Genomic DNA, 70,660 nt, shown 5'->3' on the forward strand with positions numbered 1-70,660 from the left:
TCACATGTCACACAACCGCAGCGTTTATCATGAATATTTTAAACAGAACTATGTAAACAGACTACAAATAGAAAAACTGAAATTGATTTTGCTTTAAAATGTTTGAACTAAAAATGCTGGCATGGCTCAGTTATGCCACCTTCTGGAAGTAAAAACTATAGTCTATGAATTAGGAACTATGTATTTGTAAGGGCTGGTACAAATGGAATAAATTAGAGAATGTTACTTTATACACAATGGGGTCCAGGAATATGAGAGCACTAGTGAAAATGCTTCTATTTTGCATTCTTTTCTAATTTTATACAACTATTTTCATTACAAATGATATTATTGACAACACCCTGAGTGAAAAGTAGAATCTTCGAAATATTTATATGAATTTCAGAGTTTCTGAGTATTTGGTTCGTCCCCTTTTCTGCTTTATGACAGTGTGCACTCAAGCTGGCACAGACTTAACAGATTTGTGCAAAACCTGATGATCCATTTCAGATAAAATCCATCAGAGTGTCGTTTGAACACGTGCTTCAATAAAAGACATTAGGCATGAGGAAAATCTGACCTTTTGTACAAAGCAGTTAACATGCTCTATATCACACGTTTGCTTACATTTAAATAAGTGTAAGTGTGGCACGGTGAGTATCATTAGCTTCAGGGTTCCTGGCTTGATCCTGAGCTTGGGTTAGTGCTTGTGTGGAGTTTCATATGTTCTCCCCATATTTGCGTAGGTTTCCTCCAGGTTCTCTGGTTTCCTCCCGCCTCCCAAAAACATGCATGTAGGTGGTTTGGCTAAGATAAAGTACATCTAGTATGTGAATCTGAGTGCATGGTGCATTGAAATACACTGGAATGATATTTATGGTGTATTCCCACCTCACGCCAAGTGTTCCCGGGATAGGCTCCGGATCCACCATGACCCTCACCACGATAAAGCGCTTATTGAAGATGAATGAATGAATGAAGGAATGTAGAATCTCATATCCCATTGTGAGGTTATTTACATTCTTTCATTTCACAAAATCCAATCCGAGTATCACACGCTCTGAATTGTTAAGGATTGAGGAGTGTTTTGTTAAAGGGCTCAACAGTGGCTCTGACAGTTCTCAGATTTAATCTCACAACATCTTTGTGTTTAGCACAAAATCTTAATCTGTTAACACCTGTGTGACAGACTTGTACATTGTCTGTTCGTCAGCTCCATTTCAGTTTCATGCAGTATACTACACATTCTATGAGGAAAGGTACTGAAATTACACTGACGAAAAGAATTTCACTGTATATGCAAGGAACATGAAATGAATCTCAAACTTATTAATTATTCAATGATTTCTTCTGCTATGGAACTACAAAATGAAAAGTCACCATATAAGTTTACATGGAAAACTCCAGCCATAAAACGATTCCCTGTTGATAAGCTGTTAATGATATACACAGGCTTAAGCTCCATGAGTGGTCGTCTCTAATCGTTTGCCTTGTATATTCATCTCAGTCAGCACTTGGCAGCTGGCAGCTGGTCTTCGTCCCAGTGGAGATCAGACTCTACGCCTATGCTTATATTAAGAAGTCAAAGTATAACCTTATCACAATTTGCTGCCAATTGGGCATACTCGTTTGATGTGTGTACTTGTTAAGAATATCTTTAGTGTAACCAGAGATCAGTGTGTGTGTTCACAGCTTTGTGTTACCATGCTTAATGACACCACTTATGTCCACACATGCTTTTGCCTGAGTGTCTGGGATTAACCGAACATCCTGACATTACAAGCAAGATATCAAAGGCAAATATTTCTGTTTGACTTTACAAGACAGCTGCACGGTGTTGTAACTGGCGAACCACGACTAGATGATACAACCCCAATTCCAGAAAAGTTGGGACAGTATGGAAAATGCACAAAAACTTACAAAGAGTTATTTGAAAATTCACCCTGTCCTAGATTGAAAGCACATTATTGACACATTATTTGATGTTTTACTTTGTGAATTTAATTTATTTTTGAAAATATACACTCATTTCAAATCTGATGACTGCAACATACTCCAAAAATGTTGGGACAGTCAACTGTTTAGTACTGTGTAACATCACCTTTTCTTTTAATAACACTTATTAAGCGTTTGGGCGCTGAGTGAAGACACCAGTTGTTTAAGTTTACCAAGAGAAATTTTCCATTTTCCATATCCATTATACATTTCTTCAGCTGTGCAACTGTACGGGGTTTTCGTTGCCTTATTTTGCACTTCATAATATGTCACACATTCTCAATGGGAGACAGGTCAGGACTACAGGAAGGCCAATGTAGCACCCGCACTCTCTGCTTACGCAACCATGCGCTCTTGTCCTGCTCTGGATGGCAGCATATGTTACTCCAAAATGTGTACATATCTTTCTGCATTAATGCTGCCCTCACAGATGTGCAAGTTACTCATGCCATTGGCACTGACACACCCGCATACCATGACAGACGTTGGCTTTTGGACCTGACGCTGATAACAGCTTGGATCGTCCTTTTCCTCTTTGGCCCGGAGAACACGACGGCTGTTTTGTCCAAAAACTATTTGAAATGTTGACTCGTCGGACCGCAAAACACAATTCCACTGTGCTACTGTCTATCTCAGATGAGACCGAGCACAGAGAAGTCGGCGGTGCTTCTGGACAGTGTTGATGTATGGCTTCTGTTTTACATAGCAAAGCCTTAACTTGCATCTGTGGATGCAGCGGCAAATGGTGTTGACTGACAAAGGTTTACCAAAGTATTCCCGAGCCCATGTCAGGATCTCCATTACAGACTCTTGACAGTTTTTAAGACAGTGACGTCTGAGGGACCCGAGATCATTCAGAAGTGGTTTTCAGCCTTTTTAAGCAGATTTGCTAAGTTTTGTTATTGACTGTGATTTGTGTACTAGATCCCTTACATGCATGTTTCTTCAAACAGATAATACCCGAAGAACTCTTATAAAAATAATCAACTCTTCCCTTAGCACTGGCTATGTACCTAAATCTTTTAAACCAGCACTTCTCAAACCCCTGATTTTAAAACTTGACCTTGACCCCTGTCAGCTTTATCTCCAAGAAAAGGTTTTTGAACAGCAGTTATGCTCGTACCTACATAGGAATAACATTCATGAAATGTATCAGTCAAGATTTAGGCCTCATCATAGCACAGAGTCAGCGCTGGTTAAAGTAGTAAATGACGTACTACTATGTCAATTAATATAACGGAAAGGCAGCAAGAGTCACTATTGTGTTGAATTCCACTTCAGAAATTATTAAATGGATTAAATGCAATAATTTAGCTACAATTTAGTATTGTTATTTAATAATGCCCCATGTCTCGAATGGAAAAACATATTTAGTGGTGTTGTTTTTTTAATTACCCTAAAAGGTCAAGGCATGAGTTCCCTCAAGTCAAAGCAATCAACTGATTCCCTAGCCAGAACAGCTCTATTCAGCGGGTAATGGCTTTCTTAATAGCTATGACCAAATCAGGATATCCACAACTCATATATAACAGCTTCTCCAGAACAGCCCGTCACATCAGCAAGTGCTCCTCATTGTACCGTGCTCTGGTAAGTAAACATTCACCACCTGTATTTTAAAGCCGTTCGCTTACCCTTTCCCCAACTTGTTACCTACTATATACAAATGTGTCACAAATGATCTTCATTTTGTATCTCCTCTGATGCAGCTGTGTGAGTGGTATCTCGTCTGACCGGCTGGTGTGGGTGTAGAGGAACTGAGCCACGATGCCAGGTGCCTACAAAGGTGAGTGTGGGGACGATGTGGACCCCATGCCGTTCCTGGCTCCCTTGGAAAAAGAAAAGATGGAGGTCATGAACAAGTCCTATGACATTAAGAAGTCGTGCTGGTTGAGGGACGATAAGGAAGGCTTCATTGCGGGAGAGATTCAGGCCGAAGACGATGGCAAAGTCACCGTGAAGACGGCCAAAAACATAGTATGCCACTTGTGCATTCATTAAGGGTCTCTGGTGAACTCGATCAGCTCACCCTGGATTTTGGTACTAATATGAATTTTAAATGGAATGCTTGTCTTTATTTTATGTCTAGCTGAAGTCTTTATTTGTCTTTAGACACTCACTTTAAGGAAGGATGATATACAACAAATGAACCCACCAAAGTTTTATCAGGCTAGCGATATGGCTAATCTGACCTTCCTGAATGAAGCCAGTGTGTTAGACAACCTTCGTTCACGCTACACCCATATGAGAATCTACGTAAGTCCACATATCTCATTAAAAGTTGTCACATATGCAAAATCAAACTGTTGAACTGTTTAAAATACTACTACTACTACTAATAATAATAATAATAAAATAACTTGTTGCATTCTGCAGACCTACTCTGGCCTCTTCTGTGTAACTGTGAACCCGTACAAATGGCTTCCAATTTATGGGGCAAAAGTTGCTCAGATGTATAAGGGGAAGAAACGCAATGAAGTTCCTCCTCACCTTTTCTCCATATCTGACAATGCATACCATGACATGATGATGGGTAAGTGGGGAAAAAACTATTTTTTTTTCACCTTTTATTTGTGTTTTTATAGAAATATGCAGTAAATCAATTTTTTTTTTTGGTGTCTCTGATTTTAGAGCAAGAAAACCAGTCGTTGCTTATCACGTAAGTCTTTTTTAAAATTACAGAGACTTTTCACAGATATGCCTACTTTTATGAGGTGGTATTTTCATATGCACATAGAGAGTGAAAAGAAACCTTTACCCCTCCAATTCCTTAAAAAAAACAACTTACTGCTCATAGCGGAGAATCTGGAGCTGGCAAGACTGAGAACACCAAAAAGGTCATCCAGTACTTCGCCAGTGTGGGTGCCACTGGAGGGAAGCCGGCTCCAGAGTCCAAGGCAAGCGAATGTGATTGATGTTCTCTTGTGTAACGCAATACTCCTTGCTCACGCTCAGCACATGTGAATAATGACAGAGCTATATATATTGATGGTGAAAACGTCCTCTCACAGGGCTCCCTGGAGGATCAAATCATCCAGGCGAACCCGGTCTTGGAGGCTTTTGGCAATGCCAAAACCATTAGGAACAACAATTCCTCCCGTTTTGTGAGGAATTTTCTTTACGTTCCAGTTCCAAAATATACAGCATGAACTATAAACTTCAGGGAAATCGCATTTCATTCTGAATAGCTCTTATAATACTTCTTTCAGGGGAAATTTATCCGTATTCACTTTGGACCAACAGCTAAGCTGGCTGGTGCAGACATTGAGAGCTGTAAGTGTCTAAAATAAACTCAACACATCATACAATTTCAGCTAAAATCATTTCTAACAAGGCAATATGGTTTTGCTTGTAGATCTTCTGGAGAAATCCCGTGTCATCTCGCAGCAAGCAGCGGAACGCAGCTATCACATCTTTTACCAGCTTCTGTCAGGGAGGAAACCAGAACTGCTGGGTGTGTTATTTATTTATTTATTTATTTATTCGAAACATGCACATTAACTTAATCATATACTGTACAGTCATCTGTAAGTAATTACATAGTGCATCACTTTTGTTGATTTGTGCTCAAGCACACTGTATTGTGACATGCAAGAAATCGGTTTTAAAACTGTAAAACTATTTACACATACACTATATTGCCAAAAGTATGTGGACACCTGACCATCACACCCATGTGCCCACTCCAAAACCATGTGTTAGTCCCACCTTTCCTGATATAATAAGCTCCACTCTTCTGGGAAGGTTTTTCCACTAGATTTTGGAGCGTAGTTGTGGGGATTTGTGATCATTCAGCTACAAGAGCTTTAGTGAGATCAGGTCCTGATGATAGGTGAGGAGGTCTGGGGTGCAGTCGGTGTTCCAGTTCATCCCAAAGGTGTTCAGTGGGGTTGAGGTCAGGGATCTGTGCAAGATACTCGAGTTCTTCCAGTCCAACCTTCTCAAACCATGTCTTCATGGAGATCATTTTGTGCACAGGGGCATCGTCATGCTGGAACAGCTTTGGGCCTCTTAGTTCAGTGAAGGGAAATTGTAATTCTACAGCATACAAAGACAACTTTGTGGCAACAGTTTGGGGAGGAACCACATATGGGTATGATGGCCATGTGTTCACATACTTTTGGCCATATAGTGTATATGAGGTGGCACAGTGACACAGTAGTTATTATTACCACCTCACAGCTACAAGGTCCCAGATTCAATCCTGACCCCAAATTGACCTCCCAAAACCATGCCGGTATGTGGATTAACTACCCATCCAGGGTGCATTCCTGCTTCATGCCCATTGTTCCCAGGATAGGCTCCAGTCCCACTGTGACTCTTACCAGAATAAAATGGTTACTGAAGATTAACATTGAAATCAATGTCCTTTTTATAACACATGTTGAAGAACAATAGGTAACTGCCTGCTCGGTTGTTTCTGGGGCAGATGTGTGTTGTGGTATCATTAGTTTATTAAAGATAGCTAGTTTCATTTCTCGCCCATTGTTCTGAGGTATAGAAAACAGCAAAAATGTGTAACGGTCGAACTACTTTTTGACTTACAACAAAATTCCTTTGTTGCTTTTCAGGGGATCTCCTTTTGGCACCTGATCCAAAGCAATATGTTTGGATCTGCCAGGGAGTCACGGTTGTGGATAACATGGACGATGGTGAAGAACTGATACTGACTGATGTAAGCCCAAATGAACCACTAACAGCCTTTGACCATTTTCAGCATTCGATTAAATAGGCTAGGTTTTTGATTCCTGCTTTTTTTTTTATAGACAGCCTTTGATGTTCTTGGCTTTACTGCTGAGGAGAAAATGAGCATCTACAAACTAACCGCAGGCATAATGCACTTCGGTAACATGAAATTCAAGCAAAAACCAAGAGAGGAACAGGCTGATGTTGACACCACTGAGGGTAAGCATGCGTCATTGAGTTAAAGTAAAGCTGATAAAGTGCTAGCTGTAAAGTAATCATGATAATGATCTGTATTTAGTGGCTGACAAAGTTGCCCACCTCATGGGAATCAACTCTGGAGACCTGCAGAAAGGAATCACCAGGCCTCGTGTTAAAGTTGGGAATGAGTTTGTGACCAAAGGTCAGAACCAGGACCAGTGTGTCTACTCCATTGGAGCTCTGGCTAAAGCCATCTACGACAGAATGTTCAAGTGGATGGTGCACAGGGTTAATAAAACGCTGGACACTAAGATGCAGCGCCAGTTTTTCATCGGCGTTCTAGATATTGCTGGCTTTGAGATCTTTGAGGTAACTATTCTGTAACTATTTTATGAAACATACATTATATCTAAATAGAGGCCTCCACTGCTCATTTTTGGATTCCCCCCACACAGTTAAACAGCTTTGAGCAGCTGTGCATCAACTTCACAAACGAAAAGCTGCAGCAGTTTTTCAACCACCACATGTTCGTCCTGGAACAGGAGGAATACAAGAAAGAGGGGATAGACTGGGTCTTTATAGATTTTGGGCTTGACCTGCAGGCCTGTATTGATTTGCTGGAAAAGGTTACCAAGCATTTTATCCCTTATAATTTAGTTTACCAGGTTCCACCACTTTCTTGCTAATTTTCTTCTGTATTTCAGCCCATGGGTATTTTTTCCATCCTCGAGGAGCAATGCGTCTTCCCCAAGGCCACAGATGCCACTTTCAAGGCTTCCTTGTATGACAATCATCTGGGCAAGTCTTCTAACTTCCTGAAACCAAAAAGTGCAAAGAAAGGTCCAGAAGTGCACTTCGAGCTGATTCATTACGCTGGCACTGTGAGTCTACTTCTGGATTTATTTTCAATATTCCTCTTCACAGAGTTAGCTTTAGGTTCTATTCATCGTGCCTTGTATCCATTTTCTAGGTGGGATACAATATTTCAGGCTGGTTGGAAAAAAATAAGGACCCACTGAATGAGACGGTGGTTGGTCTGTACCAGAAGTCCTCCATGTCCCTACTAGCTCAACTCTTTAAAGAAGAGGAAGCTGCTGCAGGAGCCAAAAAGCAGAAAAAGGGTTCTTCCTTCCTGACTGTATCTGCTTTCTACAGGGTACCAGAAGTTATCCTGTTTAAAATGACAATTTGTTCTTTTGTAATTAAAAAAAGTATTTTATGTTCTGTCCTTTACCGTGCTTGGTTCCATCGCCCACAACAGGAGCAGCTGAGCAAACTGATGAGTACCCTGCGAAGCACGGCACCCCATTTTGTCCGCTGCATCGTACCCAATGAATTCAAACAATCTGGTAAATCTAAAACATTTCAGAATTATTAAGCGCTTTGGTTTGGTGTGATAACTTCTTTTCAAATGAGGACATGTAATATACACAATGTAATATTTAGAATTATTATGTGGTTTTAGCGTGCTTATGTAAGTCATTGTGTTTGACCAGGTGTTTGCGATGCGAAGTTAGTCCTGCACCAGCTGGCTTGTAACGGTGTACTGGAGGGAATCCGCATTTGCAGAAAAGGCTTTCCCAATAGACTGCAGTACCCTGAATTTAAGCAGAGGTATTCCTCTCTCATACACTCAAATTACTGAATAATTCAACATTTAAGTCATCAATATACTATACACCTACGCTATGTGGCTAAAAGTTTGTGGACACCTAAATATAACAATCACATGTGCTTGTTGAACATCCCATTCCAGATTTATTCCCCCATGTGCTGTTATAATAAGCTCCACTCTTCTGGGAAGGCTTTCCACTAGATTTTGGATTGTGATCATTCAGCTACGAGAGCATTAGTGAGGTCCGGCAGTGATGTTAGGTGAGGAGGTCTGGGGTACAGTCGGTGTTCCAGTTCATCCCAGACGGGTTGAGGTCAAGGCTTTGTGCAGGACCCTCGAGGAAGAACCACATATAAATGTGATGGTCAGGTGTACACAAACTTTTGGCTATATAGTGTATATTTTCAAGACAGTTCAATCCTGAGCTTGTGTGGCTTCTGTGTGTGGAGTTTCTCATGTTCTCCCCATGTCCATGTGGGTTTACTCAGGGTTCTCCAGTTTCTTCCTACATACCAGAAACATGTCATTAGGTGGATTGGTTACACTCGATTGTCCCTAAATGTGAATGAGTGGGTCAATGTGTGTGTGCATGGTGCGCTGTAATGGTCTGGTGTCCCGTTCGGGATGTGTTCCTGCCTCACTCTGGGACAGACTCTGGATCCATCTCAACAACTTTAAAATAACTATCATAGTTTTTTTTAAATCTATTTTTCTGTCCAGTCTGCCCTGAATTTCAGGTTCAGTTTTGGTCAAGAATTGACATTTCTGTGCATTATTAATTGTCAACCTTTTCCACAGGTATTACATCTTGAACCCCAACGTCATCCCAAAGGGATTTGTAGACAACAAAAAGGCCTCTGAGTTGATTTTAGGTTCGATTGGGTTGGATAATATGGAGTACAAGATAGGACACACTAAGGTATGATCTTAGGACCACAGTGTGCCAGATGTATAAATATCTCACTGCAGAATGTAATAAAGGTTTTATATTGCAGGTGTTCTTTCGTGCTGGAGTCCTGGCTAAGCTTGAGGACATGCGAGATGAGCGTCTGGCTAAGATCATGACCATGCTGCAGGCCCGTCTGTGGGGCATGCTAATGAGAATTGAGTTTAAGAAGATGCTTGAGAGAAGGTCCGTCGGAAGGATACCTTCCTCTTCCTCTCTTGTGCCTTTTATGAAACTTAAATACAGCACAACACACTTGTCTTTTGGTTTTTCAGAATTGGGCTCATTGCCATCCAGAGAAACGTGAGGAAATTCCTTCAGCTCAGATTCTGGGGCTGGTGGAAACTCTATACAAAGGTAGAGTGTGAACTATGAAGAGGAACAGTTTATTTATTTTGACGTCCCATTTACCAACAATTAGCTTTTGTTTTTAGGTTAAGCCTTTGCTCCACGTAGCTCGCCAGGAGGAGGAATTAAAAGCCAAGGAGGAAGAGTTGCGACTGGCTCTTGAAAAGACAGCAGAAATGGTCGAGAAGATCAAAGAGATGGATGAAAAACTAGTCACGCTTTCCAAAGAAAAGAGTGACTTGGCCTTAGCCCTAGCAGCTGTAAGTTCGGGGGTGGGGGTGGGGAATCAAAAACGTTAATGACAGAATAGATGTTTTTTTGAGATTTATTGGTATAGATATATTGTTGTTATTCATAGGAACAAGACACCATAGCAGATGCTGAGGAGCGCTGTAACCAGCTGATGAAACAGAAGATGAACATGGAGGAACAGATACAGGATTTCAAAGAAAGGTTGGAGGAGGAGGAGAGTGCCGCTACAGCATTGAGTACTCACAAGCGGAAGCTGGAGGCGGAGCTGATGGACCTGAAGAGGGATCTGGAAGACTTGGAATCGACTCTGGCAAAGTCCGAGAAAGAAAAACAGGTGAAACCCAAGGCCGCATTGCAAAACCAGCAATTCACAGTATTTGTCAAACAGATATAATACACTGACTCAGAAAGGTAAAGGCAAAACAAAGAAATACATTAATGAACATCAGTTCTGACATTCCAGGGCCTGGACATCAAAGTGCGCAGTCTGACAGCAGATCTAAATCAAAGAGATGACACAATTACTCGGTTTCAAAAAGAAAGAAAGGCCATGGAGGAACTGCAACAGGTTAGACTCAGCCACACTGCACATAGTTCAGCAGTTTTCTACAACAGTTGTCATATTTACATGTCCAGATGCACATTCCGTCCTCAGAAAACTCTGGATGACCTTCAGGCAGAGGAAGATAAAGTAAATCACCTCACCAAAACCAACAGCAAGCTCACCACTCAAGTGCACGAGGTGAGCTTCAGGGCTCTGAGCACTGAGACACTGAGGTGTAAATAACTGTCTCACGCTTTGTGTAACAATGGCGATCTTATTTCTTTAGCTGGAAGATAACTGGGAACAAGAGAAGAAAATACGCGGAGAGGTGGAAAAAGCCAGACGCAAAGCAGAGGCTGACTTAAAGATGACCATCGACAATCTCAACGAGATGGAAAGAGCTAAAATTGATCTGGAGGAAGTTGTTAAAAAGTGTGTGCAGCTTTAAAATACAAAGAGTGTCACTTACAAGGAGTGTATTATAAATAATGTATTATTATTATTATTATTATTATTTCAGGAGGGACTTGGAAATTAATCATGTTAATGCCAAACTAGAGGATGAGCAATCTCTCAGCTCCACTCTGCACAGGAAGCTCAAAGAGCACCAGGTTGCTTTTTTTTTTTTTTTTTTTTTTTTTTTTTAAATACCTTAATTTCTGTCATTTCCACTGTCTGTTATGCCATGAAAAAAATAATAAGTGACTGCTATTCCCTTGAAATTCCACTAATGTATTTTCCGGTCATCCAGGCCCGCATCGAGGAGCTTGAGGAGGAACTGGAGGCGGAGAGGGCAATCAGAGCTAAGGTATTTCACTTTACTCATCCCACTTCAGCGCATTTCCATGAAGTGTGTTTTCTAGGTTAACTGGGCCTTCTGTCCTAAGGTTGAGAAGCAGCGAGCAGATTTGGCCCGGGATCTTGAGGATCTTGGAGACCGATTAGAAGAAGCAGGGGGTGCTACTGTTGCACAGGTCTGCTTCATTCAAATTGTAGCTACACATTACAACTTCCTTCACATTTATATACGTACTGCAGTATACGTGTGGGGGTCTGGGAAAAGCCGTCGGGTGTTGCTTTGAATCATTAAATGCAATTTGGAAGATATTTCAATTCAGGAAAGACTGTAGTTTACAGAACTAATATATATATATGAAGATAGAGCACATATAGGAAAATTTTATATGCATTTAATTACACAAAGTAGAGCTGCCTTTGTTGCCAAATTCTATGTAAACAAGGTCATATTTGAATTTATAGTCTATACAGTACATCATTAGACATTATTAATGGCATCATTGACATACATGTGAATGTGGAATACCTTTGGCTATATATTTACTTAAAATGATGATCTGAATGATAAAAACACAACCAAAATAACAGCTCGCATTAGCTGATATTTGCTACACTGTAAAAATGGCTGTAAGTATTTACTTTACAACAAAATACTATTTTATTATTTTACAGCCCACAGTCCTGCTGAAAAACAACAATAGAAACCATCACAGAAATTCTAATGGTTTCCGCTACAAATACCATTACATGCCATCAGCTGTTAACCATTACCAAATGGTTTCCATTACGTAGTAAGACCTATTAAGGGTGTACGTCCTAGTCCTCCACTAGTATCCACTAGTCATAACATGCCACCATTAGAACTAATTACCATTGTAGGGACCATTACACAGGTACCATTACAGTTTCCATTAAAACCAATACAATTCCCATTAACCATTCAAATCATTACAAATTCTATGAGGGTGTCTGTTGTTTTTTTCAGCAGGGAGGACTGTACTGTGAACAATTAGTCAATTAGAGCAGTGCATTGGTTTTCAGTAAAATACCAGAAAACGCAGTGCATAGTGGGATAACTAACATTTCCGGCAGTTACAGAGTTCAGATCTGATCAGAAGGTCGAGTGTCCTCGGGCAAGACCCTTGCCCCTGGACAGTACTTTACTGTCGTTAAGTTTTACAGTTATTTACCGTAAATTTCAAATTGTCAATAAATTTTACAGTAAATGTTTTACAGTGTACATATTCATGCTAATTAAGTATTATTTGTTTCAAAAAGTGAATAATTTTACAGAGAATAATTTACATTTTAAGTCTTTTTACTGTGATCTTTTTATGTTTCTTTAATGCTACAACTGTAATGCAAAATATGGCATATTTGCCCTTCGGAACCGTAAATACTTTAATAAGAGCGTAAGAAGAACTTCTAGAATATTTTTAAACATTTAATAATTTTCTATAAAACAAGCAGTCACTGATTGCAAAAAGACACATTTTATTATTTGCAAGTGCAAATCTTATTTTTATAATAATAAATAGTCCAATCTAGCGATTTAGACGTTAATAGCGTTCCTCTTTTCAAGCATACTGCCAAAAACAAATACCTTTACTTTATTGTAAAAACCAAAAACAATAAAAAACCAAAACGAGTTCTTTTTATGATATATTTTTCATATATTCAGTTCTGGGCTACACTGGCTATTCTCAGCCTCGGGTGGATTTACATATTAAACATAAATGTTACAAAATAATGAATTAATATATGTGTGATAATACATATAAACGTACACAAATCCAGTGAACATGTATGTGCATGTACGTGGACAGATTGAGCAGAATAAGAAGCGTGAAGCTGAGCTCCTGAAGCTCCGGAGAGAGTTAGAGGAAGCGGCTCTCCAGGCCGAAGCCACTGCCTCAGCCCTGAGGAAGAAGCACTCGGACGCCATGGCCGAGCTAGCTGAGCAAATAGAGAATCTACAGCGAGTCCGTATCAAGCTTGAGAAGGACAAGCAGGTCATGAAGGCGGAGATTGATGACCTAAATAGCACTGTGGAGTCAGTCCAGAAAGCCAAGGTGAGAGAAAATTAACAATTGTTCAAACTGCCTCACATGGTTATTGCGATATTGTTGAATGCACTGTAATTTGATTCGAGAGCTTGAATAAGTCTTATGAACACGCAGCTGAATGCAGAGGTCCATGTCCGTAAGTTAGAGGACAGCCTGGCGGAGGCTAATTCCAGACTGGTGGAGATGGAGAAGTCCCATACGGAGCTGAACACCGCCAAAATCCGACTGTCAGGTAGAGACCGCCTGTTCTCGCTGGCATGGCACAGGGGCTGAGATTAACAGCATGATTCACGCTATGAATTAAACATATAAAAAAATATGACATCGACGATGTTCTTCCCACAGCTGAGAACAGCGACCTGAGCCGTGAGCTGGGAGAGGCACAAAGTAAGCTGAACCAGATCACACGGATCAAGGCTTCACTGACCACCCAAAATGACGAGCTGAAGAGACAGCTGGACGAAGAGTCAAAGGTGAAAACTGTCGCACTAAACTGATTAAACTGTCACTCCGGATCGATTAGTTCGATAACATCCAGGTCACGGAGTAGCGTGAGGAGAAAATTAACCTTGCCTCATCCTCCGTCAGGCCCGGAGTGCAGCTTTCATCGGACTGGCTAACGCACGCCATGACCTGGACCTCATGAAGGAGCAGGTGGAGGAGGAGCAAGAGGTTAAGTCGGAAATGCAGCGCCTCGTCTCCAAGCTCAACTCCGAGGTGACCACATGGAGGACCAAGTATGAGACGGACGCCATCCACAAAACTGAGGAGCTGGAGGAGACCAAGTGAGCAATCTAATGAATAATGTGTCAGATACAGGTGTGAGTTTGGAAAACAGTTTTAGAAAGGACGTCTTTGTCTACAGACGCAAACTGACTGCTCGGCTTCAGGAGGCCGAGGAAGCTGCAGAGGCAGCGCAGGCTCGTGCGGCTAGCCTGGAGAAGGTCAAGCAAAGGCTTCAGGGAGAAGTGGAGGATCTGACTATCGACCTAGAGAAGGTTTTCACTCACTCATTAGACATGGCATTAGACTGGTTCCATTAGACTGATTTTAGGAAATCTTTTTTTCCCATGACAATGTATACATTTGAATAACACTACCTTCATCGTGGCATATTGCGTTTGGGATGTTAACCCGATAGAAGGGGCGTTTTCTCTTCACTGTAGTCCAATGCTGCTGCAGCTGCACTTGATAAGAAGCAGCGCACCTTTGACAAGATGATTGCGGAGTGGAGCCAGAAGTGTGAAGAGCTGCAGCTCGAGCTGGAGAATTCCCAAAAGGAATGCCGCTCCTACATGACAGAGGTCTACAAGCTCAAGACGGCCTATGAGGAATCACTGGACCACCTGGAAACAGTCAAGAAAGACAACAAGACCCTCTCCGGTAAGGCCATATGCTAAAAAGATAAGATCATGTGTTAGCTAATTTGACCGTTCTTAAAGTATAACCTTCCTTCAAAGATTTTATGTTCTGCTCAAATTTGCAATGAATGGATGATAGTACTGTATGTAAATAAGTGGTCAGTTAACGTTATAAAAATAATACTTCTAATATTGCATGCATTTCTTTAGCATTGCTATACATGCCCTCAACATGATATTTTGATTCGCTTTGACCTCTAAGATGAGATCCGAGATCTCGTGGAGCAGCTGGGTGAAGGTGGGAAGAGTGTCCATGAGCTGCAGAAAGCTAAGAAGAAGTTGGAGGTTGAGAAGGATGAGCTGCATCTGGCCCTAGAGGAGGCAGAAGCCTCTCTGGAGGTATAACAAAGGATTTGTTCAACAGTTAAACCACAACTAAATGTATTATGTACCTATGATGTCTTATCCAAGATGACTCTTAGGAAAGTCTGTCATGTGTCAATGCAAGCATTATTTCCTGTCTTTTGATTTGATTGAGGTTGAGGAAGGTAAGGTGGTCCGAGTCCAGCTGGAGTTGGCTCAGGTCAAAGCAGACATCGATCGAAGAATTCACGAGAAAGAAGAAGAGTTTGAAATCACAAGGTTACACTCGACTTATTGTAACTGCTCTGAAAGAGAGAAGAATTTTTAAAAAATCTTGCTTAGATATGAACCGGCACTGTTGCCTTTAGGAAAAACCACCAGCGTGCTGTGGAGTCGCTGCAGGCTAGCCTGGAGGCAGAGGCTAAAGGTCGTGCCGAGGCTTTGAGAATGAAAAAGAAAATGGAGTCTGACCTGAATGAGATGGAGATCCAGTTGGACCATGCCAACAAGAACAACAGCGAACTAGTCAAAACGCTTAAAAGACTGCAACAGCAGATCAAAGTAAGGCACACACAACCTCAGGGTGAAGTCTGATTCAACTCTTGACGGCTGTACTACATAGAACTCCTATACAGACATTTCATGATTATATCAAACATACAATCAAGAATGAGTGATACTCAACCAACTGCATGTAATAGCATTCTGGGATTGATCGGATGTTCCCACTCGGTCTGTCCACATGTTAGGATATGCAGATGCAGATGGATGAGGATGCACGTGTGCACGAGGAGCTGAGGGAGCAGTACAACCTGCAAGAGCGCCGACTCTGCTTAATGCAGACGGAGATAGAGGAAGTGCGCAGTGGCCTGGAGGCTTCTGAGCGCTCCAGAAAACTCCTCGAGCAGGAGCTGGTGGATGTCACGGAGCGCCACAATGAGCTCAGTGTGCAGGTATAGAACACACCTCAAAGATGGTTCAACTGATGTAAACATTACTATGGCAAATGAATACAATTTTTTTAATCAAATCTGAAAGATTAAGGTTTGGGATAAAAGTATATTGCTTTTTATGCAATAACAACACACAGAGTAGTGCTACTGCTAATGTTTGTTCTGTCTGTGTTAGTATAAACTTATAGATTAAGTAATAAACAAATGCATTCAAACACTAAGCGATTAATAATTGTGCTGAGATTCAGATCTTTTTTTTCCCTCCTATTTTACAGAACCAGGCTTTAAATATCATGAAGCGTAAAATGGAAGCAGACCTGACTCGCCTCTCCAGCGAGAATGAAGAGCTGATCAGCGAGTTCCGTGCTGCTGATGAAAGAGCCAAGAAAGCAGTCACAGATGTTAGTCTGGCCCTTACTTTCCAAAAAATATACTGCATTAATTCAATTACCATTGATTAAAGACATTTTTCTTGGGTTTTTCCATCTCTCTCCCAGGCAACTCGCATGGCCGAGGAACTGCATCAGGAGCAGAACCATTGTATGCATCTGGAGAAGATAAAGAAGAACAATGAGCTGACGATCAAAGAGCTGCAGCTCAAAGTGGAAGAGGCAGAAGAGCTTGCACTGAAAGCTGGCAAACGTACCATCCAAAAGCTGGAAGCCAAGGTGAGTCTCAAATATCTCTCGAAATATATACTATATGGGCAGAAGTTTGTGGATCATTACACTCATACAGTTCTTCCCTAAACTGCCACAAAGTTGGAAGCACACAATTGTACAGAATGTCTTTGTGTGCTGTAGCGTTACGGCTCTGTGTGTGCGGAGTTTGCATGTTCTCCCCGTGCTGCGGGGGTTTCCTCCGGGTACTCCGGTTTCCTCCCCCAGTCCAAAGTGTCCGTAGTGTATGAATGGGTGTGTGAATGTGTATGTGAGTGTGCCCTGCGATGGACTGGCACCCTGTCCAGGGTGTACCCTGCCTTGTGCCCGATGCTCCGTGGGATAGGCTCCAGGCTCCCCCGCGACCCTGAAAAGGAGTAAGCAGTTGAAGATGGATGGCTGGATGGATGGATGGATCTCAAACTTGTTCCAGCATGACAATGTCCCTGTACACAAATTGAGCTCCATGAAGACATGGATTGAGAAGGTTTTAGTAGAAGAACTCGAGTGTCTTGCACAGAACCCTGACCTCAACCCCACTGAACACCTTTTGGGATGAACTGGAACACCGACTGCACCCCAGACCTCCTCACCTAAGATCACTGCCTGATCTCACTAACGTTCTTGTAGATGAATGAACACAAATCCCCACAGCCACACTCCAAAATCTAGTGGAAAGCCTTCCCAGAAGAGTGGAGGATCTTATAACAGCAAATGGGGGAATAAATCTGGAATGGGATGTTCAATAAGTACATATGGGTGTGATGGTCAAACTTCAAAAACTTTTGGCCATATAATGTATATTCATTTCATTTTAGGTGTCCTACACCTATATGGTTCATGCAATGGAGAAAAATCTCTATTCATTTCTATTTACCGCATGTAGGCCAAGGAGCTGGAGAGTGAGCTGGACGCAGAGCAGAAGCGGCATGTCGAGACGGTCAAAGCACTGCGTAAGAACGAGCGGCGCCTTAAAGAGCTGATCTTCCAGTCAGAAGAAGATCAGAAAACTAACCAGCGCATGCAGGAGCTTGTCGAGAAACTACAGAACAAACTGAAGTCTTACAAGAGGCAGATAGAGGAGGCTGTGAGTGCCTTAGTGCATTTCATCTCTCAGCTTTAATGCACATGTTTTGCATCCATTTATAATGAGAAACAACCTACATTTCTTCCTGCCCTTAAAAGATATTTATCTTGCGTGGCTACAGGAGGAGCAGGCGAATACAAGCCTGTCCAAGTACAGGAAGACAGTGCATGAGCTTGACGATGCTGAGGAAAGAGCTGGCATGGCAGAGATGGCGCTGAACAAGCTCCGCACCAGGAACCGCGCTGCAGTGAGCAAGGGCTTTGCGAATGTCGAGATCGTACAGGTCACTAAAACATCTAAGAGTTCCTCAGAGGAGTAAGAGTCTTAACCCATGCAGGAGGTTAGTGTCACCTTTGCATCCCTTTTTTATTGCATGTTGCATTGTGAAACTAATATAATACTTTGATTCTAATGGTAACATTTCACGAATTTAAAACGAACATGCTTTTTTCTTCCCTAGAGTAACGAATAAACCAGCACTCGTTCTCCACTTGAAGGATTTCTATGCAGCACATGGGACTGAAGAGAAAAACAGACATCTTAAAAAATGAACTGAAAAAGTCTTAAATGGTCTAAATGTAGTTGTAATTGTTTGTCTAATGTGTTTTGTGTGTTCGATAAAAAGTGTGCGTTTGAACGAGTTTAATCTAGTCTGCAAAAGCTCTTTAGAAATGCCCTTCGGTAATGGGGAACGATTGGGGGAAGCTGCACTCTCATATCAACGATGGAGAGTGCACCTGTGTCCGTCACTTTCCTGTCATGAGCTCACCTTAATAAAATCGAAGCAAATCTTACCGTGTCCGCTATGCAATTATTTAATAATGCAGGGTTTCCAAAAAGTCTCCATACATAGGGGACTGTGTTTACCAGCACCACGTCGGTTATGTCTTCGTCAGTGGATGTATGTTGACGTCCACTTCTTTTCGGTCGGTCCACAACACGTAAAGGCTGTCTGAAATAAATATATATAATATATACTAAGTATGAAAAAGGTTGTTAATTTCCCCTAACTATGGAGACTTTTGGGACACCCTGTAGATGTCTTGGTCCATACACAGCTTATGCACCTGTGACTGAATTCTCTTAATGTAATTATAAGACTGTAATGAGTTATTGTCAAAACTACTAAAACATTGTTCTACAAGCAACTGATGAACAATTTTCAGACTTATTACGTGATAAACAATGGGGAGATATCTTGAATATCCTGATTTTTGTGGGCCTGGAAAAATTCTGGCAGTGTTGCTAAGGAGTAAACGTAGATTTGGCAGAAACCGCAGTTTGTCATGTTTGCAAATTTGAATATGAACATTTAGGCCTAAGTAACAAATGTTCAGGATGCAAATTTCGGGTAAAAAAAAAAAAAAATTAAGGGAACATCTAACGAGCAAATGAGCTCTTTATCTATTCAAACTAAAGTCCTGCCAGTCACAACACACAAGATTTATAAGCATGTGCCTAAGTGTGCGATCACATGTCACTTCTGTGACAATATGATCGTAAATGCACCTGTGTCATTCCATTTTTCACCATTTGCAAATGTTTAATTACAAATAGTACAAGAGAAAAAGGTTCAACATTAATTGAAATTAAATTTCACAGTCCATAAAATCTTCACTATCCAAGGAGGCTACACATATTAATATTTGGGGAACATAGCCTGATCACTTTTTAAAAAAATTGATTTGTAATTATTTTCCTTTATTTATAGGTTTGTGAGAGAAAAATATTTCTACATAAAATTACTCAATCTCATCGTGTTTGTTTAAATGTCTAACTAGGGCATTTTCAGAAGAGGTTGCTTTAAAGACATGTTACAGACAGTTTCAGTTCACTAGCAGCTTCTAGCTGGTGTCATCTTTACGGTTACATTTGCTCACCTACGTTTTGTACACCGGATGTGGTTTAAATAGTAATTTGCTGTCTGAGATAAATTGACATTCTTCCCAGAAGAAATTTGTGATCTCAGTGACTTTGGGCATGGCATGGCTGTTGGTGCCAGATACACTGAAACTGAAGATCTTTTGTGATTTTCATGCACAAGAGTTTACACAGTATGGTGCATGTTCTGAGTTGTTAATGAGAGAGGTCAAAGGAGAATGGCCAGACTGGTTTGAGCTGACAGGAAGACTAGAATAACTCAAATAACCACTCTTTACAACTGTCGTGAGCAGAAAAGCATCTCAGAATGCAATATGTCGAACCTTGAGGTGGATGGGCTAAAACAGCAGAAGACCACACTGGGTTAAATCAAACTAGTCACACAAAATGTCGCCTGGTCCGATAATTCTCAATGAAACTGCGGCATGCAGGGTCAGAATTGGCATCAGCACGAATCCATGGATTCAACCTACCTTGTATCAACAGTTCAGGCTGGTTGTGGTGGTGGTGTAACAGTGTAAGGGAATGTTTTCTTGGCACATATTGTGCCTCTTAATACCATACAAGGATTGTTTGAATGCCACAGCCTATATGAGTATTGTTGCTGACCATGTCCACCCATCCATCTTCCCTTTATCCTATACAGGGTCACAGGGGATCCTGGAGCCTATCCCAGGGAACTCAGGGCACAAGGCGGGGGACACCCTGGACGGAGTGCCAACCCATCACAGGGCACAATCTCACACCCATTCACACACCATGGACAATTTGGAAATGCCAATCAGCCTACAATGCATGTCTTTGGACTGGGGGAAGAACCTGGAACCAGGAACACTGAGTACCCAGAGGAAACCCCGAAGCATGGGGAGAAAGTGTAAACTCCGTGCACACAGGGTGGAGGCAGGATTCAAATCCCCAACCCCAGAGGTGCAAGGCAACAGTGCTAACCACAAAGCCTGTTGCTGACATCCCATTATTCCGCTATATATACACTTCACTGAATCGCCCCATCACCAGATCTGAATCCAGTAGATCACCTTTGGGATGTGGTAGAACGGGAGATTTTCAGCATGAACATGCGGCTCACAAATCTACAGCAGTCCTGTGATGCAATCATGTCAACATGGACCAGAAACTCTAAGGAATGTCTCCAACATTCAATTCAATTTTATTTGTACAGCGCTTTGTCCCAAAGCAGTTTTAGAGAAATATATAAATGTATTCCTAATGAGCAACGAAGAAGCAATAGTGGCAAGAAAGAACTCCCTGAGACGATATGAGGAAGAAACCTTGAGAGGATCCAGACTCGATAGGGAACACGTCCTCATCTCGGTGACAACAAATAGTGCGATTATAAATAATTCCCTTCTATAACTGTGTACTACATGGTCAAAATGTTCACTTGTGTAGCCAGGAAATTCATTATAGTTTTCACATGAAGTCTATTTTGAGACTTGAGTGCAAAACTGCAAAATCTGGACGCATCTGCAGTCCAGAGCAATCTTCGTGGTTTTTAAGTGGTGCCATTCTCATTCATCTTTAAGCTATCCTTGGCTGTGGGACCATCCTCGACAACAGCGAGTGATTTCCAAGTGATGACAACTCAATCAGAATTGGGACGTCAGGATGGATCAGGCAGGTCTGGAGAGCAGAACATGAGGAACTGAGGCTGGTCTGAAAGCAAAGCAAAGACTCCTCACTGCCATACAACAGTGCTGGTTTGGTACAGCTCAACAGTCAAGTCCACTAAACAATGTGCGAGACAGGACAACAAAATATGTTCAGGTAATGCTGAATCAGTGCAAAAATAAAGTAGTGTTTACATATCAGCAGTAGGGTCAGGGTTAGAGATGAAGTGTAGCAGGTTCAACCCAGTATTTGTATAATGCTTCTAACTCTAAGGACTGCACATAGTGTGTGTGTAAAAGTGGTCTTTCCCAAATATTTCCACCTCCTTCCTCTATGTCTGTCCCTATATCTGCATGAGTGCGGATTTGGTAGACTCCTCGGGTAGATGATGCTCCTCTGAGTGAGTCCTGTGCGTACGCATGCGCAGTGAGGTACCGCTGCCATTTCCTGGATCCCTCCTGACAGCCTGAGATTAGGAAGGTAAAACTCCACTCAGCGAGCAGCAGTCGGAGTGAATTCGTGTCGACTGGCCAGAGTCCGCGAATTCAAGTCCGTCCAAAAAGAAGCCAAAAACAAACAGTCTTGCGGATATTTTACAACACAAACCTAACTCTTCAGGTGTAAGTGTGTTTTATTGTGGAGCAGTGAATCCCGAGGCCTTGTGCGCCGCGGTCTCTCGTTCCCTTTCACGCCTGTATCCGATAGCAGGGAGCGGGGTAGAGCCGGTCAGTGCTCCAGGCCTTCCTTTTTAGCTTCTGGAAATTATTTAATTTCTTTTATTATTCGAGTTTGTATGGGTTGTTGGTGATGGGCTAGTTAAAGATTTTGTGTTGTATTCAGAAGTTAGCTCGCTAGCTTGGTTAAAGTAAGCTCGGGAAGCAGCAGCATAGCTTGAGCTCGTTAGCTAGCAACCGGCTAAACTAGCTGTACTAGCAGTAGCTTAGCTAACCGGCTAAACTACATCAGGAGAAGCCGAGGCAGCTCCACGCCCTGAAACCGACAAGAGGCCCATTGACTGAAATTCTTCTTCTTCTGCTGGTTAAATCAGTAATGCTCTCTAAAACCTTGTTATTCCCTCCCTCTATAATGTAGCAGGAAGCCTGTGTTATTATCTTTATATTACTATCATGTTCTCTCAATTAACTAAATTGTTCAGGCGTCAATTAAATGTCGTCTTATGGTTGTTGTTTTTTTTTTTTACACAGAGCTACAAAAGAAGAAAATGTCACTCCACCAGTTTCTCTTGGAGCCCATCACATGCCATGCATGGAACAGGGACAGGACTCGTAAGCAACATTCATTCATCTTCACTCCCTGGTTTCACTCCAGATAGACAGTCACATTCGCTGTTGGTTTTTTTTCTTTCCCTTAGAAATTGCTATAAGTCCGAACAACCATGAGGTTCATATATACAAGAAGAGTGGGAATCAATGGGTAAAAGCCCATGAACTGAAAGAACACAATGGGCACATTACAGGTAATCTAATACACATCGGCACATAGACCTGTCACGGTCACTGCTTTTGTCGGACGATATATCGTCCCAGAAATAATTGCGATAATCGATATTAGTGTCATTTTAAGACTGTTTGTTTAATGTCAGTGATATACTGATAATATAACATCATAATAATGCCAGTACACCCTTTCAGAGAGCAATGAACTTTTAATTCTTAATAATATTCAGAAATTGTAATACAATATGGTGAATTCTTTACGCTTTAGTTATTTATTGTCGGTGGTTTAGGCTGTCGTTACGGAAAGAGCGTGTTCACGACGTGACTTATCGTTCTACCTAGTTCACGTGTGTATGTGCGGAAGCGAGTTGTAATATTGTTTATGTTGTGTGTAAATATCTGATTAATCTCATATGTGTATAGGATGTTTGTGTGAGTTAATTAACCCGCTAGTAAAGCGCTTCAGTTTACTGCTGTTCATTCACTGTTCAGATTCAGCTCACGCAGATTAAGCGACTCAAACCCCGACAGTACTGATTACGACTGGATTGTTTCACACGCTAGAGCTATTCTTTCTAGAATTTTCTAGAAACTAGATGGCTGAAATGTTGATAATATTCGTTCTTATATAAACAAACACGTATGTAAACACAGTGGGTGATATCGAGGTCAGAAAAAAATGATCAAGGTCATGTCTATATGTCGTACGATAAGTCGATAACCTGGCAGGCCTACCTTCTCAGAATGTGAAATATGGAAAATGGTATTGTGACATGATGTAATATTTATTCCGCATGTGTTAAGGCATTGATTGGGCTCCTAAAAGCGATCGGATTGTAACCTGCGGAGCGGATCGTAATGCTTACGTGTGGAGCCAGAAGGACGGCGTGTGGAAGCCCACTCTTGTCATCCTCAGGATCAACCGTGCTGCCACGTTTGTGAAGTGGTCTCCGCTGGAGAACAAGTTCGCGGTGGGCAGTGGAGCTCGCCTCATATCTGTTTGCTACTTCGAGTCTGAAAACGATTGGTGAGTTCAATGCGCTCGCTGGTCGAAACTACTTCTAGCAGTAGATCACCGAGAAGCCTCATGATTTGTTTGTCTCTCTATCTCTTCTCTTTAAGGTGGGTGAGCAAACATATCAAGAAGCCTATCCGCTCCACTGTCCTCAGTCTAGACTGGCATCCAAACAATGTGCTTCTGGCAGCCGGGTCATGTGACTTCAAATGCAGGTAAGGCGCTTGTATGTCTTTCACCAGGAAGCGGTTTCACGTCAAGTCGCAAATTTCTAACAGAGTTGTGAAAATAGCTCTAAATAACTATTGACTTTTGATTGTTGTTGTGTTTTGTTTTTTGTTTTTTTTTAACATGGCCACAAGATTAGAGAATTTTATATACGGATATCATATTAGACAATTTTAGATATCATGGTGTACTCCGTTGATTTTGTTCAAGATATGGCAATAATATTTTTTCATCCTGAAGTTGTAAATATACTTCACTTTCACCACGCATACGTGCACACAGAAAGCCGCTATGCAAGCACCGTTGTTCATGTACTCACTCACACACATCGTGTCCGTCTGCAAGATTAAAAGCAGCATCCACTAGATGGCACATCAGCACTAAAACTGGTTTCCAAGTCGAATTGTAACGTTTAGGGATTTCACGTGCAGCGACGTTAAAGAGACTAATGATAGCAGAAAATTCAAGAAACCGAACTCATCATGATCCGTATCTCAGTTCAAAAACACTCGCTGTACATTCAAAAATATTTACTAATCTAGAAAATCCTGGTAGACTGCTAGTCAAAACAGACCTTTCAGTAGGTTTAAGATGTTTTTAACAGGTTGTAACAAGAAAATGATCAGTGTTGGTACTCAATAATGGTCTCGAATCGTACAGGGGCTAAAAATGATAAATTCTTTATTCTAATATTTTGAGATACTGGATTTTTGATTTCCATGAGCTGTAAGCCATAATCATTAAGATTAAAATTAAAAAAGCTTGAAATGCTTTACTTTCTGTAATTAATCTAGAATATATGAAAGTTCCACTTTTTGAATTAAATAACGGAACACAATGAACGCAGGATACGTGCAGCAGCTGTCTCGCGTATGCATATTTATAACAAGCTAGTGTAAATCATCGCTTAGTATTGATGTAATATTCCAGGATGCAATTCAGCTTCAGGTGACATTTTGAAAGTTAGGTCACTTGTCCAGTTTATTGAGGTGTGTGTGATGGCCATCTCTTTTTCCAAGGGTGTTTTCTGCATACATCAAGGAGGTGGAGGAGAAGCCAGCTCCAACTCCGTGGGGATCCAAGATGCCGTTTGGCCAAGTGATGGCTGAGTATGGTGGAGCAGGCAGTGGAGGATGGGTCCACAGTGTGTGTTTCTCTGCCAGTGGAAATCGACTGGCCTGGGTCAGCCATGACAGCACTGTGACTGTGGTGGATCCCACAAAAGGCTCAACGTGAGCATCTGACCTAACTACTTGGCCTGTTTTCTGAAGATCAACAACATAAGTAATGTTTATTTACTGTGCATAAGGGGTTACTGATGGTTCTTATGGTTCTTTTTGTTTTCCAGGCCAAGCCAGTTGAAGACAGAGTTCCTTGCTCTTCTAAGTGTGACCTTTGTGTCTGAGAACAACATTGTTGCAGCGGTAAGAGCACCACACGCTGTCATGTCACATAGTCATCGTATCAGAGATACCACACTCAGGTTTAAAGCTTAGTTTAAATAATTTTTTTAAGGTTTATTTTTTTAAATCTTATTTCCTCTAAAGGGTCATGACTGCTGCCCAATGCTGTTCAGTTTCGATGATGGTGGAAACTTGACCTTCATATCCAAGTTGGACATTCCAAAGCAGAGCATCCAGCGCAACATCTCTGCCATGGAGCGTTTCCGCAACATGGACAAGAGAGCCACTACCGAGGACCGCAATAGCACTCTGGAGACCCTTCACCAGAACAGCATCACGTAAGTCTCGGAGCTCTCGTCTCAGAGCAGATCTCTCAGTCAGAGGAGTGAGCAATATAACCAACCTTTTATATAGCACCTTTTCAAAATATTGATCTGTAACCCTATACAGCATGGTGTACAATACCGGTCAAAAGTTTGTGGACACACAACTGAAATATTTCTCATGATGTTAAAAAGCTTTTGATCTGAAGGTATATGATTAAATGTTTGATATCGGTGTTGTAGACAAAAATATACTCGTACCAACATATAAATTTCTTTCATTAGAAAACTAACATTTTTTTTACAAAGGAAATCTTTTTTTAAATGGTAGACTCGGAGCAAAATATTCAGAAAAGCAGCCGATAAGTGTCGGGCGTAAGTGTGAACTACTTTAATACTGTTTAAAAAGCATCTCAGGGAAATTCCTCAAGAAATCAGGTGAGAAAACGCCAAGAATATATTTCTGGATATTCTAGGCAAAAAGGGCATCTACTTTGAAGATAATAAAATATTAAATTATTTAGATTTATTTTGGATTTTTAATCATAACATAAGTCCCATAGTTACATTTCTCTTACTCCAGAGTTTTGATGACTTTATTATTATTCTAAAATGTGGGGAAAAAATTTAAATAAATAATGAGTGTGTCTAAACTTTTGACCGGCAGTGTATATATTTTTAATAGAAAAGCAACTGCTAAACTACATGAAGGTTCTTTATTCCTTTTCTTCATAAAGCTGTGGTCGTACAGTTCTGAGGATAGGTCTTGTAAAGCAAAGATGCCTTCAAAAATAATGAAACAAAGAGCAATAAACAGCACTAAACTAAACAAAGTCGATATTTAGCGTGACAATACTTTGTCTTTAAAAACGCATCAGTAGTCTCGGGTGCATTTTGTGCAGTTTTATAAGGAAATTAGCTGGTAAAATTTATCTCACCGTCTTGAGGAATCCGCCACAGTTCTTTTGGAGACTTTGACTGTCGCACTTGCGTCTGTTTTTGCAAGTAATTCCTGATTGGTCTATTACGTAAAGTGTTACTTTCTCTTCCAACATGTAAACATTTTCCCATATTTGGAAAAGTAAAGTTTGGAAATGAAAAATGAGCAAATGCTGGCCCAATAACGCAGGAGTCGTAAAGCATCTAAGACAAAACGAGTTCAAACGTAATAATAAAATCAAAATGATTCAACCTCCCCATTGCAAATCAGGTTTATTGTCAAAATTTACAGACTTTCAGCTGTTTACAAATGAACAAGTCAAACAAAAGTAATTGAAATAGTTCAACACAACGAATATGTGAAGAAGTTTGGCTGAAAAAGTACTGTTTTAAGTTAAATCTATCAGTTGCTAGCGTAGTTTTGCGAAACCGTGGTAGAAATAGAGTTTAAAAAGTGCCTCTGATTGACACGTTTCTACCTGGGGGGGGGTCCTCTGGCCCATCACTAGGCTTCTGAAAGAAATGTCGTGTCCTTACTCACCGAATCTTGCCCTGAAGAGAGCTGCAAAAATGAAATGGGGGGGGGGGAAATAGGCGCAGTGTCAGAATGAGTCAAAACAGGACGAGAACGCAGACTTAAGGTTTAAAAGATAAGCGGGTAAACATTTCAGCACATCTACGCTATTATTGTAGATTTTTAAATACACAGCATGTGAGATTTGTGGGTTTTGTTTCTAATTTAACACCATCCTCGTTCTCATTTCGTAGCCAAGTGTCTATATATGAAGGAGACAAAAGAGATTGTCGCAAATTCTGCACTACAGGAATCGATGGAGCGATGACCATATGGGACTTTAAGGTTTGTATAGCTAATTTTTTTTTATTTTTTTTTTAAAGTGACTTTTACAGCAGCAGTACATCTGCAGCACTATACTTCCTGCAGGAATTTTCAGTTATGTGGGCATGTACAGCGACACAAGAAAGTTGAGAAAAGTTTCACTTTATGCAAATTTGGAGTGACTCAGTGCAGCGAGTACCAATGGGAGTGAAGACAGTAGAGTGTACGTGATCCGTGATGCTGCCTGCGAGTCCGAATTGTTTTGTGGATCCAGACAGTCCGTAGCCTGCGCTTTTGCCGCAGATAAATGGCTGTAATGGCAAAGAGCTCATGCTGCTTCTCCTTCATCTCCTAGGATATGGTGCATTTATACACTGGTGACTTTTATATACGAACGCTCTCCCTCCAGAATGTTTTGTTTAGCGGCATGAAAACTGGCTTGTTGTCAAAAGTGGAATGATAAGTTGCGCCACCCAGTGATAAATGTTACTATGGCAACCAGTAGTAGGAACACAGCAACCTGCAGCGATAAAATCTGTGTGTGAATGTACCTTCAGCCTTCACACTCCCTGCTTGGTAGCTGTCGTATGATGGGGAAGTGCTGGTTAGTGGGTGGGAATTTTCAGGTGACCCAAATGGGGAAATTGGGGGCTCAGTGGAATCTCAGAGGCATTTAAAATGAACCTAAAAAAACCTTTACAGACTGATGTGAAATGATGGATTATTTTCTGTAAGGTGTTCTCAGGTATTGTACACTGCTACGATGGGGTCGGGGGGAGTTGGTACTCTGTGAAATTCCAGTTTTTCTACTCCTTTACTGCAGTATACACACACGATGCAAATTGCTCTAATTTCTATATTTATTATTAAACGTATTTATTTTTGTCTTCTCCCCAGACTTTAGAGTCGTCTATCCAAGGCCTGCGGATCATGTAAAAGACCTCGCTCTGAACTAGCATGACGCAGCGCGAGCAATGACGGCTTGAAGACTAACACAAGGAGATCTCTGATAACACTTCTGAAAGTTTTTAACTGAGGGGGGGAGTTTAAAAAAAAAAAAAAAAAAAAAAAAAAAGCACTGACCAGTTTGTGAGCTGACATGACACTCTTAAAAACAGGGGGAGAAAAACAAATGGGGGGGTGGGAAAGAATGGTTTAGGGTCTCTCTCTCTCTTGTTTTTTTTTTGTTTTTTTTCTTCTTCTTCTTTTCTTTCTTTCTATTTTGGCTTTCTTTCTTTTTTTTTCTTTTTTCTTTTTTATTCTATGCCAAAGCTGGTGCTCCAGCAATGTGTCATTTGATCGTTGGCACTCCGGACCTTTAGGGGAACCGGAGAGGAGTTAAATTAAAAGGAGAATTTTATGTAAATGGTCTGTTAGAAATAAAAGAAATGTACTACACACTATGTTGAATGCAGCCTCGTGTCCCTTAATGTGTCGTTTCCAGCATTTGTGTTACTGTTACTGTCTCGAGCGATTAACTGAACCGGCGAACAGCAAATATTTACACAGAAGAAACGGCTCATGTGCACGTTGATGCTGTTTACAGGCTTTAGATCACGAGAGGAGCTTTTGCACTGAGCAGGATGTTGATGGGAGTTCAGAAGAAGGCCGTCCTCACGAGCAGACAGACGCCCACATGAGGAAGTGGTTATGTTTCTCAAACAGGAAGGGGAAAGAACACTTTTTTTCCACCCTGTGTATAAAAGAGTAAAGAAATAGCTGAGTTCATTGAGAGCCGAGCCAGCGTTTGTGTTGACTGCTCAGAGTCCACGAACCGAGGCTTTTGTTTTACATCTCGCTGTCCGCTACATCTCAGGGACACTTTGGTTAATCCATTTCCAAGGTAAGCATTAAAACAGATGTTCTCATTTATCTGAAAGAGTGTAGGCTGCAAGGCAGACTGTAGTGTCATTGCGAGTGTTTGTGAAACTACTTGCATGTAGAAACATGTTAAAAATGGTGTTTTTTATGAGAATGTCACAGCAGTGGCTCACTATAATGTTGTATAACACAAAAGTATCTAATTCTGCTAGGAGACTGGTAGTAAAGGTCGAGAGAGCTATGTATAAGTGGATGGTCTTGTTTTTTTTTTCCCTGACCTCACGTCAAATTCCTTTGTGGCCTGCTTTTAATTTAGTGCACAAGTGAGAGAAGGAGGAAGTTCACTAGTACAAACAGAGGTGGGGGAGGTGGGGGGGTTGTGTGCAAATCAAATGCAGTGCAGTTATTTGGAGGAGGAAGCGCAGAAACTTCTTTTTTGAAGTTTTGAGTCGTCTGAACATAAGTGGGGGAAAGAACGGTTGTGGTTGTGACACTTTTTTTTTTTTTTTTTTTTTTTTAGGACTTTAGTTTTTCAATAGAGTTGTGTTTTTTTTTTTTTTTTTTTCTTTCTGATCTCATTATGCACCTGACTTGCAGAGACTCCAGTCATGGCTTATCATAGCTTTCTGCTGGAGCCTATCAGCTGCCACGCCTGGAACAAGGATCGAACTCGTAAGTCTTTAAGCAGACCTGCTGTAGAGCATCTCATGACCTTGGACTTACTGTAAAAACACACAAATGTTAACGCCCACTGGAAGAGTTTAGCGTCTCAGCAAGTTGAGCAAGTGAACCTTTATGCTGATTTGTAATGTAAAAGAAGGTTTAAGCTTCCATTTCCTACATGGGAACAAGTATTTTTTTCTCTCTCTCTCCTTAGAAGATGAAATTATGTTTGTAAACATTTCCTAGTCCTTCAATACATTTGTTCCATTATTCATGCCATCTAAAAATGAAAAAACACCACCCAGTTTGTGCTCGCTCTAATTTCACTTCCACAAAACAATCACACGTCTGACATTTCACATCATTATTCGCATCTCGTGTGCTCACGAGAACCACCTTTCAAGCCCTCGGAGCCAGTCTGGCAGAGTCCATGTTCTTCCAAAACACCATTGGCTTTGATCTGTACTGCCAAGCACGAAACAGACTTAGTTCACTCATAGTTTCCCCTCAGTGTGTTTTTCTAGTCATCCAAGCAGTCGGAATTAAACAGCTTGTAAAAATAAGTGTTCCTACCATCACAAAAAAAAAAAAAACAGGCCAAGAACAGTTGCCTCTTTCTTTTAAAAGAGCAGAACATGAGTATAAAAAGAGAAAAGGGCGGCAGAGTATCTTTCATTGGTTTCTCTCACATTAATGAGAGAAGCGGTAATGATTAATCCCCTACACACACACACATTTCCTGTTTTACCATGAATGGTTCTCTGTTGCTGGTGTGTGACGTCTCAAACAGACCACAGAGCCTTTTGCAGCAAACACACTCGCTGCACAATGCAGAAACCACACAAAACATTTCAGCTTGACGAGACTATAAATGACGGAGCACATCTGCTGCGCTGGAATGTAGAAACTCGGACAGTGTGAAGAGTCAGATTCATAGGCTGTTACCTGTGTAGTGTTGTAAAAGCTGTTGACACAGATCTAGTTAGAAGAAATGTTGAATAAAGAAAGATGGAAGTCACATTGAAGCATTTTTAAAGATCTTTTCTAGTATTTATAATCACAGATGTTAGAAAACGACACTTAGTTTAACTCTGAGTTCATTTAGCAGCAAATATAGTACATGGATGCCCCATTTAGAGCATTTAAAATGTGTCTTTTTAGGCCAATAACTTTAATCCAGTCCGAGCTCTGACTATGGGAAGGGCTTCATGTTGCCCGTCATCTCCATTCCACCTTTAAAATAAACTCACTGGGATTTTACCAGCCAGGGTTTTGAACATGTGATTTAAAGAAGCAGTTTGGCATTTTAAAGGTGCACTATTAATTTCTTACTCGTACAAATTAACCTGGAAGAAGACGGTAACTTCTCTTACCGTCAGTAACGGTAAGAGAAAGACTAATCTTACCTAATGCTAAATGCTAATTTAAAGATTTCATCTTTCTGTGACTCGAATTGTCATGAAACACTGACAAGCTGTCACCTTCCCCCAATCAAAATCACACCATCAGTTAAAGGAAAAGGGCTGAGCTTAGCAGTGTTCTGGCTAGGGCCAGAATTTATTTCTAGCCCAGAAGAAATATAAACAGAAGCCTGAAATAAAGAAACTAGTCAGATCTAGTGTATCAGATCTAGATCAGATTTACTGTAAGTACCTTTAAGTATTTTTTCCTGGGTAATTCTTACAAGTCTAGAAGCACTTTGAGACGTTACATACTTCCCCTTTAAGTATAAATAAGTATTATTAGGTCATTCTTACCGATCTAGAAGCACATTCAGACATTACAAACTTCCCCTTGAAGTGGAAATAAGTATTACTGAGTAACTATTACAGGTCTAGAATCACTTTCAGACATTACCAATGTCCCCTTTAAGTATAAATAAGTATTATTAGGTAATTCATACAGGTCTAGAAGCACTTTCAGACATTACCAATGTCCCCTTTAAGTATAAATAAGTATTATTAGGTAATTCATACAGGTCCAGAAGCACTTTTAAACATTACAAATGGTACCTTTATGCATATTTTGCAAATGTTTATACTCTTTTATAATTAGCTTGTATTCCTTTCTTCTGTAGAAATTGCACTGTGCCCCAATAACCATGATGTCCACATCTATAAAAAGGAGGGGAATAGCTGGAACAAGATCCATGTGCTAAAGGAGCACAATGGCCAAGTCACTGGTGAGTGATGCGGTCACCATCTAAATGCACCTGAAAAGCTGAGTCTAGATGTCACTGCTGTAATATTGCCTTTCTGTTGTGTGGCAGGTATCGACTGGGCACCGGAGAGCAACCGCATCGTGACCTGTGGCACTGACCGCAACGCTTACGTGTGGACCCTGAAGGGTGATGTGTGGAAGCCCACTCTGGTCATCCTGAGGATAAACCGCGCTGCCCGCTGTGTTAAGTGGTCACCCAAGGAAAACAAGTTCGCTGTAGGGAGCGGCTCCCGCCTCATCTCTGTCTGCTACTTCGAGCAGGAGAATGACTGGTGAGCTGATCGGGTTACTGGGCAAATGAATTTGAAATGGCCTTGGGTCTCATCTGCTACCACAAGCTTAATGTTCACGAACCTGCTTAAGACGCCATTTTGGAAATCGGTTACTGTAATGTAATATTTCCAGAACGTGCTGAGGATTAATCATTGTGATTGAAGGGATTTCTCAATTTGACTGCTCAAAGAAGTCTCAACATTTGTAGACTCAAATGTTTGACTTTATTTCTACACTATGCGGCCAAAAGTATGTGGACACCTGACCATCACACCCGTATGTGGTTCTTCAACCAACCACAAAGTTGGAAGTACACAGTTCCTGTTCCAGCATGACGATGCCCCTATGCACAAAGCGAGCTCCATGAAGACATGGTTTGAGAAGGTTGGACTGGAAGAACTCGAGTGTCCTGTACAGAACCCTGACCTCAACCCCCACTGAACACCTTTGGGATGAACTGGAACACCGACTGCACCCCAGACCTCCTCACCTGTCATCACTAACGCTCTTGTAGCTGAATGAACGAAAATCCCCACAGCCATGCCCCAAAATCTAGTGGAAACCCTTCCCAGAAGAATGGAGCTTATTATAACAGCAATTAAATATAAAAGCATACATGGGTGTCCACAAACCATTGATCGTATAGTGTATAGTATGATGTTTCGAGGCATATATGACTAGTTTTTCTTGTGAAAATGATCCGATCCCTGGAAGTCCTTCTCTCCATGTGATACTGAAGTAGGGTTTTATGTCAGTTGGCTGCAGCAGAAACAGTTTTCTAGTGTATTTCTATAGAGTAAATGCTGTTCATTTGGTTCTCCAGGTGGGTTTGTAAGCACATTAAGAAGCCCATTCGCTCTACTATTCTGTGCCTGGACTGGCACCCCAACAACGTCCTGCTGGCTGCTGGATCCTGTGATTTTAAATGCAGGTTGGGATGAACCTTTACACCTCAATCTATTAAAGGAGCATCTGTCATTATTAAAGCAACATGTGGTTTTGGTAGTGTAACGGTAACTCCTCTAATAATCATTAGGAAATAACAGTTAGCATTATATAAACGACATCACTTTTAATCACTGCTCATGCACACATTCTTTGAACCTTGTTTGCAGGATTTTCTCCGCTTATATCAAAGAGGTGGAGGAGAAGCCTGCTCCAACTCCATGGGGCTCCAAGATGCCATTCGGAGAGGTGATGTTTGAGTCGTCTGGCACCGCGGGCTGGGTGCACGGGGTTTCTTTCTCCGAGAGCGGGAATCGTGTGGCCTGGGCTAGTCACGACAGCACGGTCGCTATGGCTGAAGGAGGCAAGACTGCTGTGTGAGTTGAGCTGGTCATATTCAGCACCACGAGTTTATAATAAGTATAAACTAATTTACTGCATAATATTTCCACTCTTCACTCTTACCCCAAACCGTGGTTCTATTCAGATTCAAATTCATTCATCTTCAGTAACCGACTTATCCTGGTCAGGGTTGTGGTGGATCTGCAGCCTATCCCAGGAATGCTGGACACAAAGGGATACCAGTCACCATGCACACTAACCAAAAACATGACAGAAGGTGGACTGACTACACTAAATTGCCCCCATTTATGAGTCCAGTGTTCCTGGGATAGGCTCCAGATCCACCTCGACCCTGACCAAGATGTATCGGTTACTGAAGATGAATGAATCGAGTCGTGTTTTTTCTTTCTTTCCGATTCCTCTATATAGCATGTACATTACAGTATATTGTCTTCAGTATATTGAAACATATACCTTGGATTAAAAACACCACATTAATTTTTTTTTTTTTCTAAAAGTAAATACCACTAAAAGTGTTTGTTTTTTTGTTCTTGGCTCAACCTTCCCAATGAATGTGAACAATGTTTTGAAAAATACTGATCTAAATATATTATAGAGCCAATCTCTAATCTGTAAATAGCACTCTCATACTGTACCTCCCTTCAGGAAGAGTTCCTGCATCATTGTTTAATCATGAACAGAGGATGAGGGTTGAACATTTGGTGAGCAATGGTATGTGGTTTTGGGTTGCCACCCCGTCCGGGGTGTCCCCCACCTTGTGTCCACGAGTTCCCTGAGAAAGGATCCAGGCTCCCCGCAACCCTGTCTAGGATAAGTGGCACGGAACCACACTTATCACCCTTTTATTAAAATTGTGTGTCGAATTTTTATTATTTTTTTTTACGTAAACGCTGATTTTCTTTGTACTCGCATGCATGCATATGTTCCAGCTTTTACACTTGCATGTATTAACGCTCACAAAACTCCATGAAAGTCCGAGTGCATACACGTAATGACTACTAAGAGCAAAAGAAAAAGTAGAAGTGGAAGTTATTTTGACCGACTTCTATGCCAGTGAAAACTCTCTAGCAGTGACGTCATCTGAAACGATCAAAAACCTACAGGCTCAGTACAGAGAAGTTGAATTCGGTGTAAATTAAGTGAGGTGAAATGTTTTTGATGGAGACTTCTAGAAGTTTCTCTGGATAAGGTCGTCTGCTAAATGCTGTGAATGTAATAAAAATCAGCAGTTTAAACTCGACAGTATATTCCAGATATAAAAGTGCAGTGATCCATGTTAATGATATGATTTGAAGCCAAGTGAGTCAAGTTTTTTTTGTGAATTTACAGGATTTTTACGAATACCAAACCTCTTGTGTAATCGTTCGTACGAAGTTTTGGGGTTTTTTTTAAACTAAAATCTCTCGTTGTTCTGTGGCAGAATTACCAGTCTGGCTTCGGAGACCCTTCCCCTGCTGTGTGTGACCTTCACCAGCGAGAACAGTTTAGTGGCAGCGGTAAGCACCGGCGAGCCACACACCATCATTAGTACAGAAGACCCTTAAAGCTGCGTGTGCTTGAGTTCATCGTGAAATTGTGTTTCAGGGTCACGACTGTTACCCTGTGCTGTTTGTCTACGATGCTGGAAAGGGTGCTCTGTCTTTCGGAGGGAAACTTGATATTCCCAAGCAGAGCACTCAGAAAGGAATGACTGCCAGGGAGCGCTTCCAGAACTTGGACAAGAAAGCCACGACGGACACCAAGGAGGCCGTGCTGGACTCGCTGCACAAAAACAGCATCAGGTTTGTTTTTACCTTCAGCAACGGTTACCTTCGTCAGCTAGACAGTGAGCCTTGTTCAGCATTTTGAGGGTCGGGGCCTTGTTTAAAGGAAAAGTCCACTCTGTAACACATTCAATGCGTGTAATTTGAAATATTTGTGATATTTATTACAGGGATGCATTTCTAGCACAGTTGCGATGCTGTTTAATAAGAGGAAATATTTCAAGGAGTTCTGATTATCAGGTTTCGCTGTTAGGTTACCCGCAAGAGCTTCTTTTCTCGCCCGCCGTTTTCGGAGACGTTTAACGTCATATCAGTGAGAAATCCAACAGAACGGCAGAGGATCGGCTCGGCAACGAGATGATGTGGTATTAGCATGAAAGTTGAAGCTTTGGAAACTGACCTTTTTGAGGTAGGGAATATAGATTAAGAGGTGAGACTGCTGGACTGACCAAAAGACTAAAGCGCTGCTGCAGCCCCTCTCGTTACATAGAGATGAATTCCCACTGGCATCACTATCCTCAGCAGGTAGACAACAAATGGCATTGTGGGTAATGTATGACACAGTTACCCAACATGTCGGTTTGAGAGAAACAATTTTATTACAAATGTAATAATCTCGTGTGTTAATTATAAATATTAAATATGCAAGATGTTCAGGGTGGAGCTTTTTCCTTCAAGGACCCAATCTGATAAGTTTAGAGATTTGAACTGGTAACTTTTCGTGTTCAAATATTTGGACATTTATCGCATACTACTCTCTCTTTATGCCCATGAGTTTGGTATACATAACCAAATGTCTGTCTCTCGCAGTCAAATCTCAGTGCTTGCTGGAGGGAAAGCGAAGTGCACTAAATTCTGCACTACTGGGATGGATGGAGGAATGGCCATTTGGGATATAAAGGTGAAACTCATCACATTCTTCCTATTTAAAAAAAAATAAAAATAAAAATCCTTAATTATTGCTAATGCACATATTAACATCAATACTGATTATTATGCAAAGCACCATGATTACTAAAACACTTTTCCCTCTACAACAGACCGCTTAATCTGCCATGATCTAAAAGTGGACTTCATGGTGTCCTGAAGAAAAACTGGATCATGATGAGTGCTGGATTTAAGTTTAAAAAAAAAAAATCAATCATATATGGATAATCATCAATAATGTAATAGTTAGCATTTCTTCTTATAAAAGCAGATGACGCAAGCAGCTATGATTTGATGCTGCAGTGCACTTCGAGTTATGATATTGTTTATGACTGCTCACTTATTGATTATTAATGGTCATAAAATTTGCATTGAATTAACACACTTGAATAAAATGTACTGGAATTGAGACAAAGACTCAACACTTCTAAAATAAACACCAGTTTTTTCATTTTTATTTATTTTTTTTTAACCAGAGATTTTATTTAATCTTTGTATGGAACAATTCACATTTATACAAAAAAATTTAAATTAAATTCTAGTGGGCTATTGGTTGTCACGATGAAAGTCAGATATCAACGTTGACGTTAGATCGTGCTCTAGAGAGCCTCATGCATAGAAATGAAAGATTAGTGTGAGGAACCTGTTCAGGAACTCAACCTTGTTTGAACTGTCAGTAATAACTGCAAATATACACGCTCAGTGTGTAATTTTTTAAAAATGTTTTGTTTGGTTTATTAGTTTATCCATTTTGTGCTTCCTAAACACACACACAGAAATACGCTACTGCTGTATATTTGTAGAGCGTTGTAGGTTCACGAGCTTTTACATACTTCTCACGAGAACTCTTAGGAAACACACGGACCTCATCAGTCCTCTGGGATGTCCGTGGGAACATACCACAGACTCGCACCATCCAGCCTGCAGGCTTTTCCCACATCTGTCCTATAATGGAAAAGTCCGCACTATACAGTTTCCCTGTGCATCAAGGAGGATTTTTTTTTCCATCTCTACCTGACGGATCAGATGGGATTATATTAATGATATTCAGACTAGATAGATATTCACACAATCCAGCGATTAAACTGAAAACCAGACGATGGCTGGCAGTTTATTACTTAATATCACGGGGCAGTGTTTGAACACCGATCCACATCATTAACACATCGTTTCCACTCCAGATGATATGGTCAATGCTTTATAAAGTCGTAGTGGCGCATAAAATTCTGTGATTACATTGTCAGGGTAAGACACTGGTCAGGGAGGGAAGGGGAACGAGAACAGGAAATTGTGACGCCGACTTGAAATCTCCATCCACCCAACTGGACACCCAAATGGTCCATAAAGTACTGGGGATATTGGTCTAGAAATAAACAGAGGTGCTCCTTTCTGGGGGGGAAAAACAACAACCAACCAAAACTAAAGATGATCCTGATGATCAGCGAAGCGCAGCCTGTGATGAATACTGTTTAGACTGTCAGTATCATCTTAATAATAGTTAAGCTGGCAAAGTAACAACGAAGGCATCATAAACGTTACTATATTCACATTTCGGCACAGAAAACAGCCACAGATAAGAGACGCCCCATGTTTGTCACTATGGGGGGTGGGGGGTTGGGGGTTGGGGGGGGGGACAAACAAAACATTGCACGGTATGACGTGGCAGGCATATCAAGTTAGCCGTCTTCTGCTTTAAGAAAAGAGACACACACGCACACTTTAAAACGTACGTCAAGGCTCAAGAGGAGAATGTCCACTGAACACATCAGAACCATGAACATAAGAGCAAAACGTTTGCTTGCACTTGGCACATGTACATGCAAAGCTACCAGACATGACGGCTGTAGCTCGGACGTCAAGCTTTAGTATTATAGGAAAAGGTAGTCTGGGCGTTTACCAGATTTAAAAAGCCACAGACGGGGGAACGGACATTGAAACATCTATACATTAACAGACAAGGCGGCTACAGCTAGGCTTGCTTACAAAATGCCCTCTCTTCTTAACCCCTTTCTCATAGCAGCGCCAGAGGAGGAAGAAAAGCGCCCCCTCTGAAATGATTTGTTTCCTGCCCTGTGGCGTGAGGGATGCTGGGGGAGTGGGGGAGGATGGGGTGTTGGAGCTCTCAGTCCGTCTCCAGGATTAGCGGAGGCTGCTCGTTTTCCTCGTCCAGGTGCAGAGCGTTCATGTCGTCCTCCACACCAGCTCCGCCCACTGCTCCCTGATCCTCAGGGTAACCTAGACGAATGCAGTCACGTATATGTTACACACGCGCACAAGCGTTAGCACAAGCAGATAAAGGCCGAGATGTAGAAATCTTACCTTTGGCAATGGCAGTGCTGTAGGTCTGTGCCACCAGCGGGCGCTCGTGGGCCGTCTGCTCTAGAATTTCATTTGCAGGTTCAGCGCTTCCATCCAACCTGTAAACAACAATTCAGACAGGGATCTGCTTCAACAAGAACACCACCACCACTACTGAGGGGAAAAAATATCAAGACTATCATTTACATTTTCACAAATATCATTTACCGCAAAGGAAACTACAGTGCTGTTGAATTCTCGATTCTGATTGGTCAGCAGGTGTTGACTACTTTTAAATAGTAGAACCAGCTTCAAGATATTAATGCACTCGAGCAAATATATGAATAATAGGTCCATACAGGATTTCGCAATTTTTACATTTCTTGTGCTTTTCTTTTTTTTTGGCAGAAAACTATTTGAATTGGCGAAATCGCAGTCACAGCGATCTTTGTTGATAAATAAGACCTTTTAGCTGTACTCATGTTGGACACGTGTAAATCGAAGAGGGCTTGGGCTGAATGCGCGCTGTGATCACATCACATGACACGCCTTGGTCCGAGTCTGTGGAAAATCCAAGATTGTTTTGAAAAATAGCGAATATTGCGGTGTTTGCATGATTTCTGCTGTCACAAAAAAACCACAAAATCCTGGAGGGACTGAGTTAACGTTTCTATAACTTCTTCCGTGGTTTGATGGATGCTCTACATAAACAGACAGAGAATAATTAATATCATTAACTGATATGATGATTTTTCTGTGAGATGTTTAGTAGCAATTTTTGGAAGGAGCCTCCAGTTTCAGCACGTTCTAACAGGACAGAGCGCTTTGCAGTTTTATCAGTTACGTGACAAGCTGCGTTTTTTTTCCCTCTCCGATTTTCTCCCGAACTTCGTTCAGTCGCATCTTTTCGAACTGCTCCTCATACGGTAACCACACACATTGGAAGAAAGCGCCTCTTCCACATACACCAGCTCACACGTGCCCCTGATTGCCTAGTGTCACTGTGATTGACAGGAGAGAGAGAGTATGCCGTCCCTCCCATCCAGAGAACATGGCAACGGATGGCTGTGGCATCGAACACGCTTTTCTGTCGCACCTTTCAGGAGCCCCTGCGTTTTATTCGTCTTATTAACATCACGAGAGACTTCATGAAGTTAGTGCAAGAAGGACCGTTTATAGCTGCTACAATCCAAAACTCTTGTTTCATGGACATTCCGCAGCTTTACACGTAACGTTTCATTATTTAATAAAAATATACATTTACTAGACATACATATGATATATATACAAATAAAAATATATATAAATAAAGCTTCATAAGAGTGAGTGGATTACTTGTGCTGCTTCATCAGTGTGCATTCTCCCCCCTCCTGTGGGTCCAGGTTGTACAAGTAAAGGTAGCCGTCTGACGCCGCAACCAGAAGACGTGGAATCTTCTGGATTCTGAAGAAAGAGAGTGAAATGATATCAGCATCAAGTTCTGCATCACGTCAGACACGTTTAAAAAAAGAAAGAAGTCGTGATTCTCACATGGCTAGAGCGCAGATGTTCTTGTGTCCTGAAAACGGCAGTCTGACTGTAGCAAAGGCTCGTCCTTGTGTGAACATCTCGGACACCTGCGCAGGCAGATACGTTGTGGAGGCCATCAGTACTTTCCCGAAGTAACCTGTCCAAGTAGTGGGTTCCTCCTGCGGCCTGGTGTGGAGAAATAAAGTTAGAGCAAAAGCAAAACTAGGGGGGAAATAAACAAACAAACAAACAAAAATTTACAATACAATAACAATAATTACGTTATCGACTTATCGTATGGTATACGGATCATTTTTTCCTGACCTCGATATCGCCCGTTGTGTTTACATGTGTGTTTGTTTATATAAGAACGAACGTCACCAACATTGTAGCCGTTCACGCCACTTCTGTCTTCTCGTCTGCTCCGGGGCTGTCAAATTAACATTCGAACTTCAAAAACTCATCGAATTTAAGATAAAAACGCACGTTCGAATGAAAAACTGCAAGATATTAATGTTTTTTTAAAGAAGGAAAATGTAGAAAGAATAGTTCTAGCGTGTGAAACAATCCAGTCGTAGTCAGTAATGTCGGGGTTTGAGCCGCTTAATCTGCGTGAGCTGAATCTGAACAGTGGTAAACTGAAGCGCTTTACTAGCGGGTTAATGAACTCACACAAACATCCTATACACATATGAGATTAATCAGATATTTACACACAACATAAACACAATATTACAACTCGCTTCTGCACAAAATGACACGAATACACACGTGAACTAGGAAGAACGATAAGCCACGTCGTGAACACGCTCTTTCCGTAACGACGGCCTAAAACACCAACAATAAATAACTAAAGCGTAAAGAATTCACCATATTGTATTACAATTTCTGTATATTATTAAGAATTAAAAGTTCATCGTTCTCTGAAAGGATGTACTGGCATTATTATGATGTTATATTATGAGTATATCACTGACATTAAACAAACAGTCTTAAAATGACACTAATATCGATTATCGCAATTATTTCTGGGACGATATATTGTCCGACAAAAGCAGTGACCGTGACAGGCCTAATAGAAAATAAAGTATTTTCTTGTGAAAACATCATTAAGATAAATGAAGATTGCACAACTTTCAAAGCTGATGAAAGCCCCACTCAGCCAGGGTTAACACAGTAACACGCACTTTTCTCTCTGCGTCTCCAGCTTAAAGATATGAACCGTCTCGGTGTTGCTAGAGGCAGACAGATAAAGTCCTTCCATACTGAAGGCCAGGGAGCAGATACTCACACATCTGTTAACAAAAAAAAAAAACAACAACATGTTAATGCTTTTACACCGTGCAAGCTAGAGTTCTCTGGATGAGGCTATCGGTTACCTCTTCACTCCCCTCCTGAACTCAAAGAGCTTCTGGCCTTCTGGAATGGAGAACACGCGAATGACAGTTCCCTAGAAAACATCGCAAGATGGCGAACATACCGTGAACATGAGGATTAAAAAGGGTTGACTTTGAAATCTGTGAAAGCAAGTTCAAACGCGAACCTTCTCAGAAGCCGTGGCGAGTTTCGACCCGCTTGAATCAAAAGCCAGTGCTGCTAACGGGCTGTCGTGGGCGGGGATCATATTAGCGGCCCTCTGGAAAACGGAAACATCAACGTTTTACGCTTGAACGATTCCCAAAGGCTTTAGTTCGAGCCACCAATTGTAATGAACGTGAAGAAGTGAAACCTACCAGATTAACAGTGTCAAAAACCTGCACTTCCCCTATTGTTGCACTTCCTGGATACGCCAGGTAGCAGTTGTCGTTACTTATAGAGAGGGCACATAATCCTAAAAAATACAAAATTAAAACATCAAGACAAGATCAAATAAACATCTTCGTTATTTATTCTTCAACCGCCACTACAACCGGCGTGAACCATCTGCAGCAACAACATCCGGAAGCGGATCATTTTCAGTTCCCAAAACATCGAAATGAAGTGTTGTGAAAGGAGAACCGAACGTCCTGTTGTGAAAGAAGGTCCTGCGGTGTAATCGTGCAGAAATACCGATGCGGTGTCAACATTCATAATGTTACAGAAATAGAAAAACCATCAGACGAGTGCACGCAAGAAATCTGCATACCTGATGGATTCGGAGGAGTCTCTCGAATGGTGTGCAGTACTTTCATATCCCTGATGTTGTGGATATACAGTGATTCTTCCAGACATACTATCAACCTCTGTTTGAAAGAAAGAAAGAAATTTCAGCCTTTTTAATTCACCATTCTTCATCATCACTAATCCCCTGGTTTTCTTAAAGCATACAAACCCATTAACTATATACAGACTAAATATAGATACAGGTGTTAAACTGTCTGTTAGTCGACTATGATACCACAGTCACAGAAACAGTCAGTACGTCTCCATGGACAACAATAATCTGATATTAACCCGATTAAGACGATACTCTGATTAAGAAACTATCATGTAAACAGCAGTTATTGATGACCTTAATCCGGCTAAAGTCATACTCGAAGTAAACACTAATGGAATTAAGACGTGTGGAGTATTCCTGTTTTAGTCGCGTTATTAAAGTGTATTACAGACACGTACACACACGGCAGTGCTCAACCGTTTGACGGCAAACAACAGAGTACGGCTGCGTCCGAAACCACATACTTACCTGCTATATAATAGGAGAAATACGTGTATTTCGGCTACTATATAGTAGGTAAGTACACGGTTTGGGACGCAGCCCACGGCTTCAAACAGTCGTCTATTTGCACGTATAGCATGACAAATAATTAACTGCACTTGAAGCTTTCGTAAAATTAAAAACGAAACACCCAGAACTGTATACGGAATCATAACGAAGACGAACTGCATATCGATACGTGAAATTCTGGAGGGAACGTCGAACAGCGTGGCGTGGGGACGTAATGACGTGTGCCATTAATCGATCCATGTTCTAAAGAGGAACATGAAAGGAGTATTCTAAAAGCGACTCATGTAAACACCTTAAACAGAATATTGTCTTATTCAGAATAAGGTCGATAATTAGATCAGGGGTTCCCAAACCTTTTCAGGGCAAGGCCATTTAACATTTGACCGAGGCCCCCCCCTTTTGCAAGATGTCTTTAAAACACATTAAATATACAGACTTCTGAATATATCCCCCTTTTTTATTAAAATTACATCTTAACATCACATTAGGAATTGATTGTGTGTGTGGTTGTCTGAGAGTGAGACTTTATTTTTCATACCAAATTGTTGAGGCCCCCTGGCGACCCCCACTTTGAAAACCACTGAATTAGATTACTGCTGCCTGTGTAAATGCAGTCCGTGATGCGATGCACTTAACCAACCGTGTTCCGACACAAACCTTTTACATGTACGTTTGTACATACCTGTCTGTTCAGTTTTACAGCCAGTATAGTGTTCGAGTAGCTGTAGTTACAGATCTCTGTTCCCTTCTTGAAATGACACACTTTGAGCTTCCTAGGTGCCTTAAGGCTCACAATAGCAACAAGGCTACTGGAGAACAGTCTTTCCACAATACACACATCTTCCGTGTCAGCTGTGGGAAAACGAGATACCAGACAAAACACTGTTAAAGATGTTTACACACGTCGCTTAAAGGCAAAGGTTACATCTAGACTGCTTTGAATCAGACACGATACTCAGCTCACTGTATAAGAGAGAAAGAGAGAGAGAGAGAGAGAGAGAGAGACAGAGAGACACAGAGAGAGAGAGAGAGAGAGACAGAGAAAAGAAATAACCAGTAAGTTAAAGCTGAAATGTGAGACAGGTATAACTGTGACACTTCAGGTGTGTGGACAGCTCTATATCCGCATCCAAATAAACGCAATCGTCTACCGTCATCATCATCGGGAAGCTGTACATCTTTCACTGCTAATAGTCCTTTCATGTTTTACTCATCCACGTTGAGAATGTGTTTATGTTCTTGAACAAAGTCTCTCTCTAAACTGACCTAGGCTCATTGACATCTTCTGGTCTTTAATATGATAGCACGAATCCTTTTTTTTTTTTTCCCCCTCCCAGTGTGGTCTTGACCATTCCCCACCCAACAGCCAGCTCTCCCAATCACATGACTGCTACCAACCAGAGAGAGACAGAGAGAGACAGAGAGAGACAGAGAGAGGGAACGCCAACACGTGCTTCCTCAGAGACTCATGATGCACCTTTTTGAACTGCTGCATCACAGGGAAGTGTAACACACATCCTGAGGAAAGAGCTATCTGCCCTCTTCCGCATACATGATCTCACAGACATGCACGCTCAGCTAGTGTCGCTGTGATTGACAAGGGAGAAAGACTATGCCATCCCTCCTACAGACGTTGCATCCGTTGACTCCACCCTGTTTTCTTACTGACACGCCCCCAACTCGGAAACCCGGAACTCAAAGGAGATCCCAAGTTTCCCTCGTCATTTTGTGGTGTTCACGTGCGTTCAACACGTAAATACGATCTTTCTGACATTACTTGAACACACCGATAGATAAATGACTAAACATGTGCTGGGATAAAATAGGAGAAATGAAAAAAAAAAGGTTGTTAAAATATTATATTAACGATATTTAGACCTCCTCAACAAAGTACATAGTATTTCTTACCATGGGTGCCAATGTGAACACAATAATTATATCTTGTATGGTAAAATATGTTTAGCAAACTTCTTTTTTTTTTAACTTGAGATGTGAAGCAGGTTAGTTGCTATAGCAACCCTGCTGAAAAAGACAGCATGCAAAACCAGCAACCAGCTTGTGCACCATTTTAGCCATCTGGTTTTTTTTTTTCCGGTTTCCTTATTGTGTGACTAAATGGATGAACAAATCTTGGAAATTCGCTCATCGTCATACTGTTGCGCAAGCTTCTTAAAACAGTTCATAAGCATTCTCATCTTCCAGGAATCCTCCGTTTGAATACTTTCGCTCGGCCTGCGCCGTGTTAGCTGGTCAGATCAAGCTAGCATCAAAACAGCTCGCATTTGGGTCCACAGGTACTAAAGCTGCTTTTATTCAGACTCAAAGTATATGTTTTGGAAAGAATGATGACATTATGAGGCTTTTCGGTTAAATATGCAATCTGCTTAAAATATATGATGATATAAAAATACTTACTACATTCATAAATCTGTTCCAATTTGTCAACCGAGGACAAAGAGAAAAACTTGTATCCAGATTTCGTACCAACCGCTAAGGACCTGCTCGGGAAAGAGTAGATATTTAAAAAGAAAAAGAAAAAAGTAAGTAAACACTTCACACGCTGACGGATTGTGACATTGGCCTTGCACCGTTACAGTCTTCACACTTTATGGGTTTTATGATCGAAGGCGCCGAGTCCAATACATTAATAACATGTTGACGTTAAAGGTGCATTAGGCAAGATTTGTCAAATTTGGGCAAGTGTTGATTCTGTGACTACGTTTACACGGACAGCAGTAATCTAATTATTCTGAATAAGACAATATCGTGATTACGGTGTTTACATGAGTCGCTTTTAGAATACTCCTTTCATGTTCCTGTGTTACATGTTATAGAACATAGATCGATTAACAGCATACGTCATTACGTCCCCACGCCACGCCATCCGACGTTCCCTCCAGAATTTCACGTATCGACATGCAGTTCGTCTTCGTTATGGTACCGTATACAGTTTTGGGTGTTTTTACTTTTAATTTTACAAACACTTCAAGTTAATTATTTGTCATGCTGTACATGCAAATAGACGACTGCTTGAAGCCGTGGGCTGCGTCCAAAACCGCGTACTTACCTACTATATAGTAGCCGAGATACACGTATTTCTCCTACTACATAGTAGGTAAGTACGCGGTTTCGGACGCAGCAGTAAAACGGTTGAGCTCCCACACGACGTTACTAGTGTGATTAAGGTGTGTACATGTCTATAATGCACTTTGATAATGCGACCAAAACAGGAAGACTCCACATTCCATTTGTGTTTACTTCGAGTATGACTTTAGTCGGATTAAGGTCATCAATAATCGCTGTTTACATGACAGCTTCTTAATCAGAGTATCGTCTTATTGTTGTCCATGTAAACATACTGTGTGTTTCTTGTTATTGTTTCGAAGCGTAGCGCGGTTATATTTTCACTCACAAGAGAATTACGTGGCTGTGCTGTGCTCTTGCTGATTTCAGTCTGAAATGGGGGCGTGTCTATAAAATGACTGACAGGAAGTCCATCCAAACACAATCAAGTACTACGGACCACAACACAGTTTTCCAAACGGGTTTTCTCTGCCATGCAATACACTTGTGCTGAAGCCAAGGCTTAAACCATCATTTTTAAATAACGTTGTACATATTTTCCAGATTATTTCTACCAACAATAAATAAAAACAAATCGACTATTGCACCTTTAACACTGAACCTGGCTGAGTATTAAAAAGTCATGCCGCTAGCAAAGAAAATCATCAGCTTTAGCGCATGGCAGACTGTGCAGTGAGTGCGATATCAAAGTGAATCGTTTTAAAACATATCCATTATATAACTAAACAAAACCCAAAGCCTGATAATTAAGCAGGAAGTTTACAGAAGGCTACCATCGCTAGGATGGACATTCACACGTCCAACACGTTTCATGCTGTCTCTAGCTGGTTAACTAGTGGACATTACAGCTAGATAGAGGCACTTTACACATTTAGCATTATTTTGTACAAGATATACATATCTTTTATTTCTTGTATGCTAAATAAACATGATAGCTTTTAAGGTCGCGTGCTGTTGGTATGTTAGGAGACCATGCATAACACCTTAGGCACTAAACTAGTTAAACTAGAAAGATGCAGTTAACTTTTTATTTATTTATTATTATTTTTACACTTAGCCAGGTAGCTACCTACATACTCAACGATTCGTTACGTCTTGTAACTCATACGACCTGATTGTATAGCTACAGTGTCATAATAAACTGCCAGTAATAGAGGCACGGTGAAATGCTACAGTAGGCCTCATCCCCGACCCCCAGTGACGCGGCTTCCCGCTCAGCCTTACGTGTTGTCCTGGTTAAAGTTGGCGAAGAGCAGCTGGCTACAGCCGGCCTCTCCGCTCTGACTGGCCAGGTTCATGAGCACACCATCTACAAGTCAAGTCAAAATCGAAATTGCAGTAAATATGCAGGCGATGTGATGTCTCCAAACCGCTATTCACTCTAAAAAATGCATCTATGTCCAGAATCGCTGCAACCAGTGGCGGTATTGTTGTTTTTCCTCCCTCAAGTGTTTGCTGCGCATGCGCAGTGACTACAGCGTGGATCCTGTCGGGGCAAATTTAAAGAGCAAGTCTGTATAGGGGTGTACATCTGATGGACGAGCTGGACTCAGAAAAAACTAATGATGTTACTGACACAATTTACAAGTTTTCATATACATTTACATTATTCACTTTTCTTTTTTCTTTATTGGGGATGCAATATTTGCATTAAGAAACCAGGCTTTTTCCAGTACACCTCTTCTATAAGGGTATTCCAATAACATTTTCCTTCAGGAGAAATAGTATAAATATTTGCTATGTATTAATTGTCTTAATTTGTATAATTAAAATGAATGGGCAGTTAATCATGATCAAATGTGATTAAGCATACTAATGGAAGCATTCGTTAGACACCTATGGCAGTTAAACGTGGAGGAATCGTAATGATGACTTCATTGACTTTTTAAAAAAACCATATAGTACAATTACTATGCAAAAACAGTGTAATTTGACACACATATAACCAGCTGCAATGCATGTGTGTTATGCGTACCCATGAAGAAGTATCGGATCTGTCTTAAGATACATAGCATGTGGCCAAAAGTATGTAAACACCTGACCATTACACCCATGTGTGCTTGTTGAACATTCTGTGGGCATTAATATGGAGCCATTAACCATGGTTCTTCCCCAAACTGTTGCCAAAAGGTTGAAAGCAAACAACTCCATAGAATATCTTGTTGTTAATTACATTTATGGCATTTGGCAGACTTATCCATAGCAACTTATATTTATCTCATTTATACATCTGAGCAGTTGAGCTCAAGGGCCCAGCAGCCACAGCTTGGCAGTGCCAGAGTTTGAACTCATGACCTTCCAATCAGTAGTCCAACATCTTAACTACTGATTTCCCATCACTGGAACTAATAGGCCCAAACCTGCTCCAGCATGACAATGCCCCTGCGCACAAAGCCAGCTCCATGAAGACATGGTTTGAGAAGATTGGAGTGGAGGTACTTGAGTGTCAGAAGATTTTCATATTCAGTGCATCCTGGTAGGATATTTGATCATATCCAAATCATTTATATTTGGATGAACTGCAAATCAGTGTGACTACACGAGGATGGTGAAATGTCATGTCTCCCTACGCAGTCATAAATTTATGTATGTTTTATTTTCTTCCCTTCTTTTGAGCTTAGGCTGAACCTTTCTATGGTATATAGACATTTGATTATATCTTAATATACTATTTCTTATTTAGAAAATGCTACCTATTCAAATTTCAGCTTGAATGTCACCAGTTTTCAAAGAGAGTACGCAAACTCATATTTGCAAATTGGACTTTCATTAGATTTAGGCATTAATTGTGTTTGCTGTAATGAGGCAGCAATAATTTAACTTAACTGATGCATTTGCATGTCAGAAATTTGTAGTGTACTAAAGTTTCAGCTTAGCAAAAACCTAAGGAATGGCATCATGGTCCCCTGATGCTAGCTAAAGAAATGTTTTGGCCAAAAAAGGCTTTTTTTTGTTAAATTAAGTTTCCTCTAACTTCAAATATAGTATTCAGCCAAAATGTGTTTGATGTTTAAAATTGGCTTCTTTGGTTTTTACAGTTTATGGCCTCCAGTTTAGTTCTGTCCTGTGAGACAGTGAATGACATCTGGTACAGTTAGAATAAAGATGTCAGATAATACAACTGAAAGGATCCAAAATCTGATTAGAGCATATGCAAAGAGTTTGGCTTTTAAACTATAGTTATAACACATTCACACAGTGAGATGCAAACTTTTAAACTGATATGTTTTCTCTCTATTGACACTGTAATAGTTGTCACCCGGATGAGGATGGGTTCCCTTTTGAGTCTGGTTCCTCTCAAAGTTTCTTCCTCATGTCGTCTTAGGGAGTGTTTCTTTGTCCCTGTCACCTCTGGCTGCCAGAAAACTGCAGACTGTTCTCATGCATCAGTTCATTTCAATTCTCCTTGCCCCACATAAAAAAAAAAACATAATTAATGTATTTTAGATATTCTCTTGGGATAACATACATCCCCAATTCCGAAAAAGTTGGGACTGTATGGAAAATGCTAATAAAAACAAAGAATAGTGATTTTGTAAATGTACTTTGACTTGTATTTAAACAAAAACGTAGAAAGACAAGGTGTTTGATGCTTTGCCTAATCAACTGCATAGTTTGTTTTTTTGAAGATAAATGTTTATTTTGAAATTGATGCATGCAACATGTTCAAAGAAAAGTTGGGACAGGGGCAATTTAAGACTAAAAGCAATGTGACAAGTTGAAATAAGAAGGTGATGTGAAACAGGTGAGGCAATTGTCTAATCATAGTATATAAGGAGACTCCAAAAAAGGTCTAGTCCTTCAAGAGTAAGGATGGGTTGAGGTTTGCCAATCTGCCAACAGATGCGTCACCGAATAATCCAACACTTTGAGAAGAACATTCCCTAAAGACAAATCGGTGGGATTCTGGACATTTCACCTTCTACAGTGCACAATATAATTAAAAGATTCAAGGATTCCAATCAAATCTCGGTGTGTAAAGGGCAAGGCCAAAAACCACTTCTGAATGGGTGTGATCTCTGATCCCTCAGACATCACTGTCTTAAAAACTGTCATGAGTCTGTAATGGAGATCCTGACATGGCCTCGGAAATACTTTGGTAAACCTTTGTCAGTCAACACCATTCGCCGCTGCATCCACCGATGCAGGTTAAGGCTTTACTATGCAAGGCAGAAGCCATACATCAACACTGTCCAGAAGCGCCGCCGACTTCTCTGGGCTCAGTCTTATCTGTGATGGACAGTAGCACAGTGGAATCATGTTTTGTGGTCCAACGAGTCAAAATTTCAAATAGTTTTTAGACAAAACAGCCATCGTGTTCTCCGGGGCAAAGAGGAAAAGGACCACCCAAGCTGTTATCAGCGTCCAGGTCCAAAAGCCAGCATCTGTCATGGTATGCGGATGTGTCAGTGCCCATGGCATGGGTAACTTGCACATCTGTGATGGCACCATTAATGCGGAAAGATATGTACACATTTTGGAGCAACATATGCTGCCATCCAGAGCAGGACAACGCCAAACCACATTCTGCCCGGATTACAAGCACATGATTGCGTAAGCAGAGAGTGCGGGTGCTAGCATGGCCTGCCTGCAGTCTGTAGATCTGATCTGCCTGGGCGACTGTGACTCAGGTGGTAGCGAGGGTTGTCCACTAATCCACATGACTCCATGTGCCGAAGTGTCCTTGGGCAAGACAATGAACCCCAAGTTGCTCCCGATGGCAAGCTCAGCTCTGCTACCATTGGTGTTTGAGTGTGTGAATGAGAAACAGTTTAAAGCGCTTTGTAGAACCGATAAGGTTAAAAAAACGGTATATAAACGCAGACCATTTACCATCTGTCTGCAATTGAGAACGTGTGCCGCATTATGAAGTGCAAAATAAGGCAACGAAGGCCCTGTACAGTTGCACAGCTGAAGAAATGCATAACGGGTGAATGGAGGAAAATTCCGCTTGGTAAACTTAATCAACTGGTGTCTTCACTCAGCTCCCAAACACTTAATAAGTGTTATTAAAAGAAAAGTTGATGTTACTCAGCGGTAAACAGTCAACTGTCTAAACTTTTTTGGAGTGTGTTGCAGTCATCAGATTTGAAATGAGTGTATATTTTCAAAAAGAAATTAAATTCACAAAGTAAAACATCAAATAATGTGTCAATAATTTGTTTTCAATATAGTACAGAGTGAACTGAATTTTCAAACGACTCTTTTAGTTAGTTTCTTTGCATTTTCCATACTGTCCCACTTTTTCAGAATTGGGGTTGTAGATAATGCATTGGTTCCCACAAATGGTGTAAATAATGATCATTATTTTTTTTAGCTATAACCCAGACATTGTGGAAAGGAGTGTAGATGAGAACAAAACATTAGCATTCAAAGTGATAAATGATATGAACATAATTGTTACACAGAAAACACTTCATGGACAACTCACTTTCAGACCTTCAGCAAGTAGCTGTGCAGCTGAACACATACTACATTAGATTAGATTACAATTAGTGAGTCAAATGAAAACTTTAAAAGTGTAATAGATCATTTACAATACGCATTAATTGTAATATGCATATACATGTGTGTGTAATCAGCTGAACACTGGAGAAAGCAATGTGTAGATAGATAGATAGATAGATAGATAGATAGATCGATAGATAGATAGATAGATAGATAGATAGATAGATCGATCGATCGATAGATAGATAGATAGATAGATAGATCGATTGATCGATCGATAGATAGATAGATAGATAGATAGATAGATAGATAGATTCCTGTTACAAGTTTACAATAATCCAATTATAAGATAATTAAACCTATTTCTAGACATTTTTTTTTATTTTATGCTCAGAAGAGTCTTATTCTATTGGCAGATAATTTTGCTAATTTTAAGCATTTATTTCTTTCAATAAGTATAAGAAATTTAAAGCCTGAAATTTGTAAATAAATAAATAATATTAAAAAAAAAAAAAAGCCTAGAAACAGGTTTAATAATCTTATATTTGGTTAATTGTAATCTCATACTAGGCAACACTAGATACATTTGACTATACTGAAGATATTTTCATTTGCTAAGATGTCATTTTTTTGCAATGTGTACTTCAGTAGTGGATGTAATGAAATTACAGTATTTTACACAACGTTTCCAGAGAAACTGGACGTTTCGGACAAAAGTCCATCATCTGTGCAAGTTCTTCTGAAACTGTAGGAGGCTGATAAACCAGTAGATATTTGAAATGATTTATGATAACATAAAAACATAACATTTATTCCACAGGGTTCCAGAGTACTGAGAGTGTACATGAGCTCCTTCTCTTTACCCTTCCACACTTCATTGCTCCCATAACAGCAACACCTGTCCAAGCATACCAAGGTTAAATTTGGTGTTCCACAAGGTTTTGTTTTAGGCCCACTGCTTTTTACTTTATATATGCTACCTCTAGGTCAAATTATTCATAAACATGGATGCTGATGATACACAGTTGTATGTTTCAGCAAAGCCAGATGACAGACAGGTGCTTAATAAAGTTGAGGAATGTGTAAAGGACATTAAACGGTGGATGCTTATTAACTTCCTCTTACTTAATTCTGATAAGACAGAAGTACTTGTACTAGGACTACGTGTAGCTAGAAGTAAGCTTTCTGATTACATAGTTACTCTGGATAGACTTTCCGTTTCATCATGTGCAGCAGTAAAAGACCTTGGAGTGATTATTGACTCCTTGGTGTGATTATCGCCTTCTTTCATCTCAGAAATATTGCTAAGATAAGAAATATAATGTCACTACATAATGCAGAAATATTAGTCCATGCTTTCTTCACCTCTAGACTAGATTACTGTAATGCCATACTGTCTGGTTCTTCCAGTAGAAGCATAAACAAGCTCCAGTTAGTCCAGAGTGCAGCTGCAAGAGTCCTAACTAGAAACAGAAGATACGACCACATCACCCCGATCTTATCAACACTGCACTGGCTCCCAGTGAAATCTCGCATTGATTATAAAATACTATTATTGACTTATAAAGTACTAAAGGGTCTCGCGCCACAGTACCTGAGAGACCTTTTGGTTTTATATGATCTGCCACGCCTACATAGATCAAAAGATGCAGGCTATTTGTTGGTACCTTGAATAGTGAAGGCTACAGCAAGGGGACGAGCTTTCTCTTACAAAGCCCCACAGTTATAGAACAACATTCCAATTAGTGTTCAGGACTCAGACACAGTCTCTGTGTTTAAGTCTAGGCTGAAAACATATTTGTTTACTCAAGCTTACCATGAGTAGACTTTCTGTTACGCAAAGCACAGTCTTATCAATCACTCCCTCTCTCCTTCTGTCAAGCCACACATGATTTTATGGAGATACTAGAGATCCTGATCCTTTCTGCTCTCCGGACCTGCCTGACCCGTTCGGATGCCCTACCTCTGGATGGAGCTCTCATCAACTCCAAATCCAGATGGACACACTCACTGTGGTTGCTGGGACTACGGTTGCATCTAGGTCCCGGGACTGCAATTACCACATGCAGTTTTGCACTCGGGTCTCCTTTGAACAGTGGATTAGTTCAATAAACAGACTTCATATTAAACCATAATGAACTTTCCTTTACTTTCACACTATCTGTTGTTACCCAGATGAGGACGGGTTCCCTTCTGAGTCTGGTTCCTCTCAAGGTTTCTTCCGCATAGCATCTTAGGGAGTTTTTCCTCGCCACCGTCGCCACCGGCTTGCTCAATTGGGATAAATTCACACATTTAAAATCTGTATACTGTATTTATATGTTTCTGTAAAGCTGCTTTGAGACAATGTCCATTGTAAAAAGCGCTATACAAATAAAACTGAATTGAATTGAACTGAACCTGTCGAGTCTCACCACTGGAATGGAGAAATCCTTGATTCTGATGGAATGAAGGTGCTTGACAAAAAGTCAGTCTCCTCTTGGATTCTCTAATGTTCAGCTGATTACAGATGACATCTTTTGTCCCGTCTGTAGGAGTTGAGTGGAGGTTCTAGTCTCTGGAAACAGTCTCCTGTGGGATTAGTGGAATGATAAGTGAGCACCAGTGGATTTCTCTCAGGCCTAGAGATGGACTGTTTAGTAGTCATATTAATTAATCTTATTTATGTATTGAAACACATGCAGAAAACTAATTGAAATCTGCACTAAAGTTAAACGCTTTGCATTCAAAAACCACCAAGCCACAGGTTCCCAACCCTGGTCTTGGAGAACCCCATGTCCTGCAAAACTTTAGTGTTTTCCCTGCTCTAACACACCCACTTTGACTGTTTATTAGCTGTTTAGTTTAGTCAGATGTGTTTAGAGCAAGAACAGAGCAGGACGTAGGTACTCCAGGAACAGGGTTGGGAACCTGAATAATAAGACTGTAGCGTCGCATGTTGGGCAGACGGGGGCGCTCTTGACACACAAAGGAATTGCTTGGCTTGTTATTGTTTCCCTTCAATAAAATGGATTCAAAACCACTTTCTGCACATTTCTGCTAAAAAAAAAAAAGTATATAAAAAAGTATACTGATGTTTACAACTATGCAGTACCTTTAGCAATAATAACAATAATAATAATAATAATAATAATAAACCTCAAACAATGCTGACAGGTTTGTTGTAATAAAAATGATTGGTGTCCACTGATTAAACTTTTGCACTGTGGAGAGGGAAAACCCAGATATTCACAAAGTTTATGATGAATGACACCTGAGCCTTAGCAAAAGGGCAGTAAACATAATGTTAAGACTACACAAGGGTTAAGCTTCCTCCATGTCTGAAATGCACTTGCAATGAGTGAATGAGTTTAGTGGTGTTTAAATACTCCGGGCTCCATCCCTGACGCTTTAGTGGAAGTCTGTGTATCTGTACAGAAGGTGTACCAGTGATGGATTGCGCGCGCGCGCGTATGTATTTGATCATTCCTGCCCTGTTTATTCCAGAGGAGCAACTGGGCGGTCAGGGGATTTAATATTATCTCTCATGCCTGTCCTGTGGATGGGGAAAGCACAAATGGAGCGTGGTGTACTCGATGACATGAGACATGATATACCACAATGTATCGTCGTGGCTTTGCAGTGCTTTCAGGAACTTCTTGTGCACTTTTGGAGTAAAGAAAGTTCTCAGTGTTCACGTGCGACGAGCGCGCGAGCAAGTCAATCCCGAGCTGAAGGAAGTGGAAGGGACTGCGCGCGCGCGCACACACACACACACACACGCACACACACTAACCATGTTCATCTACAGCATGGATTTCAGGAATACTAAATATGGAAGGTAAAGTGCATTCAAGACTGCTTACTTTTCAGCCTCAGCTTTTACTGTGAGTATCTATCTATCTATCTATCTATCTATCTATCTACTATATCTATCTACTGTATCTATCTCTTTGAACAGATCACAATGATCATAAACAACTCACTTCATCCTAAGTGCCTGTTCTTTATTTATAATATTATAAGTGGTTGGTGCTCATGTTGCTCACTAGAAGCTACACACACACACACACACACACACACACACACACACACACACACACACAATAATAATAATTCAGTACAAAAAAAAAAAAAACAAGTGAAGAATTTGTGCAATGGAGAAAGTAAACAGATCACGTGACTAAAAAGTAGGCTTTATTTGTCTACACTATGTATTTGAACCCTTTGTTGAAATGAAGGTGCTTGGAGCTATATGGAGTATCCTGATATCCAGTGTTTGCACTATACATTAGTATAGTAAGAACTGAGTACTCTAGTTATGGGTGAAGGAATGTGTGTGTAAAGGATGTTGACAAGATTAGGGTAGCGTTTCCTTCAGGATAAGCAAAGCTTTATATACCCCCCCCCCCCTTTTTTTTGTTCCTTTCTATCTTGAAGCAGTGTTCAGAAAACAGCCTGATGGGTCACTTCTGAGACCTCAAACACTTTAATTCTGTCATATGATTCTATATACAGTATTTTGTTTATATTGTTAACATGGTCACTCTGTTTTCATTCCATTTGTCTTTCTGTTTTCCATTTCATGGTCTCCGAAAAGTTAAAAAGAAGTAAGAACACGTTTGTACTATTCTGAGGAGCTTGCCATGTCTATCGAATATTTCATTTGCTATTAAAAAAAGGCAACTAATTCCCCTCGATCTTAAATCATCCTGCTTATAAACAGTAAATACCCCAAAACTACACAACATTTTCTGTTTTACTTTTAGCACAGGTTTACTTTCTCATTTCTCGCAGTCTCTTCAGGACTGGACATGTCCTGTTCTTTATAGACCCGTGACATTATCTTTGTTTTGACATCTATGTACCGGTATACATGTTTCAGAACCAAAACACTGACACTTACTCGTATGTATATTTACAGCATACGTCGAGGAAAGTTTTTAATGTTTCATCATGGAATTATGAACACAATGTTTAAGTCCTTAAATATTTATGTCTCTTGACTTCAAACGAGGGTGTGTTCTAGCTTGGAAGCAAGTTCATGAGTGAAGAGGTTTCCATTGTGTAAAGCTGAGCACATTGGTGGCCTTTGCATGCCGTTGAGAGTGGCCCGGCCTGCATCGTGTCTGATTAGTATGGAATAAAACATGACAGGGTGTGTTGTTATACTGTAGGAAAATAATCAACGACCAACGAGGGGTACGAAACTGTTATCACCCCAAAGTAGATTATTTCAACATGCAACATGTACCAAATGTTTTATTCCGCTTATACAGCAGCAATCTATTGGCACCCTGTCCAGGGTGTACCCCGCCTTGTGCCCGATGCTCCCTGGGATAGGCTCCAGGTTCCCCGTGACCCTGAAATGGAGTAAGCGGTAGAAGATGGATGGATGGATGGACAACAGCAATCTGCCAACGATTATTTTATCGAATATTTTATTCATTAATGAACGACATATTTCATCATTTATATTTACATTTAATGACGTGGAATGACAGATAAACCAATGTATATTTTATTATTTAAGTTTCTTTTATTGTCACACAATGGCGCTGGTAGTAATTGAGTCAGTAAAGCGTACAATAGACATAAAAGTTGCAAGAAATGTGCATTAATACTAAGTCGGTGAGTGTGGATTTATCAGAAGAGTATGTACAAATGGACTGAAACCAGGATCACAGTAGTGAAGTAAATGTGCAGCCTTAATGGCTGAACATTAATACAATGAGAAATAACAGTGCAGATGGATTTGTTATGGGGGAAAAACTTTTATTAAAATGTTATAAAAATGTATTATATCACGAGCATCCACTATACAAGTCCCTCTGAATTAACGGTTACTATAAAAACAAACCTGTGATTTAAATGATAGCACTACTGTTACAGCTGTGCTGTTATATAATATTAATCCAATCAGATTTGAGAATTCAACAGCACTATGGTATAAAATATATGAACTAATGGAAACATTGTAATCATAAGGATCTATTGACAATCCTGTGACTTTATTATATTAAGCCATAAAGTGTTGACTGCCAATAACATAAAGCAGATACAATTTTCCAACTTCATATTTGTGTAATTAATATTTTGATGTAATATTTCTAACATATATTCAGTGGCTTGTAAATAACAGATTTATATAATGAGTTCATTTGAAGTCAGTTGGACCTGAAGTTTTTAACAGAACAGGATGTGAGAGCAGGAATGCTGAGTTGGAGGCCCATGATTGGGGCATTACCCCCATTACATAACAAGTCCAGTTGCCTTGACAGTCGATATTAGGTTACATAACTGCCCATGAAAAATGATAATAAAGTTTATGATCATAAACAATACAAGCACATTTTCTCAGTTAAGCTGGTGAAAAACTGGCCTAAACAATTAAAGAAGTTCTACAATGCAGCCAAATGTCCTAAGGTTGTGCAGTTAACCGAGACTAGTGATTTGTTGGGGCAGTGTGTGAGAAGGCAATTGGGCTATTTCTGAAGGGAAATTTGGACTTGGACCCCAGAACAGCTCTATTAATCATCTATTGAGGCACAGAGATCAGGATTGTTCTGCTTCACTAGGCACTGGCATAGTGGTCACTTGTTCAGTGCTCAGTGTGTCACTGCTATATTACAGCAGGCAAAACTGAGCCTAAAACTAATGCTGCATTTTTACACCCCATGGAGGTGGTAAATAAGAAATATAAATAAATATATAGAATGACTATTCCATTAAACAAACCATTCAATTAGCAGCCTCTTTTCAGGCACACCATCAACAGATGTGCACATCTATGTGGTTTTGTGGCAATATGTCATTTTATAGTCCATGTCTACACACTAGTGAATGGTTTTCTCCCATGCACAACCGTAATATACTGTAGTTCAATTTATAGAAATATCATACACGTACATGTAAATATGAAACAGGTCAGCCAAGGCAAACAAGAGCAGTTGATGACAAAAATATTGTGAGAGTTCTGAAGAGAAGCCCAAAAACAGCAGTTAGTCAAGCATGGTGGAGGTAGTGTCATGGCATGGGCTTGCATGGATGCTTCTGGAACAGGCTCACTAATCTTTATTGATGATGTAAGTCATGATGGTAGGAGCAGAATGAATTCAGAAGTGTACAGAAACAATCTGTCTTCAAGTCTACAGACAAAACACATTGCCAACACAACAAAGGACTTCATCAGGGGAAAAAAGTGGAAGGTTTCAGATTGGCCAAGTCAGCAACCAGACCTTAACCCAATTGAACAGCATTTCACCTCCTGAAGAGGAGGCTGAAGGGAGAAACCCCCCAAAACAAACAACAGCTGAAAGAAGTTGCAGTAAAAGCCTGGAAAAGCATCACAAAAGAAAAATGCAAGTTTGGTGATGTCAGTGGGTCACCGACTTGATGCAGTTATTGCAAGCAAAGGATACGCAACCAAATATTGTGTTATTTACTTTAAGACTATCTGATCCTATACTTTTGCTTGCCTCAATATTGGGTGGTCTGCCACAAATGGTGGCACGTTTTAAGTAGTTTAACATGTCTAGATGTAAATATGAGGAAATGAAAGCTGAAATTCTGATCTATCATCTCATATTCATCTTTTGATCTCAAACCCAAACGTCTTCAATGTATAGTGAAAACAATAGAATAGAATTGGCCTTGCTGTTAAAATACTTTCAGAGGGGACTGTGTATTCTTTCACATCATGTGAAGTGATCCATTGTGGTTATTTGTTCAGTCAGAGATGGGCAGCTTACTGACACCATCATTAAAATCAGTTCTCATTATAAAAGCCAGTCACAGACACACTGGGCACAAACCCTTGGCCTAATGTTTAGCATCCATTGTATGAATTCATCTCTGTTAAAGTGCCAACAATACAGAGGACAGAGGACTTCACAGGTCATTGTTTCAGTTTAGCAGAAAGCTGTTTAGCTTTCTTCTCTCAGGTTTACTCAGTTTGGAAGATGAAATGATGCACATTTAGTTCACACAACACCTGGAACAACTTTACAGCTTTCCATCATCATGATAAGGAAATATATGTGTCTGTGTACTTATCCCTGTGCGCAGGCTACAACTGCTTAAATGTGCCTAATGCATAGATAGGAGAGCATGAGGGAACAACACAACATGGTACAAAATGTAACATGGACTTTTTATGTTATTACACAAGGTCAAGCAGCTTGTACTTCTGGCTACATTACCACATTAGTGACTTCTGGCCACATTACCACATTTGCTAGAAATGATCTGGAGCCTAGTTTCAGAATGATTTACCTGTGACCTCAAAAACAAAAAACTGTGTCAAAAAGTGTTTTTAGGACATATAAGTAAGGGTTTTTTTTTGTTTGTTTTGTATCTGAGCTGTGTGTATAAAGTACAGAATCCAACCGTGCAGTATATTGCTTTAATCACCATCTTTTTGCCTACGGCATAACAATGTTTTGAAACATGTGACCAACTCACAGCAAGTGTTAGATAGGCTTAAATACAACCCCCATACTGCAGGGTTAGTTGTTACGCGACATTACAAGTAAGCAGCCTTTCGTAAACCATGACAAGTTAATTCTCTCTCATGTAAAATCAAATAAAACTACAAATTTCTTGAACGTCTTTAATTCACAGAATGAGACACGGAGTTAAAATGAACCTTGTGTGTGGTGAGGATTTTACTTCCTCTATCCCTGGGGTGCAATGTGTGTATTGTGAAGTGTGTATTGTATGAGGGGTGTGAGCATAAACTGTGTATTAAAGGATATAAACACTTGGCTTGTCATGTTCGTGATGAAAAGTAGAACTGTGTTGACCTGTTCGTTGTATTGTTAAAAACACTGGTCAGGCCATTTTACATTTCTGTTTCCCCGGATGTTTGCAAAGATTTAAAAAGGAAACGTGAAAACTTCTAAAAACACGTTTGTTTTTTTAAATTATTTGCTGCCCTACCTTGCTAACAAAAAATGTTTCATGTCATTAGTCATATATAATTTGACTAGAGATGCACCGATATTAAATTTCTCAGCTGATACAGATACCGATACCGATAGTTCTGCCTTTTATGCCTGCTTTTAAATTAATAATAATTAATTCCACAATTCTGAAAGAAATGCAAATAAAAACGTTATTCTCTCCATTTCAACAAGTTGTTTCACAGTAACTGGTCTCATAAACAGAAAACACATTACACTAATTAACATTTACACGTGAACTCAATTCTGAAGATTATTAACTTATTGAATGTTATTAATTCATATTAACATTGACTGAATACTAAAATCCTCCTGTTAGTCTCACATTCACTCTCCACAAACAAAAGCATTTCTACTTCATCATTAACATCAAACTGGTCATATATAATATCAACTTTTTTATATATTAACATTAACTGGATATGAAAGATACTATTCTACAAATATATTTTTCTGTGCGATATATACTTTTTTATCAACTCATCTTCATTTAAATCTTTCAACACTGTACTGGCCCTTTAATTCAGCTCAAGCAGCGTGGCAAAAAAAAAAAAATTGACTTGACGCCGAAACTCCCGCTTCACTTCTGCAACGTCCGGTGTAAAATGTTATTAGTGCAGAGATTACAGAGATTACAAACTGCAGTTTTGTCGTCATTCCACACAAGACACATCTTCTTTACACACAGCACTAAATTGATGTGTTTTCCCCGCCCTCTTTTGATTGGCAGGATATAATCGGCCCTAATCATCGGATGTTTTTAAACTATCGGCCGATACATCGGTACATCTCTAAATGCGGAGCCACTCAATATGTCCTGCCCTGACGTCAGTGGAAATGATGTCAAATCATAGAATAACGTTTCGCGTTTCAAGACACTTCACGGGGACGTTAATGTTTGTTCATTTATTTAGTGAAGACCAAAATGCATTAGATCCTCTCCCCCTGCTCTCCACTACATGGTAGCTTCTTGTGTATCTGTCCATTTTTGGGGAAACAGAAACAAATCTGCAGTTGATTGGATTTCATCAGCGTTAAGCACATTTGAAACACTGCCCCCTGTCTTTCCAAGGACTTACTGTTTCCTGGTCCTGTTCACTTTTATGTAATAAAGGATGTTTAGCCAGAAAATCCCCAAGCCACTGGTTGTCAAGGTGACCCTGACATTAATGTTTGCGTGATGTAAAAGAGCACGGATTCCAGGCGGGATTAGATCTGCCAATGCCAGGCAACCACAAAGTGCTGGGAAAATTCCTATAACGTGATTGGGATTAGAATAAGATTCCAGATTGGCGGCGTCCACAGACACAGTGCTAATGCTTGGGATTAAAAAAACAAAACAAAAAAAAAAACCACTCTTGAACAACTGAACAATTTCTATTTTCATTTATTCATTTGGAAGGCTATTTTATCATTTCAAATAATGAGGTTCAACTTTAAGCTTAAATTGTTTTAAATCCCAGCCTTATTTAACTCTACTCTGCCCCATGTACTTAAAACGATTAAATCAACGATTGCCAGGAAATAAGCATGACTCATTAAATGGGACCAGAGGGAATATGCCTCTACAGGTCAATAATCGCTTACATTTGTGTGTGTGTGTGTGTGGGTGTGTGTGTGGCCCAGATTCAGCCATAGTTCAGCTTTGTGTCTGCGTTATTCAGGACTCGAGATTTGACATTAGGAAAACACATTAGCCTGAATTTCTATGCCCTTGTCAGTCTGCTTATTTTACGAGCTGTGTATGATGTTCACCAGTGTAAACAGTTAGGGCACGTAGCCTCAAAAATATTTGGCAGATGACCCATGTTTAGTTTGGCATTAAGAACGTATGGCTGGTTTACACATCAGAGCCCAGTTTCCCAAAAGCATTGTAGAATTAAGTCCAATGTCATGTTTCCTCGTTTAAACGTTTCACAATGGTTCTGTAGTGCTTTTATGAAACTCCTCACAGATCTTTATCTTTGAGATGAGAATGCTGAAAAGTCAGGGATTATGTTTTGAATTATTTCTTTTTTATACTACATGTGCTATACAGATACTACACTACAAATAGTGCGGGAGTATCGTTTGTCTTGAATTAGTATACATAGTGAAGGTAGTAGTATTTAGTAGGATATATAAATGTAGAGGTAATAAGAATTGAGTACACAGTGTTTTCTGAAGAAACAGGAATATCACCTGCTTGCATCACCGACATAGTGAGAATCTGATGAAGGACTTGTCCAGACAGTTCTCTTTCTTTGGAAAGAAGTTCATTCATGCTAATTCTTGCTCATTTTACATTTGAGTCATTCTCAGAATATGGTGACAAACCTGTCTCTGAAATTATTTGCCATGACATGAAAAATATAGAAAAACTTGGGCCAAGACGCGTCATGTGACGTCAGTCAAAGCCCTCTTCAATTCACTTGCGTCGAGCATGAGTACAGCTAACAAGTCTCATTTACCAGCAAAAAAACTCACTGAGAAAGAGCGTGCAAAACAATTTCTTGCAATTTCACCAATTCAAGTAGTTTTCCGCAAAATAAAGCAGAAAAAAACAACTGCAAATTTTGAAAAAGGACACAGCAAAATCAAGCATTTTTGGCCCCAACACTCACAAACCCCCCCCCCCCCCAAAAAAAAAAAAACTCTGAGAAATCCTGTACAGACTGTATAACTTCCTAAGAAATAAGAAATTGGTTTGACTCTTTCCCATTGTGTACATTTTTCCTTTTAACCCCCAAGTTATGATTCAGTTTAGAGGCTTTTGCAGAGATTAAAAAAAAAAAAAGATTTCTTTTTTTTATATTAATGTCACAGGCTGCACGTAAGAATGAGGCCTATCCAATATATAAATGAACACAATATAATACTTTTTTTTAAATAATATAAATTATTTCAAACAAATCTTTGCCCCTGCATTTATTGTTAACGAGTTTAAAAACTCGTATTTTGAAATCCACAAAAGTTGCTTCCAGGGTCAAAGTTCAGAAGAATGAGTGGACATTTTAACCAGCAATAGCAGAGTTTCCCTCCACACTCTATAAATTATTGATTTAATTGTAATTTGTTTCTTATGGATAATTTCGATGTGTCATTTGAATTAAACTATTCAATCTTCCTGGAAAATAATTTTTACTAAAGTAAGATGCTGGCGTGATTAATGATGTATGGTTTGAGATGGTGTTGCGGCCATCTTGGAAAATATGACTTGAAATTTGTCACTGGTGTTACTGCGACTGGTGTAAAAACCTGTGCTTATGACACAGGTGACTTAAAGTAATGGCACCACATTACTCTTTCAAAAAGAATTTCATTACAGTCAGTGACCCACGTATTCATCAATAGAATAATGGAAACAACAGAAACAATGACCCACGTATTCATTAAAATATTCCTCTTTATATTTATACTTTTAATATCGATCCACTGATTGACTGTGTAGATTTTCACATGTTCTCTGCATGTCCATGAGGGTTTTCTCCAGGTTCTCCAGTTTCCTCCCAACACCCACAAACAATTCCTGCATTTTTGTGCCCAGTGTTGCTGGGATAGACCATAGAACCACAGAGTAGATGTGTACAGAATGAATGAATGAATGAATGAATGATGATAATCAGATAATATTTGTTTGTTGTTTCAGATTCATGAACAGTCGAGTCCCACCCAACAAAAGATATCAACCGACCGAGTATGAACATGCAGCGAACTGTGCTACACATGGAGTAAGTAGACTCTGTCCTAATGATATTTAGATTTACTATAGGTGGATTTGTAAAGAAGGGGACACAGTGGCTTAGTGGTCAGCAGGTTTGTCTCGCACCTCCGGGGCTGGGGGCTTGAATCCCACTTCCACCCTGTGTGTGTGGAGTTTGCATGTTCTCCCCGTGTTTCGGGGGTTTCCTCCAGGTTCTCCGGTTTCCTCCCCCAATCCAAATACATGCACTGTAGGCTGATTGGCGTTCCCAAATTGCCTGTAGTGTGTGAATGTGTGTGTGATTGCGTCCTGCGATGGGTTGGTAGTCCATCCAGGGTGTCCCCTGCTTGGGATAGACTCCAGGCTCCCCTGCGACTCTGTGTAGGATAAGCGGTATGGAAAATGGATGGATGGATGGATTTGTGAAGACTTGGGGGCGGTTGGTGTTGGTGATGATAGTTAGGGGTTTTTTTCAGACCCAAGCAGAAGGTGAAAGTTCTGAACAGGAATCACAATTATTAGTGAAGACGGTGTGGGTTTAAAGTACTATCTATAAATCTGCATTTTTTCCCTCATTATTCAAAGAGAGGTAGTGTTCACAGGTGTTAGCAGTTAGCTGGAGCTAACATTAGCTATCTCACTATCTAGCCAAGTTACTTATTTATTTTTTACAATACAGTGAAATTGTGATAAAGAAATGTGCCAAAAGTAGTACCTAACACAGTTCTCTACACAAGTTCTTTTTTTTTTTTCTTTGAAGATTTTTTAGGGAGATTTTTATTATTTTTTTCAACCTCACTAGTCACCAAAGAATGGTTAACTCCACCCATCTTCATTTTAACTTTGTCTCAGGAGATGTTAGGTCGTGTTGGTGTGTCTTCTGAGATAAAGCCTTCTGAGCTAATTTTGTTATAGCGTAGTAATTTTCTTATGGCGGCAGGGTGTTTTAACCTACACCTCTGCTCAGGCATACACAAGTCACTAGTTACATAGCAGTTAAGGTACAAGACAGACCTTTGTAATTATAATGATATAATCTTACAAAGTTGAAAAATACTTTCAGCACAGCGCCAAGTAACCTGTGACCGCGAGCAACACGGGTCATCAATCACTTCAACATGTACCAGCACAGCCGAAGAGAACCAATACACACACACACACACACACATTAAGAGAAAGGGATCTGAAGGTAGAGAAAAGTAATCATCTGATTAGAGCACAGAATTTAGAAATGTGATTGATTAACTTCCAGATTTTGTGTTTCTGTCAAGTTGTTTTTTTATGGCTGTGTTTCTGTGGTTTTGGAGCAATGCCGCTGTTTGGATAACATCCTGCTCTCTAATCTTCCTCCCATGCTTTACGTCATTACATCTGGCATGACCGACACACAGCCGTCTCTCTGATAGAAAATCCTCTCTGACCTCTTTTATCGGCCTACTGGCTTGAAAGGACACCAAACCTAGGAGTTTACACATGAGAATGCTTGGCTCAGGCTCAGGCTCAGTTTGATATTCGGGAAAAGAAATGATGCGTGCATTGTTTATCTTGCTTCTGTTGGCTTGTTGACTTGGTGTGGGCAGGATCTGTTAGAAATGTGCAATTAATGATTCAGGAATTCATACAAGGAAACATGCTTTTGTTTTTAAAGTGATAGAAAAGTTAAAGGAGTTGACGGTTTTCCATACGTCCCATAGGTTTAATTCAACTGCAAAAGTTGCTATAATACTCTATTTCTTAATAATTAGTTCATATGAACTCTTGGCTTACTTGCCAGTTTGTTAATATTTAGTAGAACTGGCTCTTTACTGATAGCATTGGGGCCGTAGGATGACGTAGGCTACGTTTACATGCAAATCAAATTCCATTTAAGGTCTATATTCGGGATGCAGCCATATTCTGAATACGATGTTTATATGCGTACAGGCATCGAAATATTCCTCTATATATAGTTGTTCTAAGTGTGCCTGAGTTGCCGTTCCTAAATACCGAGCCTACAGCTAAGCATCTGTTAGCACCCACAATTCCTTGCGAACTGAGAAAAATATATCTTTTCAGTGGATTTTCATGGAACAAATTTCCAGGGGTGGGAATCGGAATTTGGGGAATCAGTATATTGTCTTAATCTGAATCAGCCAATTGGACTGCAGCGTTTACACGACTCGATACTAATCAGAATATTGTCTCGATCTGATTCGGACAATCGGACTGCGGTGTTTACAAGACTCGATACCAATCAGAATTGCCAAATTGTGATTAATATCGGAATGTTGATGTGCATGTAAACGTAATCAATGATGCTGACAACAGGACATTTATTTCCTGGTGAAGGGAGGTTATAGTCAAAGAGCAGCGACTATGTCGGAACCCTCTACTTGTTTTCCCTATTCTAAAATAAGGACCCAGACTTGTAAATTATATGCAAATTATATTGGGCTTTGCGGTATTTTCTTTCCCCATCCATAGAAAGTGATCCACAGAAACTATTTTATCACCCAGCGATATTAAAACAATGTTGTATTTGTTTTTACAACATTAAAACAATGTTGTATTTACAACATTAAAACAATGTTGTATTTGTTTTTTATTTGATTAGTTTTGGATTATTCCCAGTATCCTGGGCAGTTCGCTGTTGTACTTCCTGTCTGATGACAATTGGGAAAGCATCACAGCATGGCTGTACGGCACCGGACTGTCTGGCTTGTTCATCATGTCCACCATGTTCCACACTGTAAGCTGGAAGAAGAGCCACTTGCAGTGAGTATTTGCATGAAACAAGGTGCTGGAACACCTTTCATTTCTGTGAATGTGTCATGTGCACAGTTTGTGCATTTACATACGGACGCACACACATTTACAAGTACATGCTCAACATCAGTGAACTTGATATGAAGGTGATAAGAACAGTCCCTGTAACTCTCTTAGTCTTGTCTTAGTCCCTTTATGAAGTTGATACAGTTGTTAGCTACAGGCTTCATGAAATTGTTTATCTTCACATTAATATGTACAAGACAGCAACCTTTTAGCTGTCGTACTCTCCACATAAAGTGTCATTTTATCAGCCATTTTAACACGTCTAACTGTAAATGCTAACTAAATCTAGATACTGACTAATAAGAGTTCCTGGCAGACTATCTTCCCACCCAGCATGGTTGTCCAGTCTGTAACTGTTTCTACTGAGAACAGGGTCATATGAAACTTGTCAGACTGGTGTAGGAGTATTTATATAAAGCGTTACCTACACGTAAATAATGGTAAACTGTTGAACAAAAGATGTCAGGAGAAAGAGGCTACTGCTTTCTTTGCTGTGATATTCAGCCTCAAGTATATGCTGCAAAATGAAATATAGTGTATGCTACTTTGATTTTAAAAAAGAAAGGATTGGCAGGGTGCAAACAAATATGAATACAATATACAGAAACAAACAGATAATATATTTGAAACAGATACAAATACAGAAAGAGTAATATATATATATTTAAAATATATTAAAATTAAAATTGTTCGAAAATATTATGGGCAGGTACAAACAAAAAATAATAATATGGTTGAGTCTTGAATGGAGTCAAATGCATCTAATATTACCTATTATAAGATAACAATATACAAAACACAAGGTTATTAACATTATTACTAGACATTTTTTAATCATTTCAACCACTGCATTTTCTTATACTAGGGGAAGATAATTTTGCTTCTTTCCAGAAATAAATACTTAAAATGAGAAATAATTATCTGGCAGTGGAAGAAGACTATGTCAAGCTTGAAATTAGTACAAATGTCTACAAATATGTTTAATAAGCTTATATTTGGTTTCTTATATCTTATAATAGGAAATACTAGATAAATGGGATTGTGTTTAAGATATTTTCACTTGCTGTCGTTTTTTTTTAGGTGCAGTGTTGGGAGTGCCGGCATTTCAACCCGTGTTTTTATTCCGTGTTTCCAAGGGCATAGTGGGGCAAGGGCATAAAAACCATTGGGGTATAAATCCAAGTACAGATACAGTTATGGATATTTGGAGCAATAACAGATCCAGATAGTGGCGTTGCGTTACACCCCTAGTAGCGTAAGTAAAAAAGGAGAGAAGCTTGAACGTTATATGCCATTTGAAGATTGTCAAACCTGTAAATATCTCCCAGATCAGCTGCACTGTACATTTACTTTCGCTCACCGTTACAGATTTAGAGGAACTGACTCACATGGGCCTGTTGGTTCATGTTGGGTTTCTCAGAAGATTACTTCATGCACAGCATATTATCTCTTTTCATGTGTGACTCCTTATTGCTAAGGGAGGAAGAGAAATTCACACACAGGAGTGAAGTCAAGGGCCAAAGAGTTAAAAAAAAAAAAAACCTAACCAAAGTTCTCCATTTGTGCTTTTCCTGTTTCAGGATTGTAGAGCAGCGCTTCCACATGTGTGATAGGATGGTGATTTATTTCTTCATCGCTGCCTCTTACGCCCCCTGGTGAGTCCTCTAGGTGTAGGTGTGTTCACGCTGAACTTTCGAGCACCTCTAGAGTATGTAGAGGTATGTTTGTTGTCAGGTTGGATTTAATGTGGGAGTTGTGTGCAGGTTGAACCTGAGGGAGCTCGGCCCCTGGGCGGCACACATGCGCTGGCTGGTGTGGATCATGGCCTGTGTGGGCTCTGCTTACGTCTTCTTCTTCCATGAAAAGTATGCGTCTGCTTTTTTCCTTATACATTTCAGCTGCACACATGCATGGGAGAGATACTTTGGTTTACTTGATGCAGTGGAAAAATATGTACACTTAGCTCATGTACAAATAGCTACTGGCCACACACACACACACACACACACACAAAGTGCAACATGAGGGCAATATTGTAGCAAGAGAAACAGAAAACATTGCAATCCACCGCAAAATACACCATTAAGACAAAAAACATTTAGTAATCCTCAGAATTCCAAGTTCGTAATTAATATTTTAAATGCCCCTGGTAGGGGTAATGAAATGGCCACTTAGTGTAGCCTCTTATTAAAAAAGGGAGGAAGGTTTCATAGATTCTTTGGATGGTGAAGGACTTCATAAAGAGGGTTTCTCTTAAAGGGAACCAATCTATTGTTCAGATCTAGATTGAACTTCCAGTGGTTCCCCCTGAGCCATGAATCAACATTTTGTTCTAATACTTTAGCTTATAATGCTTTTTCCTACGTCTAGATCTTACTACAAAACTTTTCTATCCTGTTTATTTATCTGATTGTGTAGCTGTGGCTATTCATGAGAACCTTCACAGTGGATACAGTGTAAATGCAAGACACTTCTGTGTATGTTTTAGGAATAAGATACTGGACCTGATTTGCTACACAGTCATGGGAGCTGTTCCTGCAATCGTGCTTCTGTCAATGGTAAGAAGGAGGACATCATTGCACAGCAGTCAGATTAAGAAGAATATATGTATTTCAGTGTGCCATCAGATACCGAGTGTCTGCAATGCTCCTGCACCACACTTTACAGCTCTAAATGTAAATGTTCTCTCTTTTCACTTTAAACAGGTTTTCAAAATTCTTTGCGTCACTATATGGCCAAATGTTTGTGAACACCTGACCATAATACTCAAGGTCCTATTCCAGATTTAGTCCTCCTTTGCTGTTATAATGCACTCCACTCTTCTGGGAAGGCTTACTACTAGATTTTGGAGCGTGGTTGTGTGGAATTGTGATCATTCATCTACAAGAGCATTAGTGAGATCAGGCGCTGATGGGTTGGGTGATGAGGTCTGGGGTGAAGTCAGTGTTCCAGTTCATCCCAAAGGTGTTCAGTGGGTCTGTGCAGGACACTCGAGTTCTTCCAGTCCAACCTTCTCAAACCATGTCTTCATGGAGCTCGCTTTGTGTACAGGGGCATCGTCATGCTGGAACAGGTTTGGGCCTCTTACAATTGTGTGCGTCTAACTTTGTGGAAACCGTTTGGGGGAAGAACCACATATGGATGTGACAGTCAGGTGTCCATAGACTTTTGGCCAGATAGTGTAGATATATTAGCATTCTATGGACCTGAATAAAGTATTCTTATGAACAAATACAATTCTCTATTCGACAGCATTTTATATAGTTCACGTGCACACAGTATGTGGTATGTCTTGTTTGCAGTATTGTAATTCAGTGCTGAGTCTTTTCCCTGTGTTGTTGCCAGCCCAACAGGGAGGGCGTGTTGGAGTTGTCAATGGGCGGAGTCTTTTACTGCTTGGGCGTGATTTTCTTCAAGAGTGACGGCCTTGTTCCTTTTGCTCACGCCATCTGGCACATCTTCGTGGCTATAGGAGCAGCTATCCACTATTACGCTATCTGGAGGTATCTGTATGCGACAGGAAGTCACGTGAGAAGCTCCAGGTGACTCACAGAGCTGCTGAGGAACATCATGCACTACCTGGGCCATGAAGCACCGTGTGTTAAATGTATTCAGGATTTACTCAGTAATTTTTACTTGCTCAT

At 40.3% G+C, this 70,660-nt stretch overlaps 5 protein-coding genes across 7 annotated transcripts in view; 4 read left to right on the forward strand and 1 right to left on the reverse strand.

Moving 5' to 3' along the window:
* The first annotated feature begins 3,216 nt into the window (after positions 1-3,216).
* On the forward strand, positions 3,217-18,922 carry LOC128600292 (myosin-16). The gene is made up of 43 exons (XM_053612646.1): positions 3,217-3,561; positions 3,681-3,948; positions 4,084-4,227; positions 4,348-4,504; positions 4,603-4,630; positions 4,769-4,868; positions 4,983-5,075; positions 5,181-5,244; positions 5,327-5,425; positions 6,543-6,646; positions 6,738-6,876; positions 6,956-7,224; positions 7,311-7,481; positions 7,560-7,736; positions 7,826-8,011; positions 8,117-8,204; positions 8,352-8,469; positions 9,269-9,389; positions 9,466-9,602; positions 9,692-9,773; positions 9,851-10,024; positions 10,123-10,350; positions 10,480-10,584; positions 10,672-10,758; positions 10,847-10,992; positions 11,081-11,171; positions 11,312-11,368; positions 11,448-11,534; positions 13,185-13,430; positions 13,539-13,656; positions 13,770-13,897; positions 14,013-14,209; positions 14,290-14,422; positions 14,591-14,807; positions 15,048-15,184; positions 15,324-15,427; positions 15,517-15,709; positions 15,898-16,101; positions 16,377-16,502; positions 16,599-16,769; positions 17,647-17,847; positions 17,969-18,187; positions 18,308-18,922. Exons 2-42 carry the CDS (start codon positions 3,739-3,741, stop codon positions 18,164-18,166), a joined length of 5,835 nt encoding a protein of 1,944 aa, XP_053468621.1. The 5' UTR covers positions 3,217-3,561; positions 3,681-3,738; the 3' UTR covers positions 18,167-18,187; positions 18,308-18,922.
* A 2,865-nt stretch (positions 18,923-21,787) lies between these two features.
* On the forward strand, positions 21,788-28,963 carry arpc1a (actin related protein 2/3 complex, subunit 1A). 2 transcript variants are annotated; one of them, XM_053612627.1, is made up of 10 exons: positions 21,788-22,082; positions 22,563-22,643; positions 22,730-22,834; positions 23,619-23,841; positions 23,937-24,044; positions 25,077-25,289; positions 25,406-25,481; positions 25,605-25,798; positions 27,491-27,581; positions 28,458-28,963. In XM_053612627.1, the coding sequence occupies exons 2-10, from the start codon at positions 22,580-22,582 to the stop codon at positions 28,494-28,496; spliced, it is 1,113 nt and encodes a 370-aa protein (XP_053468602.1). In that variant the 5' UTR covers positions 21,788-22,082; positions 22,563-22,579; the 3' UTR covers positions 28,497-28,963. The 2 variants fall into 2 exon arrangements, with proteins under 2 accessions (XP_053468602.1, XP_053468601.1); XM_053612626.1 differs by having other exon boundaries at positions 21,789-21,977.
* Positions 28,964-29,243: 280 nt separating this feature from the next.
* On the forward strand, positions 29,244-36,986 carry arpc1b (actin related protein 2/3 complex, subunit 1B). Its single transcript, XM_053612628.1, has 10 exons — positions 29,244-29,403; positions 29,979-30,053; positions 32,122-32,226; positions 32,314-32,536; positions 33,361-33,468; positions 33,653-33,859; positions 35,266-35,341; positions 35,430-35,626; positions 36,419-36,509; positions 36,649-36,986. Exons 2-10 carry the CDS (start codon positions 29,990-29,992, stop codon positions 36,655-36,657), a joined length of 1,080 nt encoding a protein of 359 aa, XP_053468603.1. The 5' UTR covers positions 29,244-29,403; positions 29,979-29,989; the 3' UTR covers positions 36,658-36,986.
* On the reverse strand, positions 36,969-47,627 carry wipi2 (WD repeat domain, phosphoinositide interacting 2). The gene is made up of 12 exons (XM_053612625.1): positions 47,358-47,627; positions 45,465-45,547; positions 43,732-43,901; positions 42,468-42,564; positions 42,076-42,173; positions 41,886-41,978; positions 41,722-41,792; positions 41,530-41,637; positions 40,364-40,528; positions 40,169-40,276; positions 38,855-38,952; positions 36,969-38,770 (listed from the first exon to the last, which is right to left on the reverse strand). The coding sequence occupies exons 1-12, from the start codon at positions 47,429-47,431 to the stop codon at positions 38,658-38,660; spliced, it is 1,278 nt and encodes a 425-aa protein (XP_053468600.1). The 5' UTR covers positions 47,432-47,627; the 3' UTR covers positions 36,969-38,657.
* Positions 47,628-55,052: 7,425 nt separating this feature from the next.
* Positions 55,053-70,660, forward strand: part of mmd2a (monocyte to macrophage differentiation-associated 2a) — a 16,358-nt gene continuing 750 nt past the window's right edge. Inside the window, exons 1-7 of one of the 2 annotated variants that reach the window (XM_053612258.1) lie at positions 55,053-55,447; positions 64,152-64,233; positions 66,799-66,959; positions 68,597-68,671; positions 68,780-68,881; positions 69,505-69,574; positions 70,362-70,660. The exon at positions 70,362-70,660 is cut by the window's right edge and continues 750 nt beyond it. In XM_053612258.1, the coding sequence (XP_053468233.1) occupies positions 55,395-55,447; positions 64,152-64,233; positions 66,799-66,959; positions 68,597-68,671; positions 68,780-68,881; positions 69,505-69,574; positions 70,362-70,562 (744 nt within the window). In that variant the 5' untranslated portion in view covers positions 55,053-55,394 and the 3' untranslated portion in view covers positions 70,563-70,660. The remainder of the gene's footprint in view (positions 55,448-64,151; positions 64,234-66,798; positions 66,960-68,596; positions 68,672-68,779; positions 68,882-69,504; positions 69,575-70,361) is intronic. The other variant, XM_053612256.1, reaches the window with a different exon arrangement.

The sequence above is a fragment of the Ictalurus furcatus genome, chromosome 24 (genome assembly GCF_023375685.1).
Source record: "Ictalurus furcatus strain D&B chromosome 24, Billie_1.0, whole genome shotgun sequence".
Taxonomy (NCBI): Eukaryota; Metazoa; Chordata; class Actinopteri; order Siluriformes; family Ictaluridae; genus Ictalurus; species Ictalurus furcatus.

Coding starts and splice junctions, on each gene's coding strand:
- LOC128600292 (XM_053612646.1), top strand. CDS start 3,739: ATGCCAGGTGCCTACAAAGGTGAGTGTGGGGACGATGTGGACCCCATG. Junction 4,631..4,768: donor AACCAGTCGTTGCTTATCAC/GTAAGTCTTTTT, acceptor TACTGCTCATAG/CGGAGAATCTGGAGCTGGCA. Junction 7,225..7,310: donor CTGGCTTTGAGATCTTTGAG/GTAACTATTCTG, acceptor CCCCCCACACAG/TTAAACAGCTTTGAGCAGCT.
- wipi2 (XM_053612625.1), bottom strand. CDS start 47,431: ATGAACCTGGCCAGTCAGAGCGGAGAGGCCGGCTGTAGCCAGCTGCTC. Junction 42,174..42,467: donor GACTCCTCCGAATCCATCAG/GTATGCAGATTT, acceptor TGTATTTTTTAG/GATTATGTGCCCTCTCTATA. Junction 40,277..40,363: donor AACATCTGCGCTCTAGCCAT/GTGAGAATCACG, acceptor CTCTTTCTTCAG/AATCCAGAAGATTCCACGTC.
- arpc1b (XM_053612628.1), top strand. CDS start 29,990: ATGGCTTATCATAGCTTTCTGCTGGAGCCTATCAGCTGCCACGCCTGG. Junction 32,227..32,313: donor GCACAATGGCCAAGTCACTG/GTGAGTGATGCG, acceptor GTTGTGTGGCAG/GTATCGACTGGGCACCGGAG. Junction 35,627..36,418: donor CTGCACAAAAACAGCATCAG/GTTTGTTTTTAC, acceptor TGTCTCTCGCAG/TCAAATCTCAGTGCTTGCTG.
- arpc1a (XM_053612627.1), top strand. CDS start 22,580: ATGTCACTCCACCAGTTTCTCTTGGAGCCCATCACATGCCATGCATGG. Junction 25,482..25,604: donor AGAACAACATTGTTGCAGCG/GTAAGAGCACCA, acceptor TTTCCTCTAAAG/GGTCATGACTGCTGCCCAAT. Junction 25,799..27,490: donor CTTCACCAGAACAGCATCAC/GTAAGTCTCGGA, acceptor CTCATTTCGTAG/CCAAGTGTCTATATATGAAG.